This window comes from Lepisosteus platostomus, chromosome 7, assembly GCF_059453375.1.
Source record: "Lepisosteus platostomus isolate fLepPlt1 chromosome 7, fLepPlt1.hap1, whole genome shotgun sequence".
In the NCBI taxonomy this organism is placed as follows: domain Eukaryota; kingdom Metazoa; phylum Chordata; class Actinopteri; order Semionotiformes; family Lepisosteidae; genus Lepisosteus; species Lepisosteus platostomus.
Window position 1 is genome coordinate 35,181,569 of NC_142617.1, and position 62,515 is coordinate 35,244,083.

A 62,515-nucleotide genomic window follows, 5' to 3' on the forward strand; every position below is an offset into this window, starting at 1 on the left:
TCCACTTTTTATGCCTTTACTTTACCAGGAATGTCGATTGAGACTAAATATCATTTTCGATTTCTGCTTTGTTGCTCCCACACTCTGTCTCAGGACTCACTTTTCTACTTAAGCTTTTAATTATTTGTAATTTATGGTTTTGATTTGTGCATGCCTCTCTCGTGTGTTTGATTGTTTTATTGTACTGTGCCTTAAAGATGCCATCCAATAAAAGGTGCTGAACATAACAAGGATGATTAGCTCTAATGACAACCTGGAGATTTACTAGATCAGCTCGAGTGAAGTGCTTTGTTCAGGGCTACAACAGCAGCACCATCCCTCCCCGAAGCTGAACCCATGACCCTCAATGCTGGTAGATAAAGCATGACCAACTCTGCTTCCGTTAAATCATTGTGGGGTCCTACTGTTTTAAGCTAAAACTTCACAACTTCAATATCCCCATGGTGAAAACGCTGTCGTCACACTTACAGGCCTGAGAAAGTGTCCCGTTAGCTCATCCCTAAAACTGCCCTCGGGCCAAATCACCAAATAGCTTGTTGAGGGTCTGGCTCTGTTTGTGGAGCCTTGGGTCTCTCAGACAGAAGAGTGTCACTCTGGTTCAATGCCCACTGTCCCAGCAGTGCAATTCAGACAGAATCCACGCAGCTGTGTGCAATGACTCCACATTAACAGACCCCCTCTGAAGCAATGCTTTGTCATGATGAAGAGACCAATTGACTGTCTGATTCAAAGTCCTTTTTGCCACTGAGGTATTTGCCCTGGAGTGAAAAAACCTGGGGTAGTCATACATATGCAGAACACAGCAATTCTCACAGGGGAAAATGCAGTTTTACCTTTTGAACAATTTAATACTCCTTTAGATACACAAATGTTTTTAGGAATGAATTAATTACCTGGAGTTAAATTAACAGGAGTTTATCACTTTGTGTAGGTCCTGATTGTGTTTTATTACGTGTCTTATTTTTTAAACAATCACTGATTGTTTTAATAATGTAAGACTGAGGTGGTATAATGAACTTTAAACCCATGTGAGTAGGTAGTAGCTAAAGAGGATTAGAATTTAGCTCATTACAGATATGACTTGGTAACCCTATGGTAAAGCCGTGAACAACGATAATATCAATAAATGTTTGCAATGTTAACTTTTGCATATTGTAAATTAAGATATAATGCAGAACCATGATGCTGCCCTCGTACTTTTTTCCTTCCGGAATCCTTCTATCTCCTAGTTGTTTTAAAGATATTTATTTATTTAATCGAATTTCTATATAATCGAAAGCACTTTGTTCACTTGTAATAATATTTTCCATCCAGCGTCGCAGCGTCGCCTTCTATTGACAATCTACAGGAAGGTTAATGAATAGAACGGAGGGCGTGTGGAGAAAAACTGTTTGGCGGTGGTTCCGTGGAAGGAAATCAGAGCCTGGCAACGGCTGTAACTTCTGAACCCAGTCTAATCTCAAACTATTCCACGGCTGTATCAAGGAAAACGACAAACTGAGCCCCCCTATTGGAGGCGGAAAGGCGCTGCTCGCTCTACGTAAGCGCTCCAACAGAGTGAGAGAGAAAGAGTCTGGGAAGTGAGCACAGCTGCCCAGCACAGCGGAGAGACGGGACCTGGGCATAATACAGCCAGCCGGACTCGCGGTGTTTAAAAAAAGTAACAATAGAAGAAGCAGGGAAGGATTTGACAGACCAAAGAACAGAAAAAAAACTGAGCAGGAAGAGACACACGGAAAGAAGACGGGAGAAAACAAACTGGGATTTTGCAGCTGTGCTGCACATCTCTTATCATGATTGTTTTGGTTCAGGCGCACGAACGGTAAAGGTTACTTCATATTCCTTCTGTGTTACTCCGCTACATCTTTAGACAGAGACACAGAAGAGATACAGATTGAGACTTTTGTGTGACTTCTATTTTTAACCAAATGAAGATAAACTTACGTTTTCCATCCACGAAGGCATACGGATTAAGCACTCTGGGCTTTTGAACAGAAATAACGAGTGAAGAATGGAGCAACTTTCTAAAACTGAACTGAAGAGCATGGATACCTGTTTACGGCGTCTGAAGCAAGAACTGGTAGGTCTGAAGAAGAATTCTCCGTTGTGTAACAGCCACACATTCCGCTCGGGAAATGTTCAGGTAAAAGGTGGTGTTTCTAAATGCAGGGATGCGCGCAATCAGGCGTTGCCTGCGCTGGTTTTGAATCTAACGGTCAATATTTGTCTCTTACCATGCTGAAATCGGTGTTCAGTAATGCAACACGGTGCACAGGTACATAGAGAGGAGGAAGTCAAACAAGGACCGAAGCGCCAGTGATCTTGTAATCTGAGAGTACACGACCATTCGTGTGTGTTTGCGTGCGTCTGCAGCTGTCAGGAGACAGACTTCCAGCGCATTCCCACAGTACTTTGAAAGTCCACAGCAGTGTGCTACAGTGCTGTGCAAGGGGTTCGGCAAATACGGTGCTTTGTCTAAACGAGTCTTGGGTAGTGCGTTTCTGTCTGTTAGGAGTCTATATGACTTTGTTTCTGTGTAACTCCTGTATATAATTGCCCTACACGTCAATATACAATAGCTTCTGATTGTGTGCGCGGTCCACTATACGTGAAAGCAAAGCAAACCCACGGTAGATATAAATGACAGAAGTAACACAAAACCTGCTGTCAGGTAAATCAAAGTGTTAGCAGTTGAGAAGGGGCTTATCCCCACGGATGTCTTGAGCTCCTTCTTTCACTATCTGAGGCCTGAGCTGCTTTATAAGCATTTGCACCTATAGACAAAGGGAGTCGAGACGCGTGTTAGTACCTAGACGCAGGGATGTCCCAGTCCAGATTCGAGAGGAACGGCTCGCCTTTAGGCTTTCAAAGCAGCAAACCTGAAAGAAGCATTTCAATTAGTCGGGTTAAGCCATTAACCAGCTGATTTAGCTCGTAAAGAGTTTAGTTGGAATGAAGACCTGCAGACTCCGGCCCTAAAGGTCCAGGATTGGACACTCCTAAAGCAGCAAAAACTGCTTTCATGTGAACGACCTAGGAACATGCCCAGACAAATATTTCTTCTCCGTTCCGCGGCGTGTTCACAGCCTTATCCAAAGTTACCACAAACTTCGCTCTGAAAGGTGAAGGGGTTAAAGGGAGGAATATAGCTATGCGAATCACATAGTAACAGAAAAATGACAATCCGGCTGACAGAAACAAGAGTTTTCTAAATAAGTTAATGGGAAAAGTGCATAATAAATCTTGATTCCCTTTTCCGCGTAGAGTTAAATAAAAAAGCAAAGCTGTGACATGCGACGGCCTCTCTCTCCCCCTCTTTTCCCTCGGCTTTACTCAGCCAGATGTTTAGCCTTCGGATAGAGTGCTTTGAATTCTCCAGCCCGCTGGGAGGCTGTTTCTTTAGAAAGTCTGTTATTTCACACAAAGTGGCTTTACCAATTGGACAAAACATTCACGGTAATCAAATCGTCGTGCAACTACAGATTTAGATCTGCGTTAGTTTTCTCAGTATATTTTCGCGGAGGCACGCACGTTACTCAGGGACAGTCTATTAACGACGCAGAGCTTGAAAGTGGCCATTGCCAGCATTTCATTTAGTGTTATTTTGAAGATGAATAATAGTCATGATATATGGTAAATTACCATGATATATGGTAAGTTTGCAACAGTTAAATTTCATTTCTTGTGTTGTTGATGCCACGTTGTTCAATACAATATGCCTAAATCTGTAGTTTATTGCAACAGGGTGGCGACACAATTGAAGGATTTCCTGGTCACTTAGGACTCTTATTATCAATGTCGAATAAAGGAAACAAAGAAAACATTCAACCAATCAAATCTGGAAATTCAAGTACAAATCAGTTCCAGGACCCAGCTAGAAATTCTGTTCGCCCCCCAAAAGTAAAACATAGCACACAAATATAGCACCACACAAGAGCACAGTCTGAGAGTTTGAGGCTAGGATTAAAACAAAGGAACCACTTTTCCAAATGCACGTCACGTGTTGTACCCTGTGACATAGAGGGTAGGATGTTGCCCGGGTGCCCTTGACCTTCTCGCCAGGGCTGCTGGTCAGACGCCCGGCTGCTGCACTAGGCTGTGCCACGCAGGACACGCACGGGGTTCCAGTGCCCACGCCCTCCAGCTCACGAGGAAAGCTTCCGTCACTGGTCACTGTTCGGCGTATTGGAGAGCGGCTTGTTTTGCAAAGAAGAAACGTTACACCTCGGTCTAGCCCACGGTTTTATGATTATTTCTGTTTATTTTCGTTTAAATGCTTTGTAATAAAATGTTTTATTTAAATTGACAAAATACGGATTTATCTTCGCTGTAGTTTGGGGGGGATTCTGCAATCTATCAATTGCCCGAATTGTTTATGCTTTTTTTTCTGTAGAAATTCATACTGTAGAAATGCAACTGTTTCAGTTGGGTTATATGACTTAATTGTTTTTTTGTTCACGTTTTTGTCCTGTCGATATGAATCCATACTTTGCTGCCTTGCTCTTTTTAACTGGAAAAGGTTCTTATTGAGACTGTAAATTCAAGATCCTACGTTTATGAAACAACGGCTTCGCATCTCCTTCCTCCTTTAAATTGTGAATTAAGCCTCTTTGTTTAAAGTGTCCAGAATTGAGCATAGAAGTTTTTCAAGTGCATATTGACATGCTAAAGCCTTTTAGCTGAGGTAGCCTTGCCTTTTCATTTTCTTTCTTTCACTGACTCTTTAGGTCAGTGTGTAATCTTAATTCCACTGGAATTCAGTGATTTTGGATTAATCTCATACCAGATCCTGAATTCCACCCTGAAAGACCTGAGCTCACAGGGCCAGACTTATCAAGGGCTTTGTCTGCAAAGATGAAAGACCAAATGCAAGAAATGTGACACAGAAACAAAAGAAGCATATTTAAATTAAATGCCCTTTTCTCCTTTCATTACAACTAAAAAGCTGTGAAATTTTAGAAATATATTATGATAGTTGAAGGAGAGAGGTTATTTAATAATATTGAAGCTTTTAAAATGTAGTCATTCTGGTACAGTTCCACAAATGCATACAGCTGTCAACTACAACTTTGCTATGCTAAGGATTCAAGTTTATGATATTTACTGTGTTTTATAAATTAAAATATGTAGTTCCTTGCAAATATATCCAGCTCCTTCACAATTATCTCCTGTTGTGGTGACTTACAAAGAATGTATGCACATTAAATTCAAAGTGAAATTTGAATGCTCATACTGAAAATGTTTTAAGTTGAAAAAAGTTAAATATCTCGTAAAGCTGAAGAAATATCAAAGATAAAATATGTTGACTTATCGCCCTGAGTCAATATTTGGTTGAAACACCTTTGGCTGGAATTACATCTGCAAGTCATTTTGTATAAGTCTTCCAACTTTGAGATTTGCCTGTTCTTTGCTCCTTCAGTTTTCCCCTGAGTCTTGACAAGCTTCCCAGTCACTGCTGATGAGAAGCAGAATAACATACTTGTACCACCAACATGTTTGACAGTAGAAATTTGGTTGGGTTAGTGCCAGACATAACACCTTTCATTTAGACCAAAAATGTTTTATCCCATGTGACCTCAAAAAATATTTCACCACATGTCAGTAGTTAAATGGGTCTCGCACATTTTTGAGTTTGTCAGACTATCATACAAGTCAACTTTGTAAAGTGACTGGGATATTGTTGTCACATGGATATTTTCTCCCACCTCTGTTGTTGAAATATGTAGATCTTTCAAAGCCAGCCTGGGCTCACGGTGGCATATTAACCAGATTCCTCCTTGCCCAGCTTCTCATCTATGCACCCCTATCTATACAGTGTCTGAGTGGTACTGTACCATATACCTTTCAATACTTAATGATCAACTTCATCATGCTCAAGGCAATATTCAGTGTCCTTCAATTCTTTTATGTCCTTTTACTGATTCCTGCCCTTTTCATCTCTGAGATGTTTTAAAACTACAGTCTGTTAATATCATATGCTTTGTGTTTATCGTCATGGTTGGATATTAAGTTCACTGTCTGACTAAGGGATTTTGCAAAGACAGTGTACAGTATGTATTTTATTCTGGGGTTTTGCGAACCAGTGTTATTGCACATCTTATTCACCCAACTAATTGTGTGAATTGTCGAAGCAATTTTATGCATCTGAAATGATTTAAGGTCTTCTTTAGGAGTCTGAACCAAGCTTTCCAGCAGTGTTACTTACATTACTACTGTGGCTTCTTTAAAGACATAGCTAGATGAGATCAAGGAACTGCTAACTACCAAAAGAGCTACATGGGTCAAATGGCTTCCTCTTATTGTCACCTTTCTCTTTTTTAATAGCAAAGGGGGTGAGTTTTTCTGCAGTCAACATACAGGTATATATATTTTTATATTTTTTTACAGTTTTTGCTGATATTAAACTTCTTCTTTGTTACATAAAAATGTCCAGTTTGAGCATTCAGGATTTGGGCTTTTAAGCTGACAAAAGGTGCCATGACAGCTCATTTAAAATGGAATCTACCGCACGTCAAACTGTTTTTGGCCACTCTGGCCAAATGTTAACCCCAGCTTGACGTGATGACGTGATGACGTGTTGAACAGGAGATTGACGCCTGAGCAGAATGTGACCATAGAAGTGAGAAAGAGAGAAAATCAGTGACATTTCTGCATTAATCTCAGGTTTCAGGCATCCGGGGGGAAGTCAGTTTGTTGGTTAGCAGAATGCCTTGTTAAAGTTACATTTTATGGGTAGACTGGGCACAGTTTATTAGAGCTGAGTAAAATCTCCATTATATTACACAACAATGCAGAGAGTTTTTGCCTTATCTGCTAAGTACCACCTTTTTTTTACGTACATATTGTATAGCAGAGCCACAGAAAGTTTTACACCTTGGGGGTAACTTCTTCATCATCAGCAATTTCAAATTCTTTTCAATCACATGACTTTAGAAGCATATAGAAGATGCCAAACCCCAGTTTCAAGGAGTGCGACCCCAATACAGAGCTGGACTTATTAGTTACACTATACAGATAGCCCCCACTTCCTTTAATCTGGTTCTGGCCTCCACTGATATCAAAACACATAGCAGTGTGCTTACTCTCCTCACAAGAACAAATAATATTTCTCTGTGTAATATTGGATCAGTCATTATATCAGTTGTTATAGTTTCAAAGTTATATTAATTTCAAAGATAATAGCATTAAAATGACCCTATATTTACATTGGACTGAAATGGAAATGGTGTTTGATCAGGACCAGGATTGTCCACTCACTCTCAGAATTGGGTATGTAAGCCAAGTGAGGTACTTTTTTATACCATGGCTTGAAATCACAGGCATTCTTGTGAATGAGAAAGGATCTAAGATCTTCTGTCATGTTTGCTAGACAGATACACAGAGGGAAATTAATAGCATGTGTGGAAAAAAGGCAGTTTCCCTGCTCTGCGCCATGCAGAGCCCAATCTGTTGCCCTGTCTTGTACAGCAGAGACGTTTGAGCCATTGCCAACAGTGCCACGTGTCTGTCTGCCTGTACTGGCACAGCTGTGCCATCCCATATGCCACAGTGACCAAAATATTGCAGGTTGTTCTCATAGCCCTAATATATCTAAACATGCAACCTTCATAATAAAAAGTGCTAAAAACACCAAGCACAACGGGGAGCAGACACCAACACATTCCTATATGGCCTATTCCCTGCTATGTCAGGGTAGAGCTGAGGTGCTGATTCAGAAGTCTGATATTTCTAGCTCCCCTGCTGAAGGACCATAAGGAAAATTACTTATTGCTATTTGCATCTGCTAGAGAAACAGGTTTCTCCAGTGTAAGGGAAGCACACTAAAACCACCAAGAGCCTCAATTGTGGCATTTGTAGATTTGTGCGTGAATTTTAAAATGTAGAAGTGACCAGCAAAGTAACACATATCTTGAATAATTAATAGGAGTTTAAATAGGCACTGGTCATAATAATTGGTCATAAGAACACAAGTTCTTTACAAAACCAAGACACAAGACATTACTGCCCTAGCAAGAAGAGTTAACAGCTAAAGCATGAACACAGCTGGTGTGTAAGTTACTGTATATTGTTTTGTCCACAACCTGTATTTTGGAGTTTGCAGGAAAGCACAGAGCCACATTTAAATTTAGGAAAGAAAACATTACAATTAGTCATTTAGCTTTTATCCTAAGGTGCAAAATCACAACAGGAGCTCTGTTTTAAGTCTGTTCAGCAGAAAGGTGCACCAGGATATTCAGTAATTCACTCAGGGCAATGCAAAGGGATTCGGAGGCAACGATGGAGACTGAACTGGGAACATTTTGACAATAAGTTCTGAACTTTAATTACTGAACCACTCAGTCTCTTTTCACCAGCCTATGATAATCAGAGGCTTGCTTCTGTCCCAAGTGTGACCACTGCATTGTGCAGGACTGAAGCCTAGGAGTTTCCTGTGGTTTCATTCTTGAATTGGCTCTTCCTTCCCTGCTGTTAAAGTTGGCGTGTGGCTGTGAGCAGCTGTGGGTATGTGATCACTGTTTCTAAAATAGAACTTTTGAATTTTTAACACTCTTTGGTCGTGTATTCTATTGTAATACTGAGTTGATCCATGTACAGTAGATACTTTTAAAGTGGAATGCTACTTTTAGGAAACAATTAGATACAGTGGCTAGACTAGACTATACAAGGAGGTAAATGATCTGATAACCAAGAGAGAGTCTCATCTTTGTTTTTATATAAGGAACTTCTATTTTTCTTTTCAAATGAGTTAGAAGAGCTATTGAGTTGGACTAGTTAGAAGAGTTAATTAGAAACAGTCAAAGGATCAGCAGTCTGATGAACAACAGATTCTGAAAGAGACTCTGAACTTGACTGTACCAGAAAGCTTGGAATCATACAGACATTCACCGTGGCCCTGCTTTTGAATGCACCGATGCTAGAAAACATTATTTTTATTACAGGCAATTATTATCACAGAGAATGCAGTCCCAGGACATTGTGAAGGTTGAATCACTGGGAGCTGTCAAAACCGAGCTTCATGTTTTGAGAGATCTACTGAGTGTGCAGAGGAGTGATGTTGGCTGAAGTCTGTTCTAGTGGGAGTACTTTCTCACATTCATTTAAGAGCTCTATCCTATGGTATTTGCGGATTCCAGCCAAGGTTGCACAGACTGGAAATCACACAAAAAATGCTACATTAGTGCAGGGATGAGATAAGACTCCTTTTATACATCAGTATAAATCCATTCCATGTTTTACAAGGTGTGCAGGTTCCCACAGTTAAGGTGCTGGTACACTTTGTACAACAGCCAGCTCACACAGCCTGAAATGGATTGGAGAGCTCTGCAATGGGAAGCTTATTTGTGCTTGAAACCTGCTGTAAAGGCACAGATAGAATGCCTTCAGGCTCATTTTTATAGCTACAATTATTACTTTACTGTACTTGGTTGATGCCCTTATCCATATTAACTCCCATTGGATACTGTGGTGTCTCCGGGGGATAGTTTATGTAAACGAAGGTCGTACTTACACCACACTTTACTGTCCTCCGATCCGTGGCGTTTCTTCCAACACCTGCCTTCCGAATACAGTCCGTAATCCGTTCCCTTAGTCCTGATTCGTTCCGAGTTCCAAAAGTTCGTAATAAAGACAATCCGCGATGTATCCTAAACCAGTGTCCGTAATCCAAAATCATAAACCTTTTCTCCTTGCAGTCGTTCGTTAGCCCGATCCTTAACATCCACCTCTTTCCACTCTTTTCCTCCGAAACGCATTCACCTTACCGGCTTCCGCCCCGTTCACTGCCTCTGGGCCACTTATATTCCGGTTCCTGATGCGTCTCAGCTGTGTCTCGTTGTTCGCCATCTTGCTAAGGTCAATCTCTAGCATTTTCAGTGTTTCATTTCGGAAATACCTGTTAGAGATGACCCTTCCCCGGGTCCTCTTACATTCCCTCCCCCTGAGATCAGCCCCGACCTCGGGCGATCTAGAAAAAAACAAACAGTGCATTCGGGAGAGGGCGTCTACATTTCCTTGTTTCCTTCCGGGTCTATAGACCGTCTGAAATTGAAATCTTTGCAGACTAAGACCCCATCGCGTAATTCGATCGTTTTTATCCATATTTTGCAACATCCATGTTAACGGCGCATGATCTGTGTATAATATAAATCGTCTTCCCAATAAATAATATTTCAAATAGTCTAGGGCCCATTTGATTGCTAGACATTCTTTCTCTATCGTGGAATAGTGTTTTTCGGCCGGATTCAACTTACGGCTGATATAGAGAATAGGATGCTCTAGTCCTTCAATCTCCTGTGACAGTATGGCTCCAATCCCAGTGTCTGAAGCATCAGTTTGTACCATGAAAGGCTTACTGAAGTCTGGTACCTGTAAGACGGGTTGAGAAGTGAGAGCTGCTTTTAAGTCTTGGAAAGCCCTCTCTTCCACGTCGGTCCATTTTATTTTCTCCGGACAGCTCATCTTCGTCAGATCGTGTAGAGGGGCGGCCATGGCTGCAAACCCTGGGATGAAACGCCGATAGTAACTTGCTAGTCCCACAGACGTTCGAATTTGCTTCTTGGTAGCTGGTTTGGGCCAGTTCTTGATTAATTGTACCTTCTGATCTTGGGGCATGATCAATCCTCTCCCGATCGTATAACCCAGGTAATTGGCTTCCCTAGCCCCCAGACAACATTTATTTGGGTTGGCCGTTAATCCTGCTGCTCGCAACGCTCCAGTCACTGCTTCCAGGTGATATAGATGTTGTTCCCAGGTCATGCTATGGATTACAACGTCATCCAAGTAGGCGGCTGCAAAATCCCGATACGGTCTCAGAATTCGGTCCATCAATCTTTGGAATGTTGCGGGCGCGCCATGCAAACCGAAGGGTAGGACCCTATATTGATATAGTCCTTATATGATATTGATATAGTGGCAAAAGCGGTTTTGGCTTTATCTTCTTTGGCCAGCGGCACTTGCCAATATCCCTTCGTAAGATCAAGGGTGCTGATGTATCGAGCGTTACCTAATCGCTCGATTAGTTCATCTATACGGGGCATGGGGTATGCGTCAAACCGCGAGATCTCATTTAACCTTTTGAAGTTGTTGCAAAATCGGATAGTTCCATCTGGCTTGGGGATCAGAACTATCGGGCTAGCCCACTCACTATGGGATTCCTCGATTAGTCCCATCTTCAGCATTTTACCCACCTCTTCTTTAATCAGTTTCTTTTTAGCTTCTGGTACTCGATACGGGGGTAGCCTTACCTTTTTCCCCGGTTCCGTGACGATCTTATGTTGTATAAGGTGGGTTCGACCAGGTGTCCGGGAAAAAACATCTTTGTTTTGGGACAGGAATTCTTGTAGTTCCTGTTTTTGTGCCGGAGCCAGGTCTCCCACGGCTACCGCACCCGTTTCTTCTTCCAGTGGGTCTGGGGAAAAGTGGGTGAGCAGAACTTCGGTGCCATGCCATTTTTTCAGCAAATTGACGTGGTAGATTTGATGCTGCCGTCTTCTGTCATGTTGCTTGACCTTATAGTTGACTGGCCCCACCTTTTCCACCACTTCATAAGGTCCCTGCCAGGATGCCAAGAATTTACACTCTGGGGTTGGAACTAGCACCAGTACTCTATCCCCAATCTGAAATTCCCTCGCAACTGCTCCCCTATTATAAATTTGTTGTTGTTGAGCCTGGGCTTTCTCCAGGTTTTCTTTTACTAAGGGAACAATAACCTTTATTCTTTCTCTCATCTGTTCCACATGCTCAATGATAGTTTGTAAAGGGGAAGGTTGATGTTCCCACGATTCTTTGACCACGTCCAATAGGCCCCGTGGTTTCCGAGAGTATAATAATTCAAAGGGGGAGAATCCAGTCGAAGCCTGCGGTACTTCTCGAACCGCAAACATGAGATACGGAAGCAGCTGATCCCAATTTTTTCCATCCTTTTGCATCGTCTTTCTAAGCATGCTTTTCAGGGTCTTATTAAAACGTTCTACTAGACCATCAGTTTGAGGGTGATAAACAGAGGTTCGGATCTGCTGTATACCCAGCAGCTTACATAAGTCTCGCATGACTTTCGACATAAAAGGTGTTCCTTGATCAGTTAGGATCTCTATAGGAATTCCGACTCGAGCAAACAGTTGTACTAGCTCTCTAGCTATGTTTTTGGCGGTGGCAGCTCTCAACGGAATGGCTTCGGGGTACCTGGTAGCATAATCTACTATTACTAGAATGTATTGGTGACCCTTGGTGGTTCTGATCAGGGGCCCCACCAAATCCATCCCAATCCGTTCGAAGGGGGTTTCAATAATTGGGAGGGGAATCAAAGGGTTCCTATAATAAGGTTGTGGCGCACTTTTCTGACACTCGGGCATTCCCGACAGTACTTCTCGATGGCCTTATAGATTCCTGGCCAAAAGAACCTAGAGAGGAGTCTCTCGGATGTCTTCTTTACCCCCAGGTGCCCACCCAGGAGGTGGCTATGGGCCAAGTTGAGGAGTTTCATCTGGTAAGGTCGGGGAATAAGGAGTTGTTCCACTTCTTCCTGTCCCTTCTGCTGCACTTGATAAAGGAGATTATTCTTTGTCATAAAATATGGGTAACTCACGGTGTTAGGATCAGTACACCACTCCCCATCAATTTTCCTGACATGTCCCCACGCATGTCTCAAGTTCCCATCTTCTAGTTGGGCTGTCCCAAACTTACCCCGACGTTCTGGGGGTTCCCAGTTCGGTAGTTCCATATTTCCAAACTCAGCTCCAAGTTCAGTTCCGCTTTCTTGTGGGTCCGTCTCATCAGGGTCGTCGGCAGGGCCATCACCACTGTCTTCCGGCCAGGGGATGGGTCTTGGCCTAGCTGATTGGATCGTGTTCCAAATCTGGAGGAAATGGGGACAGTCTCGTCCCAGTATGACAGGGTATGGCAACTGCTCAACTACTCCTACCGTTGAGTGGTAGGTCCCCTGTTCTGTAGAGATGCTCAATTCGACCGTCGGATAGTCTTTGGTGTCCCCGTGAATGCAAGTAATAGGTATTCCCTTTGTTCTTGGAATCTCTAGTCCTCCCGGAAGTATTGTAGGGGTCACCAGGGTCACCGCACTGCCACAGTCCAATAAGGCCTCGATGGGTTCTCCCTCTATCTCGATTGTCGTAAGATGGGGATCCTCGCGGGTCGGGACCCCCGCTGTAAGGTAGTTGCATAGGGCTTCATCTCTGGGGTCTACCTGCATGGGTTCGGGCAGGCCAGGGCAATAGCTGGCTAAATGCCCTTCTTCCTGGCAATTAAAACATCGCCGGGTTTCTTCCCATGGCCGGGCCCTTGAGTCAGACTTCCCCCTAAGGGTTTTTTTTAACTGTATAGGTTCCCGATAATCACTATACTTTATTGGCCGGTACTTTATTTCGGTTTCCAGACTCTTGGGGCTTCTTCTCTCCTCCCTCCGAAAGTCCCCTTTTCTCTCCCTAATCAGGGCCTCTGTGGCATGGTGTCTGTCCACCCAGTCCACGGCTTGATCTAGGGTCTGGGGATCCCCTTCACTTACTTTTCTTTTCAGGTGCACAGGCAGACTCCTCACGAAATGATCCAACACCACCCTTTCTACCACCTGTCCTGGGTTTAATTCTTCTGGCTGGAGCCATTTCTTTGCCAGATGTACCAGGTCAAACATCTGAGACCTCGTAGGCTTGTTCATCTGGTAGCTCCAATTGTGGAACCGGACTGCTCGTATCGCCATGGTTACCCCTAGTCTTGCCAATATTTCGTTTTTCAGAGTCTCATAATTCTCTGCATCTTCTTCTTTTAAATCATAATATGCCTTTTGGGCTTCTCCAATTAAATAAGGGGCTACTCTCCCAGCCCATTGTTCTTTGGGCCAAGCATTTCGAGCGGCCGTTATTTCAAAGGTGGTTAAATAAGCTTCCACATCATCAAGCTCAGTCATCTTTTCTAGCGTAATTTGTTCTTCCTGAGCGGTGCCTCTCCCCGCTACCGGGGCCTGCCGGATTTCTTCCCTTAACCTGCACAACTCTGCGCGTATTAATTTTTGCTCCTCTATAATTCGTTCGTTGGTTTCTTTTTGGATTTGGTTCGCCTCCAGTTGCGCTTCGTTAGCTTCTCGTTGTCCTTGTAATGCCTGGAATTGGGCGAGGGTGGCCTGGGACAACTGCTGTAGTAATTCTTCCATAGCGTTTCTTCACACGCGCAAAGCGGAACCGGCACACGCACACAAAAAAAAACTTGCTCTCTTCGATTCTCAAACCCGAGCGGGAGCTGCCCGCATCCTCCACCAATTGTGGTGTCTCCGGGGGATAGTTTATGTAAACGAAGGTCGTACTTACACCACACTTTACTGTCCTCCGATCCGTGGCGTTTCTTCCAACACCTGCCTTCCGAATACAGTCCGTAATCCGTTCCCTTAGTCCTGATTCGTTCCGAGTTCCAAAAGTTCGTAATAAAGACAATCCGCGATGTATCCTAAACCAGTGTCCGTAATCCAAAATCATAAACCTTTTCTCCTTGCAGTCGTTCGTTAGCCCGATCCTTAACATCCACCTCTTTCCACTCTTTTCCTCCAAAACGCATTCACCTTACCGGCTTCCGCCCCGTTCACTGCCTCTGGGCCACTTATATTCCGGTTCCTGATGCGTCTCAGCTGTGTCTCGTTGTTCGCCATCTTGCTAAGGTCAATCTCTAGCATTTTCAGTGTTTCATTTCGGAAATACCTGTTAGAGATGACCCTTCCCCGGGTCCTCTTACAATACATTAATCAAACCACTGGTCAGGAGTCTGGAGCCCTAAATACCAGAACTCATTTCTGTATAGTTACAGTATACTGTAAATAGATATTAGGTTTTACATTTTGTTCAAATCCCCTTGTGCATCTGAGCTCCATAAGTATTGGGACAGTGAAGTCAATATTGCTATGTTTTGTTATATAATCAGATCATTTGAATTTGAGATGAAAAGGTGAATATGAAGCAAAAATATAAAATGTCACCCTTTATTTCAGGGTATTTCTGTGCATATATGCTATAGTCTTTTAGAATGATATTACTTTTTATGTTCTATTCCCCCATTTTAGGTGAGCATAAATATATACTGTAGACATATAGATATCTATATAAGATATATATACTTCACATATTGTTAAAACCCTGTAGAACCTCTGAACCACTACTTTAAAATGCAGACATTCATCCAGAGGGCAACAAAGTCAGAACATATGCCTTGAGAAGGCAGTCCAGTCTTGAATATACATCACTTGGATGCCTTACTGTGAGTCATTAAGGCAGCCGTATCCATCATGGGAGTCAAAGCTGGACACCTGCACACAGGGGTGAGGCAGAAGGATCCGATGTTACAGAGAAATGGAAGAGACGCCCATTGCATCACAGTGGCACTTAAGCTATGGGCCGCTACCCTGCTTGGATCACTTTTTGTCAAGTTGGAAAGTTAGAGTTATGAACATTGCAGGCCATTAGCTTTAATTCCACTTTGAAAGCCAGGATAATTCAATGCAGACATTTGTTGCCATTCTGTGTTTCTTTATCATGGTTATTCACACATTTATTAAATGCGATACTTTTTACCGTTAAACTATACCTTTGTGCCAGTGACAGTGACCCCTCCTGAGGTTCTTGAACATTCGTTCTGCTGGTATAAAGTATGTTTGCAACTGTCTGAACCGAAAACTCTTCGCTTACCCTTCAAAACGAGAAGCAGATGAAACCTGGGAACACAGCAAAAGACAGCAGAAGAGAAGAGACCATTTTACCCACTTAGTGTCACGGATGTCAGAAAGGATGAACCGTGGAGAGGCAGGAGGGCGTAAAAGACCCTCTGCGTAGCGGCGAGACGGGGGTTAGCCCGGGCTCAGCTGTTCAGGAAATGCCGTATAGAAACCTATGCTCTCAGGTAGCGGACGTGGGGCAACCTGGTGCTAGGCAGGTTTCAGGACATCCGAACGTCAATGCTGAGCGAGTAGGAAATAAATAGACTACACAACAAGACACACCAGAATGACAAGAATAATCACAGGGAACTAGGAACAGGAGGAAAGTAGAGCACCCTCTAGGTGTACTGGGCGTGACACTTAGCGTGTTTGGCCACTGATAGTTTAGCAATCCAGTGATCTCATTCACCCAATCTATGAAGGAAGCAAGGCTATCAAATCTTATTTCAGATCGTATTCCAGGGCAGGGTTTCCTAACTCCAGGCCTGGAGGGCAGCTGTCATGCAGTTTTAGATTCCTGTACCACACCAAATCATCTAATTGAACTAATTACTGATTTAATTGGGGCAGTTAAACAGATTTTTCTGGCTTTTCAGGCACGGATTATTATAAGAAACCTAGAAAAACTGCAGGATGTTGTTCGTGTCCTTCCTACACTGTTTAGTTTATGCCCTGGGTGAATGGAGACCTAGTGATCCAAAGGGAAATAAAGAAGACAGTGGGCACATTGCTAGTTAGATACTACTATGGAAGCTCCATATTCTGTATTATTACATTTGGAAGCAGAACGGGAGGGTTCTGACCCTGGCATAGCCGGGGGCTGTTTGCCCTGTCCTAGTCTTTTATATATCATCAGATTTGAAACCACGAGGGCTTCAAAGATTGCCTTTTCATTTGCAACGTTTTTTAGCACAAGAACCGCATTCTTCGGACAAACAGGATTCCCATTGTGAGAAGTGGCCCTGTGTGGAACTACTGCCCATGAACCAAGCTGTTAATTACCTTCCAGTGATGCACGTCAATGAGAAAGACAGCGCTCAGGGCTGGGATTTAGAGACAGGCGCTCAGTGTCCTGAGAAAGATATTACGTTACTCCCTGACCTTTACAGTGACTTTTTAAGTTGGGAACATTCATATTTAATGAGGCCAGCTTTGATAGAAACAGGACTTCCCAGTCTCAGCTTCGGCACCTTAACATTCATATAACATTTTTACAGCACTACATGTCAGATCAGCTCTGCTCCTTCCCTCCACCCTCTTGGACAAAAAGGCAGTCATCCACATTTAATCTCTCTTGATGTTTCACGTATCACATTTTATATGAGCCCTAATTCAACAAATTAGGGTCTCAGCTGAGCAAGCTGCAAATCTAAACTGAAACTGAATGTAAATACTGCTTAACACTAACATTAATACTGGGACATCTGCAATTCCTGTAGCCAGTTCTTTCTGTAATTTGCTTTTGATTTTCCTCATGCATAGGAAAATTAATTAAACATAAATAAGCTAATCAATCTGTAAGGTTTTTAACCCCAGATCTGATGGTGGAAATGTAGTTTAGGAAAAATAGGCCCAAAGCAGGAGCATAAGAGAACCCTCCCTAATTCCATTTAATCCTGCGAGTTTCAAAATGAGCCATCTAGTGTTTGAAAGTGACGAAATTCAGAGAATATGCATTTAATCTGAACTAATGTAGAGGAAAGACCAATTGGTTAGCTCTTTTCTGGAAATCAACGGCACATCAGGTCATGCTCATAGTCTCTGAGTGTTCTTAGGCTGAGGCTTAGATAATCAAAATTAAAGACAGAGAGCTGCAAACAGAAAACAAACTCCTGCCTATTGGAGGCAGTCCAGGCCCTGACAGTAATGTGGCAATCCCCTTTAGGTCAGCACATATTTGAAAACACCCTCCCAATTTAACATCTCTCAGGAATGTGGGGTCAGGACAGCACCCCAGCATGATCAGAATGCTGGCTTTGTCTGAATTTGGTTTTGAGGAGACACAGCCTCTAGGACAAAACCGACTCCACACTGACGTCATTCTGCTATTGGAGGATTCTCCTGTAGTTTTGCAGTAACCCCCAAGAGAACTTCATTTGACCCCTTCTTCCTAATTTAAACAGCAATTACACACTGCAACCCTATATTAAATGTGGCCTAATTGTTTGTAATTTTGACAGCCATATGCACAGTGTGGAAAAGAGCAACAGACGCAGGGGGGTTAGCATCCAGACTCCCTTAATTGCCTTTGTCTCTTTAATGAAATGTCAGATTACAACAGGAGGAAAAAGGTTTACTGTCCCAGATGTAATGTAAAATCTCCAGGTGATCTATATAGAACAGCTGCTATAATGTCTGCACCATCTGTCTGAATCCTTTTTTTAAACAAATTGTTCATTTGTTTTTCAAGGAAGAACAAGAAGGACCAGCAGCTACAAAAATTAAACACATGTAGCAAATCCATCGTTTTTCCATCATTTTCTTCTTAAGGATTTGTGAATTAGAAATGAAAATAGCTGGATTTTTTTCCTCCTACCAAATTTTCTTTTCTCAAATTACTTTAAAATTCAAGATACTTTCAAATCTGCAAATAACACAAAAGGAAATTGTTTGATAACGACGTCTTGTCTGGGTAAACTGATTGACAAATTGTTCGTGTAGCGGCTCCCCCTAGTGTGCTATCATTCAGCAAAGCTGGTCTGAGACTGCCTAGGTTGAGCTCCATCCAATCCAATAACTCACCACACCTATAAATCTATTGTTAGGGGGACACCTGGTAGAAAAAGAGGCATATGGCACATGTGTGTATACAAAGATACAGTTTTCTAACCTGCTGCTGAGGAACGTCCTCATTAGTTGTATGGCACATGTACCTTGCAAGCAAGATGGCATGTGACAGAATCCCAGGAGTTAATGGCCAGATTCATTCTACAGTGAGATCTAGTCTGGAAGTGAGACAAGGGGACACCTGTCTTCCTTCAGTCTGCTTAATATACCTCCTGATGGCATATTGGCTTATAAACTGGGTTGAAGCTGTCAAAAAAGGTGCATTGCATAGCAGGTTAGTGAAGTAAAAGAAAGCACCAGCAAGGCTGACCAATTCCTGTCCTTTTCATGCTCCTCCTCCTAAGACAGTGTCCATCTGTCACTCTGGCTGGATGCACCACATTGTCTCTGTGTCTAGTCTCGTTGGTATTCACTTCCACCGTGTGATTTAACAAGCAAGGCTGCATCTAGTGTTGCTAAGAAATTCCTAAACTAGGCATTTGAAAGGAAGAGCTATTCTACCAGCAGGGATGTCTTTGTACCTCCAATATCCAAAGCTGAATGAACCAAGGATAAAAAAACACATTTAGAAGTGGAGAAATTAAACTGGTTATCTGGCTGCATTCCCAGGTTATGTACTGTGTGTTTCCTCCATGTTTCAGAGACCTGAACAAGAACTTTGTCAACTACAGCTGGTAACCCTGAATCAATTATATATAGCCTTCTGTACTAGTTTATCATGTTAAAGATCTGATGTCAATTTCCTAAGCAAAAAATAATATCACTACTTATTTCACTGATTTATTATTTATTCTCTTGTTCTTTGTCACATTGGCTTAGTAGTAAAAGTGTTTGAAGCAGGAAAACACATCTGACATGAGCAGTTTTTTCATATAGAAAAGGTACACAGATCACTTTTCTCTCAAAGAAAAAAAAGCTGTATTGAGAAGAACATATCCACCAATATTATTCATCGACCAATAATAAAACTAGATTACAACCAGTGGTATATATCCACCAGTATCATACATCTAGCAGTATTGCCACAGCACGAAGAAATGCATATGTTATTTTTCTTTCTTTTTTTAATTAGACGTTTGCTGCCCTCATTTTCTGGATGTCACTTAATATCTTTTTCAGTTACTACAGAAAAGCAGGTAGTGTGTCTTCAGCACTTATGCCAGTGGATGTAGGACTAGCATCCCTCCCCAAACAATTCTTTCAGAGGCGCTTTGTTCTCAATGTATAAACGGTGCAAAGCTGTGCTCCACAATGGGGTCAACAAAAAAACACCAAATATGCAAAATGCACACAAAGCAAACTAACCCAAAACAAAGGAACATTTTAAATACAGCCTATTATTGATACAACATCCAGACAGCAACAGAGCCCATGATGTTCTGTTACTGCTGTTCTAAGACTGGACGGTAGTATGTAAATGTACTATACTTAAGCACAAAAAAGCTTTGTTAGTCTTGTTCTTGGGATTAGCCGGAAATCTAAGGTGGTCTGCTATCAGATACAGTCCCTCTGCTTGTCTTACTGTTGCTTGTCGGAGCAAAGACCTCAGACATAAAAATGCATGTCTGTATTACCACCCCCCCCCCCCACACACACACACATCTAGTCAGCCTGTAGTCCCCACTGTCTGTCACTCTCTGCCCATCACTGACACTTGAGTAGACCCAGCCCTCTATGAGGAGATTAACTCCAGACACAGCCAATTGCCTGCCAGGGTTGGGCAACTTTATGGCTGGTGAGAAACTAGATATAGGGGTGACAGCATTGAACTCGGAAAGGTGAGAAGACAGGCAGGACCTGAGAGGGAAGGAGAGAGTTTCTTTGTGTGGGTTAAATGAGGTAAGCCGATATAGTTTTTTTTAATCTCAGGCTTAAATCTCTTCTGCTGATTTGGCTGTGTAAAATGATCATGGCCACATGCAAGGGGCTGTGTGGTAAGCCAAAGGCAGTGTGATCGTTTTCAGCCACCTAAAATGTCTTACAGATTTGTTTTGTGGGCATTCTTCTTTTTTATTTTTATTTTCAGATAAGCTTTTTAAGTCTGTTTTATACAGATAAGAGACAGGCATGGCTAAGGATAGGTCTGTTTCATATTGCAGCAAATAGGGAGCGCACAGCTAAGTTCAGTGTGGTTTACATTTGAAAATATGCAGCGGCCCATGACTAACCTGAAGAGCTCGTTGTCACCAAATGGTCTCACTTTAAGAATGTGTCGGAATGAATCTTGCAGAACCAGAAGTACTGATGTAATTTTTTTTTAATTTGAATTCAATTAAAATAAATTGAAATTGAAACTGCGTTTAAATTGAATTTGTTCCTTCACAAATAATAAACACATGAAACGTTATTAGGGAACTTCGATGAGATTCATACTGGAGCTTAAGAGGATTTTTACCAGCGCCTGGAGATTCTGAACTCCTCTGCTTCAGAAAGGGTTAAGCAAAGAGAAGAAAGCCACTCTCTCCGTGCTTTCCAGAGCACTTTCGATGTCGAACAGCTGCTGTGAGCTCTTGCCAGTCTGAAATGTAAACCACGTGGGGTTTGGTAACTTGATATGGATTATGCGACAAAATGAGCAATAAGTTGTCAAAATGTAAAAGGGCAGAAAACGAGACTCATTTTGCCATGGAAGACATAGTGGAGACAAGTTATCTTTGTTGTATGTATATGGCAATCATCTGTCCATTAACATTGGTAAGAATTAAACAAACAGATACAATATGCTTTGTAACCTAGTAACTATTCCAAAGTGTTCCACAAGAGGAATTTGAAAACGTTTCAGTGGCTTTTTCATAGTTGCTTAGAAAAACAGATGCATAGGAGGAAATTATTTTTTCTATGCAATGAAAGCAAGGCCTGCTTTGAATATTTATTTTCCAAATGAATGGACACAGCTTTATTTTTCACAATGTGCTTTTTCGTTATTTTAAGTAAAGTTTAAATTTCCCCTGAAACTCTTCATATAAATTTCATGTTTGGACTTGATTAGACCAGACTTGGTCTTGATTAGTGTGATTGTCACGAAGAAAGATGTGACTTGAGATGCATAACAAATAAGTTCTTGGGGAAATTAGCAAAATAGGTCTATTTTTTTATAAAAATCTTTTTTAAAGCAACCTTCATCCACAGTGAAGGTGCACTCTCTGAATTTCTTGTACAACCTTTGAAATTTATTTGTAATGACTTCATGCTGACAACTGGTGACAGATGTTTCATCCATTTCCCCCTTTCTAACATTTTCAAATAATCAGTATGGCCGTGTTACATTTTCAGGAGAAAAAGAATTGATCATATTCCACAGTGGAAAAAGATTGGTATACCCATGTTACTTATTTTTTGGATTATTGGATGTGCCTCTGTACCATACGTATTAATAAGAACTTGTGACTGGTTGTATGAAATTTAAATGATCTTTTCCAGTTCACTTGTCACCTGCCTAGATTTCATATTCCAAAAAAAAAGAGAAAGATTAAAATTGTTTCTCAATGAGATTACAAAAGCATTGCTATTCCTAACACTGTCAGTTTCACCCACAGCATGGCTGTGATTCTCATGGTCGGACGGCTTTGCCAGTTCTGTAGTGTGTAGGTGGTGAGAACAGCACAGGCGACTAACCACGCTGCTGAGAAATATGCAAGCAGACAGTTCCAGCGATGCGTTGGTCCCCCAAAAGGTCTTGGGGATCAAGCACTTGAAAGGATGAACACTGTAATCCGTTTTGTCATGCTAATTGGATTTCTGTCTTCTCTCGTTTCCTCCTCTCCCCCACCGACAGCTTTCCATGAAGGAGGCCGGGGATGGACTGCACGCGCAGATGAACTGCATGATGGGAGCCCTGCAAGAGCTCAAAATGCTCCAGGTACAGACCGCATTGGAGCAGCTGGAGATTTCGGGGAGGTCCTTCCAGGGTGGCCCAGCTGACGGCGTGTCAATGTCTCCTCCAGCAGAGGCGTCCCATCCAGGCTCCAGGATAGCCAGAAGGGAAGAGTACCATAACCATCGGGGGGGCAGCTTAGAGAGCTCCCCATCATCCTCCAGCTCAGAGAGTGGGAGTTTCTTCTGCCCCAGGAGGTACGTCAAACACGATCTACCGAGGAAGGACAACCACGGCTTTAGGGGAAGCAACTGTGTGGAGCAATGTCCTCCAGCCCGGGTGGAAGATCTTCCCAAGATCCTACGTAGCCTCTCCCGTGAAGGCCCCTCCCTGGACAGTGAGCCTTTACCAGACAGCACGGATGACTCCAATGACTGGACCTCCTCGCTGATGTGCCAGAGCCGGAACAGACAGCCCTTGGTCCTGGGGGACAACGTCTTCGCTGACCTGGTGGGCAACTGGCTGGACCTTCCGGAGCTGGAGAAGAAATCAACAGATGAGGGAGAGGAGGTGGGAAGGCTGGGGGAGGACAGGGGCGGCCATCCCCTCCGGCTGACCCGTTCGCAGGAGATCTGCAGGAAGTTCTCTCTGACTGCCAATTTTTTCAAGAGGTTCCTGCGCAGCGTTCGCCCGGATAAGGACAAGCTGCTCAAGGAGAAGCCGGGATGGATGCCCCTGGATGACGCCCGCAATGAGCTCTTCAAGAGGCCCAAGAAGGCAAGCAAGCCCAAGGGCACTTTCTACCTTCCCATCCGGCCCAGCGGGCAGGGCAAAAACAGACCATTCCCCCGGACAGGGGAGGAAACAGGCCACAGGGTGGGGATTTACATCAACCGGAGAGGGCAGGCAGAGGTGATGGAGCCTGCACAGGCGGTATTTGATTACAACACAGCTGTTTGGGTGTAATCACAGAATATCAAGAGTGATTGGATTTAATCTCCTGTTCCCTTAGCTAGATTGCTTAATGGCTTCCAAATACAGTAAGTGCACTGTCAATGAAAATCCAAACTGTTTCACTCACTGAACTTGGCAGGAGTGTAACAAAGGACACAGACCTAATGTGCAGAAATGTACTTTTTCCTCTGTATATGAGCTGAGGGGCCTTTCTCTCGCTGCCAGTGTGATGAGCGGAGTCCTCGAATTTGCACTTTTCTTAATTTTAAATCAGTTGCCACATAGATGGAAGGTGTCTCTATTTTAGTTTTTTTTTCCTTTTTGGAGAGTTCTGCTCATGCAGCACAAAAAGCCTTTACCTCACAAATCTTGCACTCCAATGTTTACAATCCCAAGGAAAGCGTGCCACAAGATACCAGAAAAAGGGCAGTCCTAAACAGGTGGATTGGAACAAAGTCCTCAAAAGGTCCTGACTAAAACAATGACAATGTTACCACATATCCTGTATATTTCATAAAGCAACCAACAAATTGGCCTTGTGTGTGCTTATAATACCAAAAGAATATAAGATTGTGTACTGATTCAAGGATCTGTTCCTGGATTTCTGGACATATGCCATGCATTCTGCTTCACCCCCAATAGCTTGTTCCAGACACACATCACATGCAGCACACTTGTAGTTTCCAGGTAACTTGGGCTTCCATTATGTGGAGCCCTTGCTTTCAACAAAAAATTGATAAATATAGCCAGTAATGAGTTATCTGTGGTTTCTAATGCTTCAAACTAATGAGCTGTTCAGTGATCCTATGAACTTGGATCTGTTAGTCTTCCAAACCTTATCAGCTTTATTCTTCCTTAATCCTTGAGAGTGTCCAAGATAAGTTTATGGTTTTTTATTTGCGAAATATTTAAAGACTGACAGTACCTTAGTGACCCTTTGTGTTGTCAGGCTGCTATGCAGTCAGAGCCAGTGCAGTGAGGAGACCAATAGGAAACCTGCACCAAGCTAAGGCAGCTGGCTTACTTTAGCTTTTCTGGTGCAAAAAGGACATGTTGTGATCCACAGCAGTGCAGAATTAAAGGTCTCACTTTTACTGTGCTTAGGAGACTAGCGCTATTCTTTGATTTATATCTAGACTGAGCAGGAATAATTTACACGTGATCTTTTTATTGCCAATGTATCAGTTTCATAGCTCTTTTCTTTCCATATTATCTACAGAGCATTTTCATCAAGTGTTTTTTGTCGTTAGTCGGTAATATGTGCAGCTGACATATAATATCCAGTGAAAAACAAGAGAGAGGAATAATAAATCATTTTTAACTGATTTATTATTTTTAATGGACTGCAAATCGTCTGATTTGTCTTTGGAACAATACAGAGCCATTTAAAGCAGTAAATCAGATTGCAGAAAGAAGAAGGCTGAAGACAGGCTCAGTCATTCAGGCTCTTTCATTCTTTTTATTGCTGACAATTGCTGACCCTCTCTGCCCATGTGGTTCTGGTCAGGTTTTTTTTTTCCTGCCATGAGAAAAACCAAGTACAGCTGCAGCAATCCAACATTTATTAACTTTAATCTCAGAAGCAAATTTTCTCCCTGTAGTCTGAGTAAACACTTATTTGTTGTAGATTTTGCTGTCTTGTAACTTTCTGTAATTGGTTTACTGTTGTCGCTGATTCTAGAAACATTTACTGTCTTTTATTGGAAGAAGCAGCAGAACGATTCCAATCACCTGTGGCCAGACATAAAGGCTTCCTGCTGCACCTAGCAGCAGTGTGGAGTAGTGGTTGGGGATGTGGGTTCAGAACCCAGGTGAAACACTACTGTTGTACCCAGTAAAATGCCTTGCTGTATAAATAGGTACAAATGAAAATCAGCCAAATAAATTGGTGAAAAAAAGGTACAGGGTGCAGGTGACCAGCCCTGTTTCTGATACAACATGTCGGAACTGAAATGGCATTCGTAGTCTTTGTGGCCTGAGATATGTCTGTGGGCTATCTGAAAAAAACAAAGGGTTATGGAAATGATCTTACCCAGAATTTGTATGCAGTATGTGGTAAAATGTTAATACTAAATCTGACAGTCCAGGGAAACAATGCAAAAGCAAACAGAAAATTTAACAGTGGGCAAGATTTAGAATAAAGTGCAGTTTTGGTCTCTATACCCCCTTAAAGTATATTAAAGCCTTAGGAAGAGTTCAAAGAAGAACAACAGAATTTATTAAAGGTTTTAGGAGATACAGTCGCTTTGATGCGAGTTAATCTCCCCATGTTTAGACATAGTGTAGGTATAAGCTTACAATTAGTGATTGAATCATGAAAACCAGCCATAGTTAGCTGCAGTTTAATACCTCTGGATAGATCACTCTGCTCTGGCTCAGAAGATAGAGCCAGATTATAGATTGTTATAGATTGGTCCGGGAAATTGAGAGGAGGAAGCTCTGACCTATTGAAATTGACCAGGAGTTCCAGAAATAAAACCCCTGAAGTTCGAAGCAAAATGCATAACTGCTCTTCAATTCATGACGCTAGTAACTGAAACCATCAGTGTATTGCATGAAAGCAGGATACAAGAAATCCTGGAATAAACCAGGATTTAAAAGTATTGATAGACAGACCTCCGATGGAGGATGTCTTTTTCTGCAGAATACCCATATACTGTAAATGTTTACTATGGGAGATCATGAAGCTGTATTACTCGAGACTTTGAATGCTGTGTCTTTAATGAGTCACTAGTGTATAAATACGATACCAGAAAAACATGTTAATTTGAGCTCTTTAATCACCTAATTAGTCCAATTAAGTCAATAAGTACTAGATAATAAGTCTAGAATTAAAACAAGAAGTCAGCTTCGCTTACCATAACATTTAGAAACCACTGATATAGTTTAGGTGATTTGGCCTAAAAAAAGAAAACCAAGACAAAAAAAATCTATAGTACCCTATAAATTTACCCTGAATACATTTTCATAAGGGATACTTATACAGCTGCCAAAATCACAAAAAACAGATAGCACAGCTGGTGTATCTCTTTACGGAAGCCTGATGTTAAATAAGTTGCCTTGTGGGATAAAAACATTTGGGGCAGTTTTCCAATTCGGTGTCCCTCAGCGCCAGTATTCATGAGTGACAGCACGTTCCAATTTTCAGCACACATGAACTCAACTCAATTAGTTAATTGTATTAATCAATTTACTGAAATGAACCCACTTAACTTTCTCCAGCCCTATATAGGTACTAATTTGAAGAGGCCCTGGAACATTAAAGCTGCAAAATTGACACTGACAGCCAAGGCATAAAGACTGTAGAACTTCCTTGCATGTGTAATTAAATCTGCTGAGCAAAGACAAACCCTAGTCTTTTCAAACAGCAGCCCTGACTGCTAGGTGCTGTATTGTACAGCTCCATGATTCTGTAAGAGGGAAGGAGTAGAAGACTTTGTAATGGACTCAGAAGAGTTTGCCCTCACTATTCATCTCCTTATCTTAAAAGGTTTGTTTTTTTCTCTGTTGTTGTTGGTCGTTGTCATGACTATGATTATTTAATGCTGTTATTTTTAAACAAGGTTCAGCGAACCCTAAGATATATGGCTTTCAAGGTTCAATATGCATTTATGGATTCTTTGTACTGTAAATTAAACCAGTTTTATGCAATTTTACCTCATTGTTGTCTGTTTTTCTTGGAAGAAAACTTTGGTGAAGTCTGATTGGGGTGCTCTTGTGGAGGTGAAAAGTGGTTTCAAACAATCTGGATAACTGGGAAAATAAAAATAAATGGTGCAGCTGTGTTCACAAACTCACCAGAGGTTTGACATTCAGCATTCAACTTCCTAATTTTTAGAGCACCCCTCTTCACTTGTGATTCAGTCTCTCCATCGCAGCAAATCCCTGCTCTAAATTCGAATGCCAATGTCCTGCAAAATTCATTGCAACTTAAATAAATAAACAGACGACATGGTCCACTGATCAAGGATTTCATGCAATGACTGCTGTGACACTATTGGACCAAGATGAAGTCCATACTGGGAAATTGCCTTTTTACTCATAGAGCACACAAACCAAATCAAGCATCCTACATAAACTGTGGAAAGTATGGGCACAAGATTTTTCACAGTTCATCCCGGCTGATAATGTGTGTATTATTTGAAATATGGAGATAAGATAACTTCAATGAGTGCTTTGTTATTTCAGCTGTTCAATAAATATTGTACACTCCAGTAACACCTAGTAAACAGGGCTCTTTTAGTCTATTGCTGTCTGAGATGGGCAGATCGGGTGACTAGCTGTGAGCAGTCACTTCCCATGCATGTCAGCAGCTGTCCTGTGTCCCTCTCTCTGTCTCCTCAAAGACTCCAGCCACTCCCCCCCACAAAAAAAAACCCATAGACTGAGATTCCCTGGAGAACCAGAGGACTCTCACTGACCACTTTCCCCTCCTCTGCCCGACAGCTGTCCCCAATCACATCACCACTGACGCCCCACTCCTATAGCTTGCCCCATACATGATTGTCACAGGAGCTGTCTGGTGTGCGCTTAGTAATGTAAATGTGATTAAAAAAAAAGATCACCGTCTCCAGGATAATTGACACCAAGGATTAAGAGCAATGCTCCCGAACAGTCAAAGAATCTTCTCATTTTGACTGTGCCTGAGCTTTTAATGGCTTCCTTGAGTCAGTTGCTACACTTAAACTAACCCCATTCTGTTTTCAGGTCTGTATGCATTGATGACTTTTCAGGTCTGCATAAGCCATGCAGCATCATGGCTCTCCAGCACCAGGGATTTTAAAATAAGAAGAGCTGATTAGCCAAACATGCAGAGAAAGATGCCAGTTTGTTAATAGGGTTGAGTCTACAGAGGGCTGTTTGCATGCTGAGCACTAACCTAGAATCTACTATGTGATTGAGCTTGTTGTCCATCGACACACCCACTGGCATTTTTCAATATCCCTGCAGCTGTCTCTGTCGGACTGCCCCTCAGAAGGAGAAAGAAGAACGTGCTCAGCTTTCATAACTTATATTTACCATCTTATATAAATGTTCTGCGGTGGAAAGCAACTGTCCCTGGTGTTATATTACATATCAATTACTTTTTTGGGGGGGAAGTTATGTTTTTTTCACAATCTGGAAAAGAAAATTAAACAGGAGTTTAGTAAAATATACCAACATTAAAACAAAATTGCTCAGGTGGCTGAAAATTACCTCAGAATTCCTCGGTTCTCATTTTTCAGGCTTTAGAGGTAAGGTCAGTCATAAATTGCAGACAGATTTACAATTGCTGAGACTTCACTTGGTAGAAACCTAAGTATCTGGCCAGTACACTATAAAGACACACCACGCTCCACATTTATAACTTGCAAACTTAGTGTATACAGACAAAAAGGATGAAGAAGCATTGTTTTGATTGCTCCATTCCAGTAGAAAAGATTTGAGGCTCTGTAAATGTACATGAACACAAAAGAATGTGAAGATTTGAATTAAACCAGGTTGTACAATACACAGTAACTGAAGACCAGGACACAGAACTAAAACATTTCTTTTTGCTCCATACAAGAAGCACAGCCGGCTGTCATTAGAGACTGATGAACATCGCAGGCACATCCTGTTAATATGTGCACTTGAAGGGGCAGCTATAATAGATTTTAAAGAAATTGCTAATGGCAGTGGGCGGGTGTCCCCCTAGAGAGGGACTAGAGAGCTCTTGGCTAAATTGAGAAGCACACTGACACTTGGGAGGAGAGGCTACAGAACATGGAGCAGACACTCAGCAATTGCACACAGCGCCATTGACTCGCGGCTTCAATTAAGACAGAAATGGGAATGGTTCTCTTAAGCACCGGGATCTATAAGTGGAGAAAAAATTAAATTACAGAGGAAAAAATTAATGCTTAATGTTGTGCTGAAACCCAATTTAACAATTTTGCTCACTCCATTAGAATTAGAGCACTGCTGCACTTGAAAAGTTTGATCAGAATCATCTAAAAATTGCATTTGAGGCCTAGGAGGACTCCAAAAAGTGAGCAGCATCTTTCCATTATTCTTTTATTGTTTCATAGTTTATTGAGTGACTGTATACTGGAGTAGATGTGCCATCAGGGCGTTTCGTTTTCTAACCCCAAAAAATGATGTAAGATCAAGTAACTTTTGTAATGATGCTAGAAGAAAATAAGCCTATAGCCTGTGAGGCCACTCTAATTTGTTAATGCAATGCACATACTGCAGTTAACAACATCATCTCTTTTCACAGGAGTCACTGAAAGTCAAAAGGGGGATTTTGGAAAATTACCCTCTTTTTTCCCATTTGAAAAACTTTGTTTTGCAAAGGTATCGAGATGCAATGTTGTTGTTTGCAAAAGTTGTCGGTAAAGAAACTGACCAGTGAAACTGCCAGCAGTTACAATAATTGCAACATGTATAAGCTGGCAATGTTTGTCAAGTCTAAAACCTCCCTGGGCTTCTCACCCTCCTCACACACTTCATGTTTTAGCATTTTGCAGCAGCAGCAACAGCACAGTCAGGACAAGCCTGTGACTGATAAATTCTGGGACTACTTTTCTGAGAGGCTGCAGACAAATACAAGGCATGTCATTGTGCCTGGGCTTCCTCTTTTTTCATTGCCTGTTTGTGTCACAATGGACTGGTCTGGTCCTACAGGGCAGCAGCCCTGCAGGTCTATAGAGAAGAGCAGCAGTCCTGCTGGTCTACAGAGAAGAGCAGCGGTCCTGCAGGTCTACAGAGAAGGGCAGCGGTCCTGCAGGTCTACAGGGAAGGGCAGCAGTTCTGTAGGTCTATAGAGAAGAGCAGCGGTCCTGCAGGTCTACAGAGAAGGGCAGCGGTCCTGCAGGTCTACAGAGAAGGGCAGCGGTCCTGCAGGTCTACAGAGAAGAGCAGCGGTCCTGCAGGTCTACAGAGAAGAGCAGCGGTCCTCCAGGTCTATAATAATAATAATTATAATAATAATTGCTTACACTTATATAGCGCTTTTCTGGACACTCCACTCAAAGCGCTTTACAGGTAATGGGGACTCCCCTCCACCACCACCAATGTGTAGCATCCACCTGGATGATGCGACGGCAGCCATAGTGCGCCAGAACGCTCACCACACATCAGCTATCAGTTGGGAGGAGAGCAGAGTAATGTAGCCAATTCATAGAGGGGGATTTATTAGGAGGCCATGATTGGTAAGGGCCAATTGGAAATTTGGCCAGGACACCGGGGTACACCCCTACTCTTTTCGAGAAGCGCCCTGGGATTTTTAATGACCACAGAGAGTCAGGACCTCGGTTTTACGTCTCATCCGAAGGACGGCGCCTGTTTACAGTATAGTGTACCCATCACTATACTGGGGCATTAGGACCCACATGGACCACAGGGTGAGCGCCCCCTGCTGGCCCCACTAACACCTCTTCCACAGAGGTCTACAGAGAAGGGCAGCAGTCCTGCAGGTCTACAGAGAAGAGCAGCGGTCCTGCAGGTCTACAGAGAAGGGCAGCGGTCCTGCAGGTCTACAGAGAAGGGCAGCGGTCCTGCAGGTCTACAGAGAAGAGCAGCGGTCCTGCAGGTCTACAGAGAAGGGCAGCGGTCCTGCAGGTCTACAGGGAAGGGCAGCAGTTCTGTAGGTCTATAGAGAAGAGCAGCGGTCCTGCAGATCTACAGAGAAGGGCACCAGTCCTGCAGGTCTACAGGGAAGGGCAGCGGTCCTGCAGGACTATAGAGAAGATCTACATAGCTATTTAATTCACTACCTGCTAAAACATTTAGGAATTAAACTATATTTTATTGTGCTTACAGTGCTTATATTTTATATATTCATTATATTTTATTTTATCCATTCATGGCCATGGAGAGCCACAGGTTTTACAGTTCACCCTCATATTATCAGTTACTCTGCATTTGTTTTAATGCACAGTTAAACAGGTGATTGCTTCCATTATGTAGTATCATCCATCTACCCTTCCATTTTCTAACTGCTTGTATTCAATTCAGGGTCACAGGGTCATTCAGGGCCACTACATGACAGCAATGCCATTTGGTGTGCACTACCACACCACCCTTGAGAGATCATTTAAAATTAAAATACCAAATGCCTGCAGCTCTCAAGTACCAGCCAAACCATACCTTATTGATTAAGTCACAATTAACTGACTTAAAAATATCTGATATTAAACTCAGCTTTACCATATGATGATTTAAGGATGACCTGTGAAACATCCTGGATTGTGGGTCTGATTCATGCTCCTTCCAGGACATCCTGATAGTGACCAGCATTCGCTTCCTAGATTTTTAAAGTCTTTTTAATGCTGCAGCAGTGCTGCTTGTTGATGGCCGTTATGTGTGCGTACACTGTTTGCAGAGGGTGGAAATTAATTGGAGTGAAATTAAAGTGGCCTTTATCCATTCATTCCGGCTTTGCTCATTTAAAAAAACGTCTCTTTGACGACAAAGGATCTATTTTGCTACAACTCAGCGGACTCTTTCAACCTATTAAATTCTCTAAGGGAGAATAATTGAGCTTCAGATTCACAGCGGGATAGCCTACCAACCATGACAAATATTGTTCACTTGTCTCCCGCGGGAAGAGTTTTCATTTCCCTTATTAAATCAGCAGCCACGGCCTTTCAGCAGGGCAGCGCGCCCCTCTATAATAAAGAATACAGACACCAACTCAATTTCGCTCAAATTCCGGATCTTCTCTCCTTTTGTTTTACAAGCGATTCCCACTTGTCAGGCCTCTGAAAATGCAGCACTGTCTCTCTCTGCTGTATAATTTCACCTAGACTAGTTTCAGCAGTTTTTCCCTGCTGAATTCTGAAAGCAAATATTTATTTTTCTGCAATGGGCAGTTTGCATTTGGATCTATTTCTTATTTGAGTTTTTTTTAAAACATTTTATCAGAATCAGTAAGGAAGAAATTACTATGAGATAAGACTAAGAGAGAGTGTTTGCTGAGTAAAGTACAATACAGATAAGCGAGCAACTGTCTGCAAATCTGTATCCCAAACTGAGCTCTAAAAATCAAGTTTTGGCATCTTAAAAAATGTTTTGCCCGTATTATGGTACATTAAAGCCAACCCTTAGTTTGCGGGCAGGTAATATTGTCCTAAATACTAAGTTATACTTTTAATATACTTTAATATTTACTAAGTAAATATTTAGTATTAAGTACACCATTCAATGGTGTTCAGTGAAAAGAAAATCGAGGTTCTAAGAAAAAACAAGTGTACCACCTGACTCCTCAGTAAATCATGACAACCAAGGTAAGACAGTGACCTTAATTTATTCTTTAAATGGACAGCAGACTCAATAAAAAAATATAGGCTTCTATCTAACATACTCTGTGGATCTCAGATAAGAGGAAGAGGAAGAAAAAAAAGTAAAATAAGAAAAACGAGACTGGCGGCTAGTCATGCCTGCAGTTGCAGTGCTTTAAAATGACAACTGAGGTCACCAGGGATGGATCTCAGATGACACGAGTTTGCCAGGATGGAAGGCATGGGGGTTACATCATATCCTCTCACCCCGAGTGCCAGTTCCAACTCACTGAGCTCCCTTGAAGACATAAATGTCACTGGAAAGCTACAATATCAGAAAAAAAATGAATTGGGGACGGGGGTCTTTTTCAAGGGTCTGATACACAGAATTTCAGCCAGTACTTCTCCATTCAACCCAATCATTTGAAACACAAAAGACACCTACTGACCCTGCAGATTACAGTGCCAGGAGAACTCTGTAATGTAACAGACCAGGATTGTTGTCATGTATGCTTAAGGCAAAAAACAGCTCCACACAAGATTAGCGTTGCCTGTTTTTCACCACTACTGCAGGTGGTTCTAAAATAAACTCATTTTGTTATCTGTTTTCTCAGAAATATCTTTATCAACGAGACCTTTGCATGATTGCATGATTTTTGCGTCTTTGCAGAAATTGAACAAAGAAATATAAAGAGAGCGATCTAGACCAGCACTCAGTCTGTGTTCTAAAGAACTGTGTTATTGTCACACATGCACAATTTGATAGCAGTACCAATGGGCGCTTTGTAAAATTAAAAAAAAACAAAGGAAACAAAAACTGGCAGCAGACATTACTTTTGTCTTTTTGCAGTTCCTGTACAGTCAGCTCTCAGGGATACATCATCTGAGCTCGCAAAGGCGGCATCACTGGCTTCATTAGGATAATCAGTTTCAATCTGAAGTGCAACACTTTCCCTCTGCAAGGCAGTCAACAAACTCATTTTGATCAGCACCAGTGGATTTTGGAAATGGAAGGCATTGGTTGAGTCTATCAAAGGAATCCAGAGGTTTAGCGCTTATTCCGTGGCTCTTCAGCACACATTAGCTAATCAGCTTAGCGGTAAACTGTGAACGAATGCATCAAAGGAGCCCCCACGCTTGCTCTTCCCTCATTTCATTTGTAGTTAATTAAAAAATGCAAATAAGATGCAAATTGGGCACTTAAACACATTCTGAGGGGAGCAAATTTATTTTGCAGGCATGTTGAACACCCCCATGCTTTTCATTTGACTGTGAGTGCTTTCTGAAGGCAGTCCTCAGTTCCTATTGAAGTCACTCTCAGATAAATTTAGACACATCATTTTTGCTATTTCTTTTTGCCTTTGTTAATAAGTTGGTGCCTGTCTCTCAGGAATGCACTCCACATCAACAGAATGCATTGTAAATTTGGCCTTAAGTCAGACTGTGCTGATGAAGGCATAAAATATTATTTTCCAAACAAGGTACTCTTCAGTAGAGCAATTTTCACTTTGACACAAAATAATCTTTTACTACTTACCTCTGTTTTTTTCTGTATATATACTTTAATACCAGACTAAGACCCTGAGAAACCTGCAAATCACAAATTCCAAACCCCTTTTGTCTCAACTAGACAAATAGAAGAATTCTCCTTCAGAAAGAAAGCCACCATCAAAATTATGTCTCTTGAGTTGGCTGACGGTGAGTTGACTGGAGACTTAACAGTCCAGGCCCACATATGCATGCTAAATTCAAATGAAGGCAAGCCATGACATAAGTGAAGAGTGTGTTTCTCTCTGTTTGTCTTCAGAATACTATATGTTCTATTCTGATCATAACATTTCAAAACATGAAACTGCAGCATTGGAGAGAGTCACAGTGGTCACAGCTACCAAAATGTTCCTTTTCAAGAGTAGATTTTGCCTCTGAACTATTGGAAAATGTAGTCAAGGTCTCCAAAGTTTTTGAAGGAAGCTCAACATCAACTGAACAGGAGGTAATTTCTCTGAAGAGAGCTCTGTGTGTGTTATAGAACAATTTGCACAGTGATGCTATAGATTCTCAGGCACAAGAACCTCTTTTACAAGAGTCTTAATGAGGGTCTTGGATAATTAACCTACTCTAATGTCCTGATAAAGAGATATGGGCTCCTCTCCACTCCATTTACAGCTAGGTATCAGAACCCATCTTTTCTTCACTCAATGCCAGCACAGAATATCCATATCCTATTTTACTCTCACCACGTAGAAACACTTTCTGAGTCTACTGGAATTGCTCATTAGCGACTGATTCCTGACAGACACACTTCCATTATTAAATAAATCCTGCCAAAATTAGAACCAGGGAAGTAATATTTTCCAAAGCTGACATAGATTATGAAAAAAACATGAAGAAACTGACATTGAGATACTAATAATTGAGTTGTTCTCCATTGGGTAACCATTGGGTAAGTTTGTCCTTTGGGACTCATTCTACTGTAATGACAAGCAATGCATATGAATGAGCAGACTAGCATCAAATGGGCGCAGATGCGAGGATTATGTACTTTAGCATCAAGCCATGCGAAATGCCTATGGCATTAGTTCATTGAAGCACTATTTATATCTGCAACATACATTTAATCTTCTTTACATAGGCCTTTGCAAAAGCAAGAGCACTGTCTTTTCACGGCAGCTGGGAACATTCTTGTTGGCCAGGTTTTGTGCAACAGAACATCAGTTGGTTAAAAGGAAAGAAGTCGTTTTTTTATCTCTTTGGCACTGTTTCTTATTGATTCTAGAACCGAGCCTTTGCTTACATGACCCCAGTGAATCAACTTCCACCAACTTCATTATCCAGCTTCACAAGCAATAACAACACTCAGGAATTACATGTATATGTGAATGTTTCTCCATGTGAAGATTTCGCTTAACCCACTTCGCTGAGGACCAATCCCCTGGCCACAAGACTAGGCAAAGTGATAAATGTTCCAAGGGGAACCTGTAAAGGTGGAGATGAATAAAGATGTTTTTCCTACCTTTCTCTCTTGAAATGACTCCTTAATTTAGCATCTTGTTTACTGTTTATTTTGCCATGTTATGTTGGTACTGTTGAAATGGTTCAAAAAAGGATGATTAAGTTATTTGTCAGGTTTGAAGGAATGTCCTATACTGACAAAATAAAATACCTGAACCTCTTTTAGTTTTGAGCAGAGAAGACTAAGAATTGAATTATAATTATAATTTCTTACACTTATATAACGCTTTTCTGGACACAAAGTACTTTACAGGTAATGGGGACTCCCCTCCTCCACCAGCGATGTGCAGCATCCACCTGGATGATGTGACCGCAGCTGTAATGCGCCAGAACGCTCACCACACATCAGCTTTTAGTGGAGAGGAGAACAGAGGAATGAAGCCATTTCATTTTGGGGGATTATTAGGAGGCCATGATTGGTAAGGGCCAATGGGAAATTTGGAAATTTGGCCAGGACACCTGGGTTACAACTCTACTCTTTTCGAGAAACGCCCTGTGATTTTTAATGACCTCGGTTTTACGTCTCATCCGAAGGACGGCGCCTTTTAACAGTTTAGTGTCCCCATCACTATACTGGGGCATTAGCACCAACATAGACAGCAGGGTGAGTGCCCCCCGCTGGCCCCACTAAGTTTTCCCCAGGAGGTCTTCTTGCTCTGAATTAATTCAAGTATCCTAAATACTCAAGGACTCTGACAAAACCAAGCTGGCAGACTTCTTCAGGACCTACAATAACCAGACGAAAAAAGTGGAAACTATGTAGAAGTGCATTTAAAAAATGAGAACAGCAGGTTTGTCCTGAAAAAAAAGGTTTGTGGGAGTCTGGAACAAGCTACTCGGCTATGGTGCTGAAGACCCTGCTGCGTTCAATAAAGGTGGGGATGAGATCGTTGGATCAATAACCCGAGAGCAACAGAATGATCTAGACAGGTCACATATCCTTCTCTCATTCTTAACTCATTTAAAAAATCTTAATCCCCATTTTTATCCAGGAATCCTATCTTCCATTTTAAAGCTCAGACTAACTTTAGTTGAACAACTTTTTGTTCCCTGTCTTCTGTTGCTTAAGGTTAAAGAATGCATTTCTCTTATCTTCTTTACAGGTTGTGCTTTCTAAGATGGAATAATTGTGCTCATCCCTCCTTTATATCAATACTATACTATAACGCAATTATTAAAACTGTCTACAACATTCCACACAGTGTAAGGTAGTGTATTTGGTGGATTCAGCCCTAAACATTTATAGATGCCACACATGGATTTGATGAGGAGAAAGATGAGTCAATACAAACGCCTCCTGGCCCTTGTCATAGGTAGCATTTTTAAACTCAAATCATCATGAAGACTGCAAGAGGGACTCAAAACCCTCCAGGCAACAGGGTCTAATTGTACAAAATGCAAAACCCAAGTCACTTTATATTAAGATCTCTTTGGAGAAAGCGAAAGAATAACAAAAAGAAAATGTAATGTTTGACTGTAAGGGGAAAAAAACCAACCCAAAATAATAGAAGAGGAAGACACAGTGACATTCTTTTACATACAAAGATTCACTACACTTACCTTTTTAATTTAAATCCTAGACTTGATTCTCACGGTTATAAGAGCTCATTTTCAAAGTGGGGTGGCTTTAATGAAAACTCTTCAGAGTCCAGCCATCTCGGTGATGGAATAACACAAGGCACTTCTCTGACAGTAGCTCAAAATAGAATGGTGAAACGCAGATGCTCATGCGCACCAGTCAGGGCTGATCAGCATCAGAGACATACTAATGAAAACAAATGCTTGGCAAGAATATAATAAAAATAAAGAACTGCAAATGCACATATACCCGTAAATAACAGAAAATTCCTTTTCATTATGGGAAGTGGTACTTAGCTAGAAAACTCTATATTTACAAATGAGATACATTACAGGACCACAATATTCATATTGTCCATGTTTTTAAGTGAAATATAGGCAGTAATCATTACTGTATTACACTTACTTTACCAGAACAGTGACTGTTGCAGTTAGGCTTTGCATATTTTTTTAGTGGACTGTCAGAACATTTAGCAATCATTCAGAGAAAACCAAACTGAATTTGACAAAACAAGCATTTATTTAATTTTTTGTTGTAGCTACTTCAACAGAAGTGAAATCAAACGGCCTGTCTCTTTAAGGCCCATCAGTGAGCAAGAGGTGTTTTGCAACCTGCAGTGATATTGGATTTTTGGGGAGTAAGTCGTGGTATTCCATGGTGTACTATGGTATTAAGGCATTTACTATAGGATTATGTAATAAATCAGGGTTGGTTTCTTAAATACAGTACATATACTGTATGTCAATATACAATAACTTTGTGTTATATAAAATATAACTGTAAAGTATAGCAGTTTATTATAACAGTGTATTATAGTGTACCATAGTTTCCTATGGTAATTAGTCTAGTACATATTCACTTCTCTATTTACACAACAAACTGTTTCTCCCTTTCAGGGTGAAATGATTTGTAGTCTAAGTTATTTCATCAATCAGATCAATCCACCCCATACTGTGCATGTCATTCTTCTGGGCTGATTTATCAAGGCTGTCTGGAATGGTGGATGATTTACAGTAGTGCTACGGTGGCTGCAGTTCCTCTCAGTTACCAATTTTGTGTTTAAAAACACAAATGGCCAAGTCCATTGAGTGCTGGCAGACATCCCCCATTTTGAGTTTTGACATTAGTGTGACCAGGGGACCTTGGAATGCCTTGTGAATCTAAATTATGGTTAGCTCTTGAGTCAGAAGCAATGAGATTGAGGGCATCACTCAGAACTGGAGGAATATTCGAGTGTCTCCACAGAAGCACTCATCAAATACTCAAAGAGCAGTACCTAATGCTTTGCTCACTCAGAACTGCAAAATAAGAACAGATTTTTTTAAGTTTGTAATTAGCATTGGAGTATTATATAATACTCATTGGGGGGGATACAGTTAGGGGGCTAAGTGGCAAAACACAAGTTTATTGAGACATGCTTTTTTTAACTGCATTGAAATTGTATTCTGACAATTTGAAGTATGTACTGTAATTTTAAAAGAGCTGTAAACCCTTATTATATATGTACTTTTATGGTGTTTTAAGGTTTCTTTTAAGGTCAGAAAGGGGCAAATTTCTAATCATGCATGAATATCTCAGGTGCTGCATCCCTTTTGTGCTTCTTTCTCACACTTGTGTTTGCACTTGCCAGAGACAGACCTTACCTTTCTATCTCCATCATTCAAGCGGACCCTCCCCTACCTCTTTCACTGGCTCAACCAGACTCAGCTGACTGTCCACCTCTGGCCTCCTTAAAGCAGGATCAGGAGATTATTTTATTTCTTTCTTGACCTCTACTTTTCCATGCTCTGTGGAAAACAGTAGGCTTCATGCAGCCTCCATGATGTGGCCACTCCTCTCTGGAGCTCTCATTTCCTTCTCTTCCTTTCCACCTCTCTTTCCTCCTCTCTACATTCCCCATTTCCTGTTCTGGTGTCTAACCCCACAACAGCCTCTCCCCCCCCTTTCCGTAGTCCCTGAAGGAGCCACCTCCACCCCCTCAGGTGTCCAACCACAGCCCTGGGGAGACTCTCTCAAGCATATCACACTCTTATTACCCTTCAAGGACCTTTACTTTAGTAACTGTTCTTTTTTAGGGTTGGAGGGTTTGCCTGAAATGCATCCACATTCATCAACATCAGGCATCCAACCCCACTCCAACCCCCTCATGTGTCCAACCCTACATTTACGTCCCTCTCCGGCCCTGTGAATGACCAGAGAGGTCAGGGTGCTTTCTTTCAGTACTTCAAGCATTTTGTTACACTATTAGCCCAAGTGTTTTTACCCCCCTCTGATTTTCTTGGTTGGCCAATTCTATCTGTTGACCAACAAGCATCAGTAAACAGGCACTTCTACTGGCCCCTGCACAACCTCCACTTTAGGCTACTAAGCCATCCATGGTGTTGATACTCCTTCCAAGCTGGCACAGTATCTTCCATGGCCACACAAGCTCTGTCATTGAAGAATTCTGCATTGATGTTATGAGGTTCCTTTAATCTCTTTTGGGGGGCCCTCTTAGCCATGTGTACACTTCAGCAGTTTGGCCAAATTCTGATTAGTGTGAATTAGAAATGAAACGTCTTGAGAGTTTCAAGATAGGTTCCAAATGAGAAGAGATTCCATGACAGTGCTCATAAGAGTAGGGATGGTAGCATCAGAGCTCTGGTTAAATTCAGTTCTGTGCTTGTACAATGTGGTCTCCTTAAAGTTCCTCCTTAATACAACTGGTAAATCAATTTCTCATCTCATGATGTGGATCCCCTCCTAAATGTAAAAAGCCTTTGATAGCTGTCAAGATGAAAATAGCTCTCAAAATCCAAGGATTATAATTAATACAATAATTAGGCTTGGTTTCAACCACATTCCTGTATTCTACTCCAGTGTGATCTCTTCACTGTATCCTGGTGGCATAAATGCTTTGAGCTAGTGCTTACTGTAAAAAGAAGCTGTGTCGAATTTAAACCAACTGGTAGATTATACTTCCACTCAATTCTCTTATTTGTGTAGTGCATACCCAGACCAGCATTCTTTCCTCAAGGGGTCTATTTGTCTCTCAAGGCTTGTACAACAGACCTGCATGGCCTAATTCTTCCCATCCCCTGTTCCTGATGCTTTCATAATCCTAGTAAATCTTGGATTCCATTCTTACATAATGCAGTTAGGATTAAGGATTAGGTGGAATTTCTCCTTTAATGTACACATACCACTATAATCCATATGCAACTCTTAGGCATAGGGAGACAGTCTGAGACAGTGAGGCTCTGGAATATGGTAAAAGAGCAGTCTATAATCCACTGTTGGATAAATCCATTTACCTTCATTCACAAACCCAGTATGTGAATCTCTTTTCTTTATGTCTTTTGCCTCTGATTTTATCAGAAATGAACGAGCCATTTTGCACAGCTGATTGATCTATTTCTCATTTTCCTGCTGTTCACACACATACAAATTTTCTGGATTTGTAGGGATATCTAATGCCATCTGTGCAAATTCCCTGAAAATAAGATAATGATCTTCAGACTTCCAGTATCAAGTGCTGCATTTAAGAGCTTGCTGTTTGTAAAAACCTGACACGGATGGCACTTTTATGAAATGGGAGTCTTGACGTTTAGTGCACGTCAGACACGGAAAAAAACTAACATAACATCTATAAAGATGACCTAAACGTCTTAAAAATTGTGACTGAAATTGAAACACTTACAAAAGAACAATTGGCTATCATATTTCATCACAGGGGAATAGGAAAAATATTTGCCTCTGTTTTACCACTTAGATGATGTGTGCAATAATTATTGCTGCAGCATCTGTTTATATCAGGAGCAGGACCAGAAATCTCCCCAAATGATCACATGAAGTTCCCAGCACTAAAAATTACTTCCCTGTTATAAGTGCATCCACAAGACCTTCAGTTCCAGAGCTTCTTTTCTAAGCTCAGAAAGATACTATGAGAATGATTTGCCACACAGAATGATGCTTCGTGGTTTTCTTAAATTGTAATCACATTTCTGAGCCCAGACCCAAAGCTTGTTTGGAGTGTGAGGATGAGAAGACTACCCAGTGATGAGGAAATACAAGGTGATGTAAAGTCTCAGCAGCAAATGTTTGATACCACAGCAGGGTCACATACTGGCCTTTAACCTCAGGATGCCTGCAGCTAAAACAGGCAACAAACAAAATGGACTTGAGTGGTCAGGGCACTGGAAAGGGTAAGCATTCACAGATCCACCTGCTAGACAAAATAGCCAAAGATAAGTCACAGCTGTGAGAGAATAGCCCCAGCAGCTGATAGCGATAGCACAGGAAATCCATTTTTATGGATACTATCACAGGGGGCCTCTCTCCCCATGATTATCATCCAGCTCAATACTCAGTTTCATCAGCATGTCCACTGCCTCGACCCCCGTGAGCAGAAGTAATTCATGCTCTTGGATTATTCCTTATGTGGACTCCAAACTGCAATGCCCTCATATATTAAAATGGGGATATTAATGTCCCCAAAACATGCTAGATTTGTGCATTTTCCACTCAAAAGTTTGACGGCTGTTGTATAAATAAGAGGGTTTTGCAATTAACCAGGTTTTTCTGTAATTTGTGTCTCGTCTTTCTTAAATGTGGTGTTGTGACTCCCTGTCATATCTAAAATGATGCTCATTTTAATTCAATGGAGTTCTACTTGAACAAATGATGTCTTAGTTAGGTTGTTAGGTTCTGTTTCCTGTAAATCTGACAGTGTACAATATAGAGTAAATATAGGCAAGATATGTAACCCCAACATTGTCTAGAAACAGTCCCATAGCTTTGATGGGGGTTAACTATCACATGTGCAAACACTGTAGTTAAGGAGCCTTTTGCCCTGTGTGTTGATGCCAGCATGGTGTTACAGTGGTTAGAATTGCTCCCTCACAATGCTGGGGCCCAGGGTTCAATTCCTGGGGTGTTATCTGCACGTTTATCTACATGTTTAAACAGTTTATATGTTTTCACCATGTTTGCCTAGGTTTCCTTCCACAGTCCAACGACATACTGGTAGGTTAACTGGTTTCTGTGAAACTGGCCCTGGTATGAGTGTGTGCGTCTGTGTGTGCCCTGCAATGGACTGATGCACCATCCAGGGTGTCTCCCACCTTGCGTACAAAGCTTCTGACCATCAAGACCCTGAACTGGATAAGCAGTTCTTGAAAATTATGTGATTAAGGTGTAAATATCCCATTTCTCTCCCCAGGGATGTGGGCGTCTGGAGCAAGATATCCAGCTGTGGTGCTGAAGCCAATACCTTGGATATATTACCTACTTACTACCAAATGGGCTGGATGGACCAAATGGCCTTGTGTCGTTTGTAACTGTTCTTGCCTTCCTATCTGAGCTAAACTGCCCTGCTTCGATACCAAAACCTCAGTCTTCCCCTCATCTTCTGAGATCTGATCGCATAAGCTGCCAAATGGCATGGCCCACAGCCAGTTGAGTTTTCTGCCCTAAATGTAGATATTCAGACAAAATAATATTCCAGCTGCCTCTTTTGGCTCTCTTTCCTTTCTGCATAAACAGCATCTTCAGGAAGAAAAAGTCTCCTCCACCACAGCTGCACTGCAATCAGAGCTCCGGATTTTAGAGAGGAGCTGGCTGCCAACTGGTCTGCCAGCTGACACGTCAATGCACTCAGTGTCTGTTGGAGTCAGCCTCTTAGAAGCCACTGTATTTCTCTGTGGGTGGCTGTGACATCATTCCAAACCAAGGAGAAAGGCCTCATTCGACCGAGTGAGGCACCCGGATCAGATCTCATGTTGCTGACTTATGAAGGCTGCTCAATTGAGCCTGCAGCAGCTTTGAAGAGCTGCTTTGACATAAGATCCATTTTAATGAGGGTTTGAAAGGGGCTCATCAGTTGCTCAAGAACCAAGGGCCTGGGTTCAGAGAGCGGAAACTACACGCCAGTACTCCAGAGACTGCAGATTTGAATCAATGATTTTGTGACTGGGATTCCCCAGTGGATGGTACACAATTGTCACAGTGCTGCCAGTTTCAAAGTCACCAGAGGTATCTTCAACTTTCCAGGCAGCAGAAACCCCAGAGGCTTGCTTGGAGCTAGAATCTTTGTAGCACCATCAGAGAGAGATGTATCCATTTTCCATCCATCACTGTACCTGGTCCATGGGTGAGGTGTGCTCACTCAAAACATGATTCACAGTGTATTTTGAGGATGTATCTAGGCCATGCTGGCCCATGGGATGCTATAATGAGTTGAGTGCACATTAACCATCACAAATTCTGTTTTCAAGTGTTCAGGGGCTTGCTCTAATCTTTTCATTTTCAGCCATGGCAATAGAGTTCATCCAAATGTGAAAAATAGTGGCCTTGTAATGTACAGTATATAGAGTTATATATAGTATATTCATTGTTATCCATCCATCTCTACTAGTGTAATAAAGGCAGCATTTTGTCCTGACCAACAGTTTTAATGGGATGTACACTCATCCTGTTATCTCCTGTAGTCATACATGCATTGATGGATGGCCTGCATACCAGACAGCGAAAGCTTATTAACTCGGGTAGTAACCTCTACTCCACCAGACAGGAAACACATTGAATGCAGTATCCCCTCTGAGAGCCGAGATGATGAGGGATCATTTAGCCTCTGTGACATTGTCTGAAAGTAAAAGCTGTGGTTGTCTGGTTTAAAAAAATAAAACATAATACCTATTCCATTGTGCTCCACAAACAGCTGAGACACTCACATCTCTGGGAACTCTGGCACAGTCTACTCTGGAGAATACAGTATTTTCTAGAAATAGTTTGAACATAAAAACATGAAAGACATGAACTACTCTACATTATTCATAAGAAAGATGAATAAATATTCAAATATATTTCAATGGCAGGAGCTACTGCTCTACTTTTAAATCTATGTTTTTATAACAGCTTACAGTGCAGTTGACTGTAAAACACTTTACAGTAGGTTTTAAAAGGGGTCATGCTGACTCCTACTGTACTTGGATATTTCATACCAAAATGGCAGTTAACAGCTAGTTTCCTCTAGTTGTTACTTATCTATTTCAGTTATTACTGATTTATTACAAAGTGAATGCGTATTTAAGAAGTTATACAAAATCAGTTACATTACAGTCTTGCTTTCTTTGAATTTGGCTATATATACATAATACCTTCTTTGAGGCTACGTAAAATGATACACAGAAAATTCAGGACCATTCATGACTATAATAATTCAGTTGTAATTCAGTTGTGTTTGAACTTATTGTAATTGAGTATCTTGAAATGATGGCTCGCACACTGTGAAAGTCTTTCTATGTTACTTGTTTATATAAGAAAGACCGCTTTCACCATGACCTATGGTTTAGTCTGTGTTTTGCAGTGCTGTGCAGCGACAAGACATAGCTATGGGGTTTTCAGACTCACAGAAGGATGGATGGATTCCCAGAGCAATCTATTAAGTTCTCCAGATACTTCCGAGGGAAAGTAAGCTGTTCCATTATCTGAATTAAGTTGACATAATGGGCATCTCTCACTGGGGTGGGGATAGGGTTTAGAGGATAAATGGTGCCATTGATTTCCGCTAAGAGCAGGAAGGCTCAGCTGCTGCACTTCTCTCTTCTCTGCAAACCATTCCTCTGTACGAGGGGCATGTGGGCTGGTGTTGGTTGTCAGTCAAGTTCAAACAGGGGTGCCCAAAGCCTGGGTCTGGAGGGTCGCAACATTTCTGTTTTTGACTCGATTTAGAGCTGTTAACAATTCAGTGCTTAACTTATTTGAAATTAATTTAATAACTATTTCAGCTAATAATTAATTGTTTGACTTGGGCACAATTGCCTCCATCTCCAAAGGGGTTTGGAATGTGATGAGTTCATGTTAAACTGACAAGATCCAGCCCCTTTAGGACTGGACAAGAGGCATCCCTGGTACAATCTGACTTTTAAGATAAACTAAATAAAGGAAATTTTGTATTAGATGCTTTTTGGCTATGCTACAATATGGTAATTGGCAGAATAGGAAAGGATAACAAAAATAATCCTAAGACTAAAAATTTACAATGTGGCACAGGCGGGCGAATTATAGAAGTTTCATCTGTTCTAAGCATATTCCCGACTGAAATAAAATGAGTAACTGGCCTGGAACTGGAAGCAGATTTTAAACAAGAGAAAGGTGAGCGAGAGGTTAAAATCCTGTTCAAGGTTTTAAGATTGGTTTGCTGTTTTTCTGTGATCTTTTCCTGGTCATTTCCAGTAGTTTTCTTAATTAAACAAAAATAATGAAGAAAAAAGAAAAGATCAAAGAAAAACAAGAGAATTTCTTTTCAAATGGGAAATGCTTCATTCGGAAGCCATACAGTGGTTAATGATGTGCTTTGGGATCCTTCAGAATTAAAAGTGTGATATAAATGCGAGTCATTATTATAATACTTAATTTGATCCAAAACAACAGTCTAATTATCTTCTACAAGTGATCTAAAAACCATGCACTCTGTATTAATGCATACTGCATCCAAACACTAGCTGCTTCTAATCCCGATAATTTTTTAACCATTCAGCTGAATTTAGACACTGTTTGTGCATTTTCTTAGGTGCAAGTATAACAAGCCCCACTGTAACAAATAAGCAAACTTTGCACCAAGCAGACACAAACGTCTGCACCTGGAAACTGGACATTGTACATAGCGATCATAGCCATTTCAGGGTTTAGAAGCTACAGAGCCTTTAATAAATAGTCAGGAATAGTCTATTCCATATACATTCAGACCTGGGTAAATGAAATGACCAGCACTGACATGTATGAAAAAAGCATGGATCAAACTGCAAAGCAAGGGAAATCTTTTATCTCTGTTGAGCTAAAGACCAACTGTTTTGGAAAAACAAATCCCTGTCCTCATACAAGAGCTGTATTTTCACTAAACTGAGCATAGTCCCCTTCATAAGGCACATTAAGAGTCTATCAGCCTATCAGTCCTGAAACCTGTGTACTGAAAGATTCACTTGTCAGACTGCGTTGAATGACCCAATAATTCCGAACATGTATGTGTGGAGGAGAACATTTTCAGCGCAGTGTGATTCATTTTTTCTCATACTGTTATAGTAAAGGGCACTGCAAACACAGAGTGGAGAGTTGCTCTCTTGTCACTATCAATTATTTAGAGCTTAATTGTTATTAGAGATACGCTGGCAGTTGTGCTGTCGTGCAAGGATCCAGTTTTCCCTGGAGTTAACGAAGGGGTCTGTCAGCACCACATGTTCATTGCGTCAGCTGGTCAGTCAAGAGAGATTCCCTTTGGGAACCATATGGCTTTCTGCTTCCTTTCATGTAGGCTGAGTGTGCAGAGAAAGAGAGAGGTATCAACACTGAGCAAGAACATGAGAAATTAGATCTGCAATGAGTTTGCAACATACAGTAGGAGGCTATTCAGCTCATTTAGTTCATTTGGTTGTTAGTAATTAATTGATTCCAGGATCTCATCCAACTGTTCCATGAAAGAAGCCAGAGGATCACCTTCAACAACATGAGAGATCGAGGGATAGAGAGAGAAGAGCAGTAAGATTAATATCATCCGAGAGCAGGGAAATGGAGCAGGTGTGAGGTCAAGAGCAGGAGAGAAGGAGTGAACAAGGGCAGAAGAGAGAGGGTAGGAATTCAGGAAATGTCAGGAAAGAGTCAGCCAGGGAAGAGGAAGTGAGAGTGAGAGATATGAGAGTGAGACAGAATGGGACTGAGGAGGGAGACAGGTGACTAGCAATGTGCATAGAAGGAGATACAGGGAAAAGGAGGGCAGGATTTCTTGTTAAGAACAGTATATAAAAGTACCAAAATTGTCTGCTTCATATTATGGTTCTATGATGTAACACTGTCCTGGCATCTTGCCTCTCATGGCTGAGACTCTGACAGAGACTCGTCTGGGTTCAGCAAATTTGAAGACAAGCTGATTAAAACCAATTTGCACCTCCCCCTGCCAAGTGGCTCAATGGCTAAGTCACAGGCAGGTCAGACTCCTGGGGGAGCAAGCACTGCTGTTCAAGAGGGGTTGGGTGTCACTCAGGGTTCAAAGCCAGTCTGCAGCCCAGTTCTGTTAAAACAGGGTGATCATGAGACATGTGCCAATGACTAATCAAGATACATAAAGAGATGTTTGCAAGCATCTCTGTTCCTAATACACCTTTCAGATACTGCGAAACCCTTGATCCAAACAGTCTTCAGCTGCAATGAAGGCAGGATCTTTCTAATTATCTTGGGTTTTACAGAGCTTAACTGGATTAAAATGTTCCCCTCCACCATTATGACCAGTACCACAACAAACCATCAGGATTTTCCCACAGAACTTCCACCTCTGAAGCATACCTATTGTTTTGATCCGCAAGTCCAAACTACAAGTTGTATGTTTCTATATTGAGGCAACAAGTTCAATTGAAGATGGGTTCAAAATAAAGAAAACCCTTAGTTTAATGTTGTGTAGATGTGCGTGGTGGGATCAAACACAGCAAAGACAAATTCAACTAGACACTAACAAGACCATTGTAGTACAGCCTGGAGTGGCACTCAGGAGTCCTGGCACACGAGCTGGATTCTGAATTTTTCTGCACAGTTGCTCACAAATTTGGCTGTCTTTCCTGAACTGCTCTAGTATTGTGCCTTGCTCATCTGAACCCATCATAGTACCCACATGGCTGTCTGTCACCCTACCAAGTCTCCTTGCAGCTGACCAACGGGACGGTCACTTTCATGTTTTTTGGGAGCACAGAGCTTCCTCTCATGACTGCAATGTTCTCGAAATGTCTTGGGGTCATTGCATGGGGATGACAAAATCAGCAAGGACAGGCAATCTGGGAGATCATCTTCAAAGCATCACTTTGAACAGGGACAATCCACCCATTTTCTAATTGCTTCTTTCATCTAATTCTGGGCCATGGGGGAGCTGGGGCCAAACCCGACAAAATTACAGGCACAAGGCAGGGGACACAGACATTCACATACTCACTCCACACAGACAGCACCCCAGGTCTGGAGCTGAACCCAGGGCTCCAATCCTAGGCACTGCATCACCGTTGTGCCCATTCCAGCAGAGACCCCTGTAGTTTAAGTGACTTAAAGAGGAATGGCCCAGACTGAATGCAGGGTTGAATATCCATAGCAATGAGGGTAAAATACTATATTATTTTTTTGGCAGATAAGAACAAGTTATAGGTTTATTCCATGCTGAAAAGAGAAGAGAGAAAACACAACGTTTCGGCTGTGAAGCCTTCTTCAGGTGTGAGAAAAACAGGGCAGAGGTACATATTATACAACAGGGCATTTTATTGGAGCTTCTTTACCTGACCAACAGCACTGCCTGGGATCTGGACCCTCAGTTATGATCTCAGATACCTAAACCCTGCGCCACACTGCTGCCCAAGTGATAACATGTCCTCAAGGGAAGCATCGTTTTCACTATGTACATGTTATTTGCAAACCAAGCCGTCCCAGAGCCAAATTCGTATCATGGATGTGTATCAGGAGAAATGTCTATTATGGAGGAGAAAAACGTTTTTAACAGAAATATTTTGGCAGAATTTCAAGTGCATCTTTGGGGGGGGGTACAAAAAGTGACACATCTTTTGTGCATCAGTTCAAAATATTTGAAATATGTCAAAGTTGTGAGCCCTTTGGTCTCAACCAGAACTGACATGAGAAACCATTTTACTTGCTTGGATGCCTGTAGCTGATTCTTCTTCATTATGTGATGAATCGCAAGTGTCCTGCTTCACCTGAATGGCTGGACAGAACGTTTCACACTCCTACAAATTTCTGTGAATAAAAGAGATGACTGTCAACCCTCTGAAGTACACTTTCCCCTTACATTGACTTTTTTTTTCCTTGACTTGGTGGTCATCCACAGTGAAACACAATCAAGATGTGCTCACTGGAGTGTTTGAGGCTTGGCCTTTGCACGGTAGCACATTGCAGTATATCTGCACTGTATTTTTATAGTTTCCACAAGGTTTCATCAGACATGCATTGCTTTCCTATGGTTTCACCATGCTTTACCACACTTTTACCATGACTTTTCTGTGTAGAGTGTATGGTACCTTACTCTGATCTTAAGGAGGTACAGGACAGGGTCTGGTATAAGGTGAATTCTAGTAGAAAACATATGCATCACTGTAAAATCTTTTGTTACATCTGTAAGAGCAGTGTGAAAGGTGAGAAGCCTGTGTTATTATTTTGAAGTTCTGCCAACCAACGTTGCTGATGTTGAGGTCACCAGGGACTCATATTGCTCTTGAGCACATTGATCTCAGTGTAGCCAATGACCAGGCAGGCTGAAGGAAATCAATCTGTGCCAATCCCAGCAGCCATGGGGACAGGTCATGGTAAGGTCAGATCCCCAGGACCTGAGGCTGCTGTGCCAGAGAGGTCAAAGTGGAACAGGATTTGAAGCCAGACTGACAGGGCTGTCACCTCACACTAAGTGGGCATGTGATAGCTGACAAGCCAAAGATGAGGTAATGCGTGCCTCAAACAAGCAATCAAAGGATTAATCATAGCTGCTTTAACACCAGAATTGATGCTTCACATATATTCTGTTTACTCAGTAAATGCCCTTTTAGTTAAATATTATGTGAGTGCATATTCTGTTACTGTAGGTTTTAGTGAAAACAGATAAAGGTTTTGGCCTTGAAGACTCCTGCACCTTAATCAAGTCAAGAACAAAAAAGACTATGTTATAGACAGCAAGAATTATAAGTAAAGAACTGCCGGAGAGAATATAAATTAATCCAGCACATTTTGCCTGATTCTGCCATTGAATGGCCCAAGATGCATGCTCCAGTGCTCTCCTAAGTTTGAAACCTGCTGCTGATCAAGCATTAAATTAAGGCACGCCTGATTTCCTTTTACAGACTTCATTTTCATTATCATACATACAAGACACAGAACCAGCTGGGAACACGGGACAAAGCAAAAAACAAACTCGGCACACAACGTCTTCAGACTTCCCGCAAGGAGCTAATGGCCTATCTGTTCACATTAAAAATTCAGGAAGGGTGAAATTCTAGAAGAGGGAGAGACGTCCATCTAAATCAGCTACAAGGAATTGAGAGAAGCAATTCCTAAATAAGCCTCTGAAGTAGCTACTTAGGAAATTCTGAGACAAGGATTAATGAAGGCGAATTCTGCATGTCAGCAAAGCACCAAGCAATCTGTAGCTCAGCACTTCACAATGGAACAGAGCAACATCATCTTGCTCTTTTTTATTAGATTACTGAAAGTTACTGTTTCACCCAGGGATGGCAGCACAATTGCAATGAAAACCACATGGATTGGGACTCCGTCATGCTGTTATAGGGACATAAAAGAGTTAAATGGCTTCACGATGCAGGGTAGACTATTCTACTTGCAGACTTGATCATGACCTAAACTACTGCCTGTCCTGTTCGCTAACTTCAGGCAATGTGGCCCAGTTTCCATTGCAGTGTTCTGGAAGACATACAAAATAATGTTAACAAAGGATGCACATGAACAATTATTTCAGTTCAGTTTCCTGGAGCAAGGCTAATTAGGGATATTCGGTTGGCTTACCCATGCTCACTGGGTGACTGTGTGACACTCCTAATCAAATCAAGACTGTCTGCTCAAATGGTCATCTTCACACAAATGGAGTAATCTGACAAGTGATGACCAGAGATATAAATGTCAAACAAAACCCTGACAATGTCACTTTTATGATAAACTGCTTCCTGCACCACTGCAGTGCTGCTTTATTGTGAAAGGCTTTGGGAATACAGTGTTTTAAGTGATCTCAAATCAACACTTTGGAAATGTATTTTTTAAAGATAACTTTTACCATAAACCCAACCCAAAGGTGCATAACTGGAAACTCATGCCTGTGACAGCTACCATCAATCATGAGACATTGGAGCAGCTCATGGAAACCATTGATGGTCTTGCTAATGCCCAGCTGTCAGAAACAATTCTTGCTCACGCCAGGCTTTGCAAGCCTACATTGTGAATGTTTTAGCTCAATTATTCTTTTCACTGGAGGCTGAATATATAATTCCAAAACTGCATCCAGTGTCTAATGTTCAAATCTGGTCCCATAGAGCACCACAGGATTTTAAGGTCTCTTTCAAGAGTAAGCAGCAAGACCTAAAAAAAGTAGCATTATGCATTCCTGAGCATTACTGCACGTTTGAGTATTGTAGCTGTATTTTGTTTTAATTGTTCACATCCTAATGGGTCATTAATCGTTATCACCTGTCTTCAAGGCTGCTGTATCTAACATTCCTCCCAGATGCCAGAGAAACATCATCCACAGACACCTCTACTGTTTTGGCAGTGACCTACCCAAAAAGACTTGCAGCTATAATTGCTGACAAAGGTCCTTTGCAGTTCTGAATTCTTATGCAATCAACATTTCATTCAGTTGCTGACATTTGTTGTCTCTTGCACTTAGAAGATTTCAGTTTGAATATTTGGGTTTAGAATAAAATATTAAGTCTGTAATTTCACAAAATGGGACACCATAGACATGTTCAGAATACTTTTGCAAGGTAGTGTATACTGACAGTGAAACTGGGGGATTAGATTATCAGGTAGATCTATGATTTCCTGTAAATAATTGCATGAGGTACTTTTCCATATTTAGAAGTTGAATCATGGACATGAACGCTTGAGATGAGACGATTAGCATGATTTCCAGGACTGGACTGTTAACAGACAACATGATATAATGGAAACACTAAACAAAGACTCATGTGCTGGATTTTAGCATGATATAGCCAGGGATCAGTAGACCTTGTAACATAAGAACCATAACTGATATTCAATAGGCTATACTCTAGGCTCGTCGCTAAACCCTGGATGTCTGTACCAGGGGAGAGATCAGAACTTTGGAATATTTCTCTTTAATGGCTTTGGAGGCCTCTTGTGTCTGTGAAGGAGCAACACTATTGCCTAGAAAGTATAGTTAATAGCTTTTAGTTTAGAAATTTAGAAATTTAATTTAGTTTAAAAATGAAGATTTTAAAGAACTCTTATGTTATTCATGATCATTACAGTAATTCTGCAATTTCCCTCACGGGATCAATAAAGTATCTATCTATCTAAAATTAAAATCTTAAACTTCTGAAAACACATTGCAGTTTGGCCTATTATTTGTTAGTTTGTTTGAACCTGCTAATGATCTGTCTTTTGGTTTACTGCTTTCGCTGAGATGCAGTAAGATTTCCATGTAGATTCAAATACATTGCAGGTCAAAAGAATGTGTTTACAGATAATCTACAAAATGATTGATGAGTTTTGAGTAGTTTTGCACGTTCTACTTCTCTTTATTTCTGGGAGTATCTCTGCATCCCTAAAGAAGTGATCATATCTTGAATTCAGCATTTAGGAAGGTTTCTGTAAGTCAGTTTGCAAGGAACAGATCCACTTGCAGATACTGGCAACTCAGAACCCACAAATATTTCCTTTCAAACGAAGCATGACAGATACTGTGATATTAGTGTGCCAGTACAATGTAATGTATTATTTTGCAGTAAATGATCGATGGTCTACTTTGAGGTTTGTCCTGCAAGAACTACAACAGTTTAATTTGGAGGTCATAGAAAAAGCATGCACACATCTATCCATCCATTTTTGAACTATTTTATCCAAATTAGGGTTGCGCGGGAGCCAGAGCCTAGCCTGGCAAGCAATAGAATCATGGCAGGGGACACCCTGGTCTGGACAGCAGACCATCGCAGGGAAGACAGACAAAGACAAACTCACACCAAGGACAATTTTGCCAGAAGCCAATTAACCTACAATGTCTTTGGAGTATGTCTTTGGACTGTGGGCAGAAATCGGAGCACCCAGAGGAAACCCACATGAACATTCAAACACCCCATACAAGCACCAATACAAGCACCCCGGGTCGAGAATTAAACCCTGGACCCCAGCTCAGTTAGGTGCCTAGGCTAACTACTACGCCACAGGTACGCACACATTTCTCTTAAAAAGAAAACACTTCCAGTGCTTGCTGCCTGTTTTGCATTCTAATTAAGGAGCCTGCATGTTAATTCAGACAAATATTTCCTCCTAATTCTCACATACACATTACATTCCCCACTCACACTGCAGGTGCTGGGAGGGTAACAGACTGCACTTCACTTTTAATCAGCAGAGGCTTCCTTTGGCATTCAAATCCCTCCCTCCTGTTTTCTAATAATGACCTCCTTGGACTTCCGCACACTTGCATCTGCAATTCAGGGGGAGTAAAACAACAAAGGAGCGCAGGAGGAGACTCAGCACAAAGTCTTATTTTACATCACACTCGCCTCACAAAATATTTCTACACAAAAAGCACACCTTCTGCCCTCACTAAAATAAGGAAATAAGAAAATGAAGATGTGCATTCATTGACAGCCAAGGAAGAAACCTAGACAAAAGTTTTTTTTCTTTCTTTGTCAACATATTGATACCAATGGGTATAATAAATAAATGGTATAAAATTTCTAGCAATATACACGAGCAGTTGGTATAATTAGAGGCATGTGAATTATTTGTTCCAGGCCACAGGTTTTGTTAAAGAAGTAATAATCCAGTAGCACTTGGTTAAACAAATATTAATTACGATGACAAGACACAAACTCTACCACACACAATAGAACATACAACACACAAGTTACTCTATGTACAGTAATTACAAACAAGGCATTTTAGAGATCTAACATTCTGGTCACCCAGAAAACCCCAGACTGTTACTAAGCATTAAACTCTTAATATGCCTACAGAGGCCACACAAAGCAACCTGCACTTAAATCTCTCTCTCTGCACCCGGGATGCCACAAAATAAATGGGAACCTATATCCCTATCCATAAAAATACACCCTAAGCAGTGTAATGTTTCATAGCCGTTCAGGGACGCCAAATATGTAAGAAAACCGGCTCAGGGACGCCAAATATGTAACGTTGCCATAGCCAAAATGTAATGTAGTGGCTCTCTGAAGGAACCAGTTCTGTAGGGTTTGGGCATTTACTGAGACAATTATTAATTGTAGCAGTAAATCACAAAGTTGATTCTTTTGATGGCTTTAGAGTCCAACCATGCGACATAACTCAAACAACGCACACACACAGGTACTAATACACGAGGATACATTTATTAATACATAGAATATGCATATAAACCTAACATATCTTATCGAGAGGGTTATCAGAATACAAAAGATATATATTCAATCAGTTACAACGAGTTACACATCAAGAGGACATACGTTCAGTATATCATTCATTAAGACCGTTTCATAAATGAACTTGGTTATAACTTCTACATTAGATACTCAAAACAAGTACATAACTCTTAGGAATTAAATTGATATCAACTGGTTGGGATAACAATTGAATTCTCGAGCAGTAATGCATTGAAGTTGAATACTCATCCAATCTCTGGGGATTCAGATCTCCTGCGGGCACAAAGAAACAGTTGCAGGCTCGGTGCCAGTCTGTGCTGTGCGGCTTGCGACGGTGCACTGCTGATGCTCACTGGCCTGCTAGTTAGTGTTGGCTTTAACTAGCAAAGTTTGTGCACAGGAGAAAAGATGACTGTGGGTCCCAGCAAGTCAGGAAGAGGACCGGTTCGTTCCTGATGAAGAGCTAGTTCTGAATAGTGATTCAGCTGTCCACAGTTCCGACCTGCTCACGAGGCCTGCTGCTGGTGCTAACCTCGGGTGGATCCTCTGGTTATTCTCTGGCAACCTCCGCTCTAGACTCTTAGAACAAAGGAAAGTTCTGGCACTCGGACACACTGGCCGTTCCGTGGTTGTACGGGCTGAGTCTCAGGATGGTCAGGAGGCGCGCTGCGAGAATGTCCTGCCCTTGGGAGCCTTCTGCTCCTGGGCTGTCCTGCCCTGGAATTCTCCTTTGAATTCCCTTTTGAATTGTCCACTGAATCTCACTGAATCTTCCCGTCTGAATCTCCCAGGCTCTCTGTGTTGCCTGTTTTTACCTGGAGGAACTTCAGCTCGTTGATTGGCTGAAAGTTCCATGGGCATTAGAGTCCCACGTGGGTTACTCGGCCCTACCAGTCCCTGATTGGTTGATCAAGGTGAGATATGAGTCACTTACTCCTGACACTTTTTAATGCAGTCCAGATGTCCATCTGGCACTCCCTAGACAGATAGGCGCCAATGGATGACCATTGATCATGATAGCCAGGCTTAGCTAAGTGCATCCCCCTTTGGGAGCTGTCCTAGTACCTTAAATCACCCTGCATGAATAGTCTCTCTGTGGCTGCACCACAGAGATGAACAGAGAAATGGGGCCTAATTTGGGAAAGCTCAGAAACACTTAATTCTGCCTTATTAATAAGCCTCGCCGCTACAGCAGGAAAGACATTTCTGAGGTATCTTTTATCCAGGAAACCCAAGTTTCCTAAAAACACAGAACAGAATGCTCTTTTCTAACAGGGTTCAAATATTTAATCCTTTCTCTGCCAAGTATCACAGACTTTACCTAAAATCTAAGAAACACTTCTCAGTTACCTAAAACTGTAACAATATCTTGTGTTGTCCTCTGTGTACATCATACAGCAAATGGTCAAGATCCATAAATCTGATTCAGAACAGCAGCATGTTTCCTAGTTACAACCCCATCATCACTCATAATGTCCCCTGAAACTGCTTCCGTTCAGGGCAACATTTCTAATTGTTTCATTGTAGCGCTTTTCATTTTTACCACTTTAATCATTCTGAGTTGCATTGGCAGGAAAAACACTACACCAGCGAATTGTTACTGTAGTGATAATTCTTGCCCCCACTCCCCAACTCCAGTGCCCAACAGGACTGACCTGGTCGCCCAGGTTGGTCAGTGCTCACATCTCTGACTCACTCTTTTTAGAACAGCTTTCTGGATACAGAACATTTGAAAACAGCTATGAATTAAGTATTGAAGTTCGAAATTTCATTTTCAGGACTAGTACAAGCAGTTTATGATATGAACAAGAGTTCCACATTAAGTTTAAATAAAAACATTGACCTGATTGTCTTTCTGAAGAATCAGGCTCACCATGTAGTTCATTGTATAACAAGTCTTTTTGCTTTACCAATTGTTTGCACAATCTACACCTTATACCGGCAGATTTAGGGAATTGCAAGTGCTGTCAAATAATTCTCCCAGTAACTCTAAATCAGTAAATTATTTTGTGGTATCAACTTACAGTTCAGCCATCAGGGCTGGACAGACGGAGAGATCCTGGGGACTGGGAAGAAAAAATAAACCTCTGTTCGCTGACCCTACACAATTAAAGAGCTTCTGAGCTGCTGTGGGTCACTGCCCTGTCACATTTTTCTTCCCTGCCTAATGGTGAAATTAATTTAAAAAACAACAAACAAACAACAGGGACATCCATGAAAAGGAGACACTTCTTTACATAACGGTTTTTGAGAGTCTGGAACAAGTTGTTCAGCCAAATTGTTGAAGCCTTTACCCTGGCTTTCAGATAATGGTAGAAGTTTTGAGCTTCATGTAAATAGTTTATTATCAGCTCCATTCTCTATTTGGTGTGATGAAACCAATGATCGCTCCTACTCAACTCAATAGCAATTCCCAGACGGCTGTCAGCTTTTGTACACAATGGTGTTTGTAAGAGGGCCTCAGTACACCAAAAAATCAATTTTGTAAAGAGTGGGTGGAGACTGAGATTCCACTGACTCAAACTTGGTTGTCTTCTTTTGCTGAAAGTTATGTTTACAGAAAAAGTATTTTGTAAGATTGCAAGTAACTTGTATGTAATGTAAAAAGTATTTTTTTTCCAACTCCCTTTCTATGTTTTACTCTATAAGTTTATTTATTTATGTGCTTAACGGCTGGTTAAAAAAAGAATCTCAAATTACTAAACACAATTTGCGCTGTTTATATGTAGAGGGCATTATCATGTCACATATAAGTCCTGCTCCGTGGGTTCAAACTGTCAAGCACCCCCTCCCTCAAACAGTGACTAATAAGGCTCACACGAAAAACAAAATATTTTGTAGTCTTTACATAAACAGACTTCGTTACTGTAGCAACTCGTGAATGCCGAGCCACTCTCTCTGTAAATCCAACACCCAGATTGTGACAGCTAAGCTGATTCTGCCTTGCAGCGAGGGTGCACAACAAAAACAGACTTCAGATTGCACTGCCTCATCTTCCGTAGGGCTCTTGCCAAGACCTTCTGCTTCAACTCATCGAATTTCCGAGCTTCAGAAAACAAACTCAAACACAGGGCAGTGCCTCAGAGCAGGAGGACTGGTGCTGTTCCCAGGGATACTCACTTCTCTGCAACACCCTGATACCAGCATACCCCTGCATCTGGTGAAACAGTTACACTTCCCACCCACCACCACACGTTGAAATATGTGACTTTTAAATTATTGACTCGCTCGGTGTGTCCGGTTGAGCTTATAATTGGATCAGCCAGGTTAACTGATAATGATGAAATGAGAAGCCCCTGCAGCAACCCCATGATTTGAGTTTGTGCCTCCTCTACACTGCACGTAATATGTGAACTTGTTGCCATCTTTATCCACATAATAGGAACAAGTCATGGAAGGAGTTATTCAAACTAACTGGAATTCAGATAGTTTACATGGTCTCCTGTTTTTAACATCAGCTTTCTGCAAAGCAGAAAAAATGAATCAGGCCAGCACAATGCAGAAGAGCAATGTGGCAGAATGCTATATTACAACCCTATAGAAATAAAACCATAATGAAGGAGATACGACTGAGAGGAGTTGATTAGGGAGTCAATTGGTGACTGGTCCCATCCTGCCTCCCCAGGAGAGTGATGATTGCTCCACTGCTTCCTGGGGAGAAATTGTGAGCCACCAGAATGCAAAAACAGATGCCAATTTTCTAATGGGTTAGATGACATGAAAGGCCTTCTCACATTTGAAATCATTCTTATGAGGCCATTCAGCCTGTCTTGCTTGTTTGATTGCTGTACGTTTACCAATCCAAGACTGTCATTGTTTCTTGAACCAACCCCGGCAATCTTTAGCAACAACACAACTGGCTAAAATGTAAAAAATTTAGACTTCAGTATTAAAAAAAATCATAGGAAGTATATAAAGGGTAACTAATAAAGCAAAGTTTACAGCATGAAAGTCAAGAGTACTTCCTACCAAACTGCCTCCTACAAGAAGCATCACAGCAGGCTGAACAGCCACCTTACTGGGTTGTGTGGGATTAACTGGGGTTAGGACCCAGAGCAGGTCACTTGGGCCCCATTGCCAACATGATTGTTAGCAGGGAATATCCAGTCTAGCTGCTCCAGAGGAGTCTCCTTCAACAGCTTGTATAAACCTTTTCAGTGTCTATGGGAAAGCTGGGTGGAGAAGCCTCTAGCCAGGTGATGGTCCCCATGTGCTTGTTGAGCTGTTTACTCTGTAATTAGGAAGGATATTTGGTGTTCTTTTTTTACACGTGTAATGCTGTGCTCTTTATGGGGCTCACCAGGCGTTCTTTGTCAACAGGGGAAGAGGAGTGAAGATGTCAGCATTGTGCCACTGAGCACAGAAAGATGGGTGCTTGGGAGAAGCAGAAAAAGAAATGAATGGGAGAGAGACACAAATATCATTACTGGAGTGGCATTCACGTAGCAATAAGGAACAATCATGGCTGGAGCAGTTCTCAATTAGAGAACAAAAACAACCGAAATAAAACCTCCGGTAAGATGACAAGATGAAGTAAGCAATTGTCCTGGAACAAAGCTGGATAACAAAAGCCAAAGACACATTCATGGAAGGATCATTGGGAAGAAGTGTCACGACTATAGTCCCCTCTCCTTAAGGGTGATCCAGCCCTTTCACTAAAGACTTCATTCCATGCACCTGCGCCCTATTCCCTGCCCACCTTATAAGCCAGGCGCTGACGCTCTTCCGGGCTCTGCAACTGATTTCCATATCGTGCGAGTCCGGGACCAGGAAGCGCCTGGTCCCGTTAAGGTTTTAACCCCTGTTCCTTGTCCCTGTCCGCCGGTTCCGACCCGGTCTTCGTGGTTTTAATTCCGAGTTCTGATGGATCTCCTGGTTTTGGACTTACCTTCGTGTTTTGGATACTCTATGGATTACTCTTTGGGATTGTTCGCCTCGGCCACACCTCCCCCGTGCACCAGCGCACCTTGGACACGCCCCCCTGTCTTCAGCCCCGTTTTCCTGCATGACGTTTCCCCAGTGTTCCCCCACTCCGTCGGACTGTGTCGTCCGCATAGGGTCCGGAAAGAACTGTTCGTTACAAGAAGGGGATCAATAAAGGCTGAAATTGATGATATATGCAGAGAGATGGTGATGAAATGCCACCGTCTAGGTATCTTATATATCACTTGGCAAATGCCAAGTGATAACATCAACTCACCACCATCTGGAATTAGCTAGCATGATTTTAACCTTGTGTGGAGCAATTGGTCATCTTGATGACTGGTGTGGACAGTGACACAAGTGGGAGATTCAACACCGTGGCCTTCAAGATTCTAAGAGTAATACATATTGATTTATTAAATGTAATAAATCAAATATGTTACCCTTTGGGAAAACAAGTAGAGAGAGACAAACTGAACAGCTGTAAGCTGTCGGAGGAAAACATGCTTCCAGAAACAAATGGTTAACAATGCAAAATGACTCCTGAAAGGAGGAAAAAAGCCTTCTAAAAAAAAACAGGACTTAATTGAAAAGGCTTTCTGCAGATAATCAGGTCGATATATTGTCTACACTTGTTTCAGAAGGAAAAAAAAGAACCCAGATAGGCAATTTGGAAAGATTTGACAGAGGTGGCAAAGTGGCAAGTCCTAATCTATCATTAGCCGATATGATCCGAGTTCATTAAAGAGGCAACTGGAGCTCCTGAAAAGAGGCAATTATGGGTTTATCGGATGGTAAGGAGACTGTCAGCGGGCTCTTCCGGAGCAAAGCCGCGCCTACAGCCTGGCAGCAAGATGAGTACGGATTTATCCTAATGGGTTTATTAGGGCAGAGGCCTGCTGGCATAGCAAACCTGATGGATTAAGGGAGGGAAAAAAGACAGCCCAAGCTTTAGCACTATAAACAGGAGGAGCTAGAGTGTATGTTGTCTTCTTTTCAAACAGTGAATAGAGATTTAGGATTCTATGCTCCAGTCTAATTAACTAATTAATTAATATTTTGTAGGATACATTTCTTCAATTTAACCTTAATTGGATCATAAATTCAACTGTTTTTGCAGGTATTTATAACTCACAAACACATGGAAAATCTTAAGCAGGAGATGCAAACCTCTAGATTGAAGATATAATATCAAGATGTTGGATTTTAAAAGTTATTGATCTTCAGCCAGTACAGACATTTAACTCCCAGTTCATTTCAGTGCTTCAGCCCCAGGTAACCTGTACTATTGTGACCTTAATAATGATGATTCAGGGTGAGCAGACAACCATGGTCCAAAACCTGATTTCCTTGCTCAAAATGAATCAATTTCAAATGCAAAAAAACCTTTAAATTAACATGTTACATAACCAGCTTTTTACTGACTAACTGTTCTTTTGTTGTCACCAGTATTGACTGGCTCTTTCGCTGTCACCTTCGGAATCCTGAAGCCACAGTGGGGGGCAATGCAAGTTAATCCCACCAATTGATTACCAAAACCAGGATAAAAGGCCGTTCTGGGTGTGCAGGCAGTGCGGGGAAGTCAGTTCAGGACACAGAAGATGCATTCTCATCTACAGGCTTTGGGAAATGTGAAGCCATTCTAATATGCAGTAGTATCATCATCATGATCTGACAGTATACTTTTCATGTAAAAAATTCTTGGAGGTATTTCCATATACCCACATATTTTATGCAATAAGCCATTCAGAGATAGCAATTCTACTTTAATACCTCTGACACAAACTACAAAACCTGTAACAGCACTAAGCAAAAGAACGAAAAACTCAGGACCCCTAGTCATGTCACTGATGCAGAGTGCTACCTTTTATTATATTACAATTTATTTCAATCATTAACCTCATCATTAATCATTAATTAATAATTAATCATTAATGGTGACGATGTACAGCCCCTGTGTCTACATGCGACTGCTCTAACATTGATGAAACATTGTTCAAACCTTGTTTGAACCGCACTAACATTGTGTGCTGCAGTCACCATAATGCAATGTTTTGATCTTTTTACAATTTTATTTTCTAGCTCTCTGTATGAATGATCTTGAGTTAGAGTTCCCAGCATGACTAGACAGGGCTGCCTGCATGCCCCAGGCCAGATTCCAGTTACAAGACAGGATGTTTTCCAGCAGAAGGATGCATCCATGTTTCAGACAAATACAGTCTTTGGCTGTCACCATCAAATCACGTTGTCACCCAATCCATACTCCTTTCTCGTCTTAGGTGTCAGATTTAAGGAAATATTTAGCATTTTTTCTCACAGGGATCCCTGCGGCAAGCAACCTTATTAAAAACACATTTTAGTAAAATAACTTTCAGAGTAAGCTCCTAATTTTAAACACCCGCTTGTGACACCTGTAAGCTTAGCTAGAGATATTCACAGGGGCTTGTAACATTGTACCCTGAAACGTTTACTAGGTTACTGTATTTTCGATAATTGAACTTTAGCATTAGGGACATGAAAGCTTTAATAAAAAATATGGTATTTGCTGATTTGACTTGAATTAACATGTACGTTAAGTAAAAATAAGTAGACATATACATATAGTAATATGTTACATATATAATTTTAACAATAGTCAAACAAAATGGTAAATACTTACCTTTTAGGAGAGGTAGTCATTTGGTCTTTCTTGACTTGTTTGGGTGCTAGTAGCTTACGACATCAGAATTTCATTTAGAACAACAAATGATTTATTTTGTGCAGGGCAATTAAATAATTTGTTCCAAGAACCTGCATCTCTTTAGCAAAGAAGTGCCTTCTGTGTTCTGTGCACTCACAATTAATTTCCATTGGTGCCAAGACCTCTCAGCTGCTGCGCGAGTTCCCTTGCTCGGATCCTCTACGAATGTTCCTGGGTTGACCTAAACGTGGTACCCACAGTGCCCCCCAAACCAGGCTGAAGTGGTTTTGTTTGGCCCCCATTATAAAGAGATTGTCAAAGAGCAAAGGAAATGATGTGGGGAAGGATATCAGTGTGACACAGGCCGTAGGGTCATAGGGTCATCCCGATGGTATTCAGTTCTCTTTGTGGAACACTTAGCCATACATCTTCCAATTGATTTGGATGGCAAATTCCTCCATGTTAAATTGGAGTGTTTCCTCCTGTGTGGAACCAGCCAGCATCTGCTCATAACCAGAAAAACTGACACAAAATCCCATCTTGACTGATGAGTCAAACTATAAGCCATCATCTTTCCCACATCACTGCTGCTGGCAACTGTGTACAATGGTTTGCTGTGGTGAAGGCAAAATGACTTATAGGAAATAACAGTGAAGTGTAAGTAAACATGACAAAACACCAAGATTTCACAAATG

At 41.6% G+C, this 62,515-nt stretch overlaps 1 protein-coding gene across 1 annotated transcript; it reads left to right on the top strand.

Annotated features, from left to right (window-relative positions):
* Window positions 1-1,548: 1,548 nt before the first annotated feature.
* Window positions 1,549-26,917, top strand: inka2 (inka box actin regulator 2). Its single transcript, XM_088639989.1, has 2 exons — window positions 1,549-2,080; window positions 22,269-26,917. Exons 1-2 carry the CDS (start codon window positions 2,012-2,014, stop codon window positions 23,271-23,273), a joined length of 1,074 nt encoding a protein of 357 aa, XP_088496115.1. The 5' UTR covers window positions 1,549-2,011; the 3' UTR covers window positions 23,274-26,917.
* Window positions 26,918-62,515: the final 35,598 nt, after the last annotated feature.

Excerpts from the sequence above, each read along its gene's own strand:
- inka2 (XM_088639989.1), top strand. The coding sequence starts at position 2,012 with ATGGAGCAACTTTCTAAAACTGAACTGAAGAGCATGGATACCTGTTTA. Across the intron at positions 2,081-22,268 it reads GGCGTCTGAAGCAAGAACTG|CTTTCCATGAAGGAGGCCGG; the intron begins GTAGGTCTGAAG and ends CCCCACCGACAG.